The sequence below is a fragment of the Aythya ferina genome (genome assembly GCF_964211825.1).
Source record: "Aythya ferina genome assembly, chromosome: 21".
Taxonomy (NCBI): Eukaryota; Metazoa; Chordata; class Aves; order Anseriformes; family Anatidae; genus Aythya; species Aythya ferina.
In genome coordinates, this window is record NC_140319.1 from 2,212,529 (window position 1) to 2,282,754 (window position 70,226).

General features: G+C 53.2%; 1 protein-coding gene and 1 long non-coding RNA gene across 2 annotated transcripts; both read right to left on the minus strand.

Annotated features, from left to right (window-relative positions):
- Positions 1-735: 735 nt before the first annotated feature.
- EPHA8 (EPH receptor A8) lies at positions 736-47,883 on the minus strand. Its single transcript, XM_084495150.1, has 17 exons — positions 47,635-47,883; positions 33,903-33,967; positions 25,016-25,679; positions 14,270-14,425; positions 13,115-13,450; positions 12,350-12,474; positions 12,018-12,180; positions 11,577-11,673; positions 10,701-10,768; positions 10,077-10,202; positions 9,190-9,375; positions 8,034-8,095; positions 7,443-7,652; positions 5,671-5,820; positions 4,350-4,540; positions 3,839-3,994; positions 736-2,242 (listed from the first exon to the last, which is right to left on the minus strand). Exons 1-17 carry the CDS (start codon positions 47,717-47,719, stop codon positions 2,128-2,130), a joined length of 2,955 nt encoding a protein of 984 aa, XP_084351276.1. The 5' UTR covers positions 47,720-47,883; the 3' UTR covers positions 736-2,127.
- Positions 29,492-31,313, minus strand: LOC311422272. The gene is made up of 2 exons (XR_014685248.1): positions 31,263-31,313; positions 29,492-31,144 (listed from the first exon to the last, which is right to left on the minus strand). It is a non-coding gene; the product is annotated as an uncharacterized lncRNA (long non-coding RNA).
- Positions 47,884-70,226: the final 22,343 nt, after the last annotated feature.

Genomic DNA, 70,226 nt, shown 5'->3' on the forward strand with positions numbered 1-70,226 from the left:
ACATTCCTGTTCCCTAGGGATGTATCCTTCACACATGGGAGGATTTCTCTTGCAGGGAAGGAGGTGGCTAGCTGGGCATCCGAGTGCTCGCCCTTCTGTGCCTGTGAAGCATCCTTCGAGGCCCCTGTACTCTCCGTGAGTGGTAAGGCAGTTTTCTGCAGCACAGGGGCAATAACAGGAGAGGAGATGGCCCGTGGGAAGAAGGAATTTTATTGTCCAGGAGGAGGTGCACACTGCCCTGTGCTGCAGGGCTCGGGAGGAACGCTGTGGTCACTCTGACTGCAGGGCGGGTGCGTGGCGGGTCTGAGTGCAGGATGCGGAGTGCAATACGAATTCAACAACACATTGCATCTGTCCCCCGTTACAAAGAGCTTCCATAGGAAGAAGTAAAGTGCCCGCCACAGCCAGAGAAGCCATCAGGACATAAGTGCCCAGGATAGAAAGCTAAGCCGGCCCCAGAAAGGCCAGTTTAGCCCGGATTATTGCAACTGGGAAATGGCTTTAACCCGCCCCCCACCCGCCTGGTGCCCAAACAGTGCTGGGAGAAGCAGACCCTGGGCCAGATCCTGCCCGTACCTGCACTGGGGTGGTGCTGGATTTTCTGTGCAAGTGCTCAGGACAGGATGCTGTGGTGGGTCCCCAGCAGGCAGCGAGGGCCCCCTCCAGCACTTCTCCTTCTCCAGCACCCCCACCCCCCCACCCAAGCCATGCTCCCAGCAGAGTTTTTTTTTGTTGTTTTGTTTTTTTTTGCAGTGAGTTCAGCCCCATGTCTGGGGCTTCTGTGCTTTGAGAAACGTGTGTACATAACATCAGATTTCAGTAAAACAGTCCCCAACCCATAGAAAATCATATTTACACTCGGGCAAGCCTTCCAGCCCCCAAGCCTGCTCACAGTCCCTGGCACATCTGCATCACTGCATCCACCTCAGCTCTCAGACCAGCTCCATGTGTCTTTGGAGGCTGTTGCTGCATACCAGGGAAGCTTACCCAAAGAAATGCTCCTGCAGGGGACAGAGTAGAGACGAGGAGGAAAGGCCAACCTCCCTGTCACCTGGCTTACCAGCCAGGCAGTGCTGGAGATCCTGCCAGCCCTGCCTGACACGGCTGAGCAGAGCCCCTTTCTCCAGCCACAGGGCTGTGTGGCTGCAGCTGGAAATATTGCTTGGGACCCCCACTCTGCACACGACTTGGCAGCCCCAGGTATAGGCAGGTAGCATGGGTTTCTCTAGGGTGATATAAGAAGAAAGTTTGGCAGAAATCCCTCTGGCCCCCAACCAGGTGAGATGGGAACAAACTCTCCCACTCTGCTGGGTTCAGCTCTGGGGGAGGCCAGAGGAGATGGCAGAGAAACCTGAGCTTGTGGCCCTAGAAAGCATGCCTGGGCTGCCCCGGGATGCTTGTGCTGTTATCCAGAGAAGAGCAGTGCTGGTGTGCTCACGAGGCAGAGAGTCTCCTGTGGGACCTGAGATTTCCTGAGGCTCCAGAGAGCAGACCTTGGCTGCTTCTTTCCCCGTGTGGGGAAAGAGGGAAAGGATCCTCTGCACAGAGCCTGCCAGCAGTTCCTAGCACTTTGAGCTTGTACCCCGTCCCCTGCCCTCCTGGGCTTAGTGGAGGTGGAACACAAAGTCAACTGCAAGGATCAGGGCCACGTGGCAGTCTGTGGGGCCTTCCTCAGCTCAGGACTCCACCGAACTCCCCACATGTCAGATCCACAGGGGCTGGGGCCTGTGACAAGCCCAGTCCTGCTGGTCCTGGTATTGCTGTTATGAGTGCTACCCCTCCATCTGCAGGTGCTGCTGGGGCCATCCCGCTGTGTGAAGGGGTTGCCACCCATCCAGCACAGCTGTGTGGGGACCCCCAGCCCCACAGGGACACAGTAGAGGATGGAGAGAGGAAGGACCTGTCTCTAGCCTGCTTGGAAGTCTGCTCCCCGCTTCAGATAGGGGAAGGAGGCAGCAGGATTGTCGAGGTAACTGGAAAGTCGTATTTCCACTGAAGCTCAAATCAGAGATGCTGGAGGAGTTCCAGATCCTGGTCTGGTGCCCCTTTTTCCTGCTCACCACCCTGCTGCCCCCAGGTCAGGGTAAGTGTTAAGGAATGTCCGATGTGGGTCTGCAAAGCCGGTGATCAGAGATGCCTCCTGGGGCCATTTGTGTTCAGCAGCTGGGACCGCATGGCCTGGATACTGCTCAAGATCTTCTTCTGGTGGCCCATCATGGTGATGCCCAGACTCCGAATGTCCCTGGAGAATAAGGACACTGTCAGATAATCCTCATGCCCACAGAAACACAGCTCCTCCCTGCATGCACACCCCCTGGACCAGCCCAGGACCCTTCCCCTGGCTCTTCTCCATTTGCCTCTCAGCACAAGGCTGCCCGAGGGGCCCATGACATGCTCCCCAGGGAAGGAGAGGTTGTCATTCCCCCTGGCACAGCCTCCTGACAGGGCTGCTGTGACAGGCGAGGGGAGAGCAGGAGCAAGGGACACCGCTCCTGACAGGCTAGTAGGTGACAAGATCGATGCTCTGAAATTGGATGCAGTTTTAGTGAGATGCCCTCAAATAATCCAGTCAGAAAGACAGGCAGATGATGAGCCTCCTGCACTCAAAAGTGTGTGAGAGAAACAAGGATCTGTATCCGTTCAGTGCCACAGCAAAGGCCCCAGGTACAGCCCCCGATCAATGCACATGACAGCCCTCTGCCTGCATCTCTCCATCTTCCCTTTCACCTCCTCCTGCTTTACCCATCCCAGCTCGACCAACGCTTTCACTGTCACATCCTTTCTGAGTCACGGCAGCTACTGCTTTTGGCAAGGAGCAACTCTTCTCAGAGGTAGAAGATATTTTTTTCCAGCCCTGGTACGAGAGCTAACACCAGAGGATGGTGAATGTAAGCCCAGGATATATTTGCCATCTCTTCTGGTACCGCTTGTGGCAACAGCTACCTCAAAGATCCCCTAGAGAGGTTCTGGAGCAAGCTCTTTACAACAAGGGGAAGAGGATGGACAGTGGGACAAGCCTTTCTCAACACCCCTTCACCCAGCCTTTATCTCTAGGGGGCAATTCCTGCCTCTCTTGCACTCCTGTTCCACACAGACAGCAGCCCTGGGCCCAGCGCCCCAGCACATGGTGATGCTGGAAGCACTCCTGTAGCTCCCCACTTTTTCATTTCTCCCTGCTGTGAGTGAGAAAGATGGCAAGAAAGAGGCAGGGGGAGGACTGTATTTACTAGGAAGAAGATTTCCAAAGCATCCAGGCTGATGCTATGGCCTTCCAGCCACACTGAGGCCCTGGGGCCTCCCTGCCCTGCTGCAACGAGCTGGCAGCCAACCCAGTGCACAGGGGTCTGAGCTCCTGACATTTCCCTGGAATCCCACACCCTATGAGTAGAGTATTGTTGTTGTTGTTAATTTATATTTATATTTATATTTATATTTATATTTATATTTATATTTATATTTATATTTATATTTATATTTATATTTATATTTATAAAATGCTTATCACCATGTTGATAAACACTCTTTGGAACCACCCTGTGACAACAGTGGGGCTCCATCAGAGAGCTACCATGGAGCACCAGAGGTAGCTAGGTTCTCAAACTCTCTTGGAACAACTCCCACGTCTCTGCTCAAAGTCACTGCTGCCTTGGACATTATCCCAGGGCTCAACATTAACCTCATACAGACCAAACCCTGCTTCCTGAACGATGTGTCTCTGGCATGCCCCTCTAGGATGGGCCATCTAGGTCAAGGAAGGCAAGAGAGGACAATCACTGCCTGGGGCTAGTGGGACAGTGTGGGGCAGCCCCAACGGTGCTGTTTGCTCTGTGGTACTCACTCGATGTTCATTCGCATCACCATGCCCAGGGAGGAGTACCCTGCCATGGCAAAGTTGTCCCGGTAGTGGCCCAGCCGGATGGAGTCCAGCCAGTCCTCGACTGTCAGGCAGCCGGAGAAGTCGAGGAGACCCCTGTCGAAGGGCGTTTGGGTGAACCTGAGAGCGGGACAGAAGTGATGAATTAGCCCAGGAGCTCGGATGGAGATGGTGGTCTTAGATGGTCCACCTCAGAGAGGGGAGGACCTGGAGAGCCCTCGCTGTGAAGGTGGGCACACTGCTACGTGGGCAGCGCTGCACGTGCTTGGCTCAGCCCCATTTTTGGGACGCTTTGGTGGGTGCAAGGCAGCAAAATGCAGGACGTTTACCACCTCCCACTGCAACCAGTGGTCACAGGGCAAGCCACTGCTGCTAGAACTGGACCAAAACATCCCTTTTTCATGGCAACCTGCTCTGCTTGCTGCCAGCTGTGGCTTGACGGGGTCTACCCCTGCTCTTCATGGCGAGCCCTTACCTGTTCACCGTGGCCGTGCACTTGAGGCTGTCAGGGTTTCGGATGAGCTTGTCCAGGACGCCAACGATCTGGGAGAAGCGGGGCCGCTCGCTGCGCTCCTTCTGCCAGCAGTCCAGCATGAGCTGGTGCAGGGCCGTGGGACAGCCCATCGGGGCGGGCAGGCGGTAGCCTTCCTCCACCGAATTAATGACCTGGAAGGAAGCCACGGCGCTGGAGCAGAGCTGCTCTCCTGCCCGGCTCTGAGCACCCTAGATTGCTATGCACCGGGGAGATCCCTGGTGCATGAGCTGTTAAGGCCATCAGAAGGGGGAGCAGGGAGGTGTACACAAGATTCATGCTAAATGACAATTTTTATTGCTGGTGAGCTGTGTGCGGACTCTGCAGTAAGCTGAGATACCACACACGTACAAGAAATCACTGCTCTGGGAGCAGATCTATTAAGTGGTCCAACAGGCCTAAAATATTGCAGCTTGCCTCCAGCAGATAAGTCATGAGGGCTTCATTCACATTCAGTTATTCTACAACCGGGGCTTGCCACTGCTCAGCAAAGCTGGGAGAAGCCCCGCTCAAAGGACCTGTGCAGACGAGGTTGTGCAAGTCACTGCAGCCACCATCTGTCACCAAAGCCACTTTCTATCACAGGAAAAACAGCACAGAGAGGGGGGATCCCCAGGACTCAAGAGGATGGAGAAAGCAGGCAGATCTATGGCACCCGTAGGCAAAATAAGGAGTCCTATGGTTCTGCAGAGCCAAAAGCTTTCATTCTCTGCCTCCTTTTGGAAATTTTGCACCCAGATTTTAGCCAGGCAATAACCTACCTTTTACTTTAGTTTTTATGCTGTTCTTGATATAAGAGTGGCCCCTAATGGCACTGCTGAGCCCAAAGCTTACTGCTGGGTGCTACAAGTCTGGAGCTCTTGGGAGCCACGTGTGGGCAGCGGGTGCGGGAGGAACCAGCAGGTCAATGCAGTGGGGTGTCAGCGATCCTAAGGAAGCCCTGACCCCTGGCAGGCAATGGGTAAGGTGGCACAATGTACACTGAAGCTCCCCAGCTCACAGAAAGGCTTGCACAGAGCAGCAGACAGCAGTGGGAGACCCACCGTGCCCAACCAGACACAGCCAGGAGCCACCATGCGGCAAAACGAGGGGCAACACCAGGCAACACACCAGTGCCCCCACTAAGGGGACAGGCACGTTGTGCACAGCCCAGAGGGGGTGTGAGGAGAGGCAGGGGCTGCTCTGTGGGTCCCTTTTCCCTGGCACCCCTGCTAGGCTGTCTCAGGACGGGGCAGGAGGCGAGGCAGGCCTCACGTCCACTCACGTCCCGGTTGGTCATGTTCCAGTAGGGGCGTTCGCCGTAGGCCAGCACCTCCCACATGACGATGCCGTAGCTCCAGACGTCGCTGGCCGAGGAGAACTTGCGGTAGGCGATGGCCTCCGGAGCCGTCCAGCGGATGGGGATCTTGCCCCCCTGCAACGGCAAGCAAGGAACATGTTATTTCGACAGCTCCCATAGGAAGGAACAGCAGAGTGCTCGGCCTGGCTGCTTTGGGGCAGGGCTCAGCATCAGGGCCAGGGCAGACACCACACTGTGCTTCTGTGTCAGATGGCTCCTGGCAATGCCAGCTCTCATTACAGGCAGAGGACTGCACATCGTGATGCTCCAGGGCTGGCTGTGCACTGTTCCCTTTTTGCCCCCAACCTATTGGGTTGTTTCCACCTTTTGGAGCACCAGCACAAAGCTTTCATTTCGCTGGGGTGTGCCTCTGCCTGGAAAACATGGGCAGCTCCCTTGCTCCTGTTCATTTTTATTTGGGCTAAGCACCAGGTAGGAGCTACCAGCTCTGGTGGGTTTCACCATGCCTGGATGCCTCAAAGCCTCTGCTTGTGCCATGCACAGTGGCAGCTCCATACTCTACTGACCTCTCTGCTTGCATTCACGCTGGATACATTAAGACAATATCTCTAGAAACTGGACAGGATTGGAAAGGGTCAGCATGTAGGTCAATACATATGCTCTGGTCACTCAGGTCAGCCCCCTGGTCCAGTACGGTCCCTGCCACACCATTTCCTGAAATTCCCTTTTAATGTGAGAAAGCTCAGAAACTGCTTTGGGCCCCTTCTTGCCTTTCCACCAGGCTGAATCCTGAAATGAAGGTTGTCCTGAAGGAATGTTCTCCAGGCTGAGTCACTGTGCACCCACCTCTCAGACTTGCAACCATGTTAGGCCATGCTCTGCAGTGCCAGGAGCCAGCCCAAACCAACCTGAAGCTCTTCCTGCCTCTCTAGTCCTGGTCTTTCTGAAAAGTGATGCTCAGACTCCTCAGCTGCCTCTCCAAACTGACCCACATCAGGGAAGCCTATCTGCCAAAGGACTGCCTCGGGAGAACGATAATTCATTTCATGTCCAGAGAAAAGCAAAAAGAACACATTCCCTCAATGAATTTCATTTCCCCTCCTATGACCTCCACTAGAGGAGCACATCAAGCTCCAGTACTGTCAGGTTGGCCAGAGAATCTTAAAATAGGTTCGCAGACAAACGTGTCCTACATTAAAAAAAAATCAACTAGGCTGCAAAGCCAAGTACTTGCAAGTCAAAGAGCTCAAGAATTTTCACTCCTGTCCTCTCCACACCCCTGAATGAGGCAGTGTCACCTGGAGAGTGTGACCATGCTACTGAAGACTATCACAGCGACTGACCTGTGGTTGAAGGAGTTGATGGAACTATAATCTAGGGATGGACTCCAGCAGGGACATGGCAGCATCCCTGTGGAGTGGTCCTTGAATGCTAATGTGAGCTGCTGGCTGGGGAGTTTTGATAACCTCCCTGCTCTCCTACCCTGCTTCTCTTTGTTCACTGCATACTTCAGCTGCGGGATGTCTCTTTATGAAGGACAGTGTTCTCATATAATGCTTTGAAGGTCAGAAACACTTTGGGTTCATGTCCAGGAAGCAGTGGTGAGTTGACCATCTCCATTCCTGCACTGCCTACCTTGACTTGGGTGTCTAACTTTTACACCCTCACTGGCCTGGGGCAATCACCACCTATAAAGCTCAAAAAAAAAAAGAGTTTGAACACCAAGAGCCACGCACCGTGGTGGTATATGCAGCATCAGGGTCATCCTCGAGGATGCGTGAGAGGCCGAAGTCAGACACCTTGCAGACCAGGTTGCTGTTCACCAGGATGTTGCGGGCAGCCAGGTCCCGGTGCACGTAGCCCAGGTCAGACAGGTACCTCATGCCTGCTCCGATGCCACGCAACATGCCCACCAGCTGGATGATGGTGAACTGCCCATCGTGTTTCTGGAGAGGAAATAACACAGAGGTTATTCATTTTAATTTTTTCCCCCCAGCAGTCCCATTGACACTGCTATCATTAAACTAGCTCCTGAGTAGCTCTTATCTTTGGCGTAGCACCTCCTCTAACTCCAAAACCTGTGTCTTGGCCCAAAATCTGTCCTCCCAGCACCTCTGCGTGCTGCTTGGGCAGGTGACCCTGCCTTTGCAGGGAGCCAGCTGCAGTGCCCTGGGGCTAGCAGCTGCTGGAGAGGGGAAATGCAGCACCCACTGCTCTCACACAGGGGCCACAGTGGTCATGGGGCTGAGGAGTGAGAACTAACCTCATCTCCAGTCTTGCAGCCCAGAGGGATGTGCAATGAATACAAATACAAGAGAGCACTTTACCCTGAGAAAGGCGTCTAGCGAGCCGTTCTCCATGTATTCAGTAACAATCATGACCAATTTGCCTGCAGAAGACAAGGGAGGTCAAGTTAATAGACAAGTCACCTTCCTCTCAGAAGCTGGGTGCCAGGCTTTGCTGGGAGAGACGTTAATTCAGGCCGGTGGGTTGCCTGCTGTCCTGTAGGGTGGTCTCAACCCTGCACCACGCAGGAAGGGCACGGTGGTGGAGACGTGGCCAAAACCCCAACACTTACCCCTCCCTCCAGGCACTATTGATGTGGCTAGGTCAGCTTTCTTATCCCACTGAAATTTGCATGCCATTAACATAACGCTCTGCATCGCCATGTGCCTTTGCGAAGGAAGGATCCGAATTATTATTCAATACAGGCAGCCTTTAAAACAAACGCTAATAGGCAGGACTCCTCCTAATCCAATAACCCTGTCCTGGGGCACCGGGGAGCTCTGCGCAGCAAGGTGGGCAAGGGCTGCATGGGAAGCTTGTCCTGTAACAGGAGATGACAGGAGTGGTCTTGATTCATCTCGTTAAGCCCCCTCCCAAGGACCGCCGAGATGCTGCCAGAGGTTTGGGCTGCAGCCAGGAACAAGCGGTTCATTTCTCTAATAGGGTTCAAAGGGGAAGGAGGAAAAGCAGCAGGGCTGCCGGGGACAGCCTGTCTCCCTCTGAAGATGTTAATGGGGAATGCCAATCAGGAGAGAAAGCTTCCCGGCATGAAGCATGGCCCAAGCCTGAAACCTTCAGCCTCACTTCAGATCAGGAACAAGCTACCCACAATTTAGATATAACTCCTGGGAAGGGGTTGGCAAACAGACAGGGTTGCACAGAGCTCCCAGTCCCTGCAGCCCCCAGGCTGCTCCCTGCCAGCCTGCAGCACTGTGCTGGAGGAGCCACGTTTTCCTCAATTCCCCCAGGAGATCCCAGGAATGGGAAATCTCCCCGCTGCCCTGGGGTCTCCAGTGCTGCCAGCAGGAGGGGATGGGCTGCAGGGGACCCCAGGATAAATGACAAGAGAATACCCAGGGCAGCTGAAGGATGGTGTGTGCCCAAAGCAGCCCCTGACCCCCATCCCCATGGTGCCCCCAGGGGGATATGCCCCCAGTTGTGCCCCACCAGAGGACCCCGTCCCCGCTGGCCACCTACTCCTGGTGACCACCCCCTCCAGGTGGATGACGTTGGGGTGGTCGAACTGTGCCATGATGCTGGCCTCGCTCAGGAAGTCCCGTCGCTGCTTCTCCGTGTAGCCTGCCTTCAGAGCCTTGATGGCCACAGAAATTTCCCTCTTCCCCGGCAGTTTCAGGCGGCCATAGCACACCTCTCCAGACTCCCCTGCAAGGCAAGCGAAGGTGAGGGCATGGTGCTTAGCTCCTTGCACAGACCCTCCAGCACCACAGGTCCCCTGCCCAGCCCTGTATGCCTGCAGCGTGCTCCAGCCATTGAAGATAAATAGCAGCAGGGATGCCTACTGCTACAAGCAGTCAGGTTTCCTATTGCTTGTCAGCTTGGCTGGCCCTGCACACGGGGTGAGCCTTCATCAGCCCCCAGGGCACTGCTGGTGAAGCTCTGGCTCTGGTTCTGTCCTGTGCTTCCTTGCAAGCCCCTGTTCCTAGGCAAAATCCCATTTTGTTCTGAAAATTTACCACTCTGCTTGCTATTTTGCTCGTCTCTTGTCACCCCAGATGCTTGCTCCGAGGTTTGAGAGCAGGGTGGCCGCGTTTGAGCACCCACGCGGGACAGGGCGAGCCATCTGCCGGTGTCAGGCTGAGCCATCGGTGCCACGCTGGCTGAGCAGCTCCCGCCTGCGCCAAGCTGACGCAGGAGAGTTTATTTCATGCACTAAAAAAAAAAAAAAGCATCCTACTCACGGTTCTCATCTCAGGGAAATAAGGAGCAGATGAAGCCCTGATTGAGCATTGTTACAGAACCGTGCAGCCTGCTGTGGTCCCAGCGGGTCGTGGAGATGTCCCTGCCTCCCAGCAAATTGCCCAAGCAGATGGGATGCAGAGAGGCAGCCCGGGCTGGGGACTCACCAGACCCAATGACTTTCTCAATCTTGATCCGGGAAGCCTCAATTTCACGGGTGAATTCGTGCACGGCTTGGCAGGGGTCCTCATATGTGTGGGGGTCCACGTAGAACTTTGACTCGGGGAATTTCACTGTCAGGTTTCAAAGGGGAGAGAGGAAATAAGCTCTTCCACACAGCCCCACAGTGAGGTGGGTATCCAGGAGCTGGGCGTTGGACAGGCAGGGGCAGGACTCCTTGGGGTGACACACTGGGGATCCCCAAGGAAACCCAAGGCACTTCTTGGCATGGCAATGTCCTTGGAGCTGTCCAGGACGTGGCCATCCAGATCTCCTCCATGTGAGTCACACCCCCAGCAACTCCTTCGTAACCCCTCACGTGGGTTTGTGGTGCATTTCCCACTCTTCTGGCCTGCTGCTGACTCAGATGAACCTGCTGCAACCCCATTACCAGTACACCCCTGGGACCAGAGCCCCACTTCATCTCTCTTCGACACATCCCCAGAAGCAGGAGTGGACAAAACCCTGGAAACCACAGCAGTGCTGGGGAAAATGGTCCAGGTCCTTGCCCATTCAGGGGGCTGAGGTCCTGTGCACCCCAGGGGCAGGAGGAGGAGCAGGGCGGGTCCTACCTTGCCCATTTTGATAGTGCATCTTCTCCTCATCAGAGTCCTGGAAAGCCTTGCTGTACCCGCAGTGCCTGTCACAGAGACACAGGGCTCAGAGGGATGCTCCTGTCTCTTGCTCCCCCCAGCAGCCCAAAGGCAGGGTGAAGGCAATGCATGCCAGGCCTGGAGTTAAGGTTTTGCCCTCCACCAGCTGCATCACTGCATCTTCTTGGGATGACACTTTGGCCTGGTGCAGGAGATGTTCTGGGTGCTCTCCAAGGCTCAACAGGGCCAAGAGCCGCAGCCCTTTTGTCTCCTCTAGGCAGTGCTGTGTGTGCTGCACAAGCCTGGCTCTGTCTTGCTGAGATGTAGCAGGACAAAGTCGCTCTTTAGTTTTTCTGATCAAGAAGGTATCTGTCTGTTCCTGACCTACCCAACAGCCCATCCAGCCAGCCCTGGTACTAGTACTGGTAGTGGTAATGCTATATACATATATACACACACACATATATATAATATATACACACTACTGCTAATGCTATAGCCATTATTATTGCTCTTGCTATTGGTATGGCTATGGTTGTTGCTGTTCAACCTGCTGGCTTTATTAGAATTAGAATGGGGATAGTTCAGCTGGAAAGGACCTACAAAGATCATTGGGTCCACCTACCTGACCACTTGAGGGCTAACCAAAAGTTGAAGCATATTAGCATTAAATGCCTCTTGAATGCTGACAAGCATGGAACAACAGGCAGGATGACTCTGAATGAAGGCTCTTGGCTGAGCCCTGACCTATGTCTGCTCTGCCCAAAAATTAGAAGAGGAAGGCTGTGCCCAGGCTCTCCCATCCCTCCTGTCCCATCCGGTGACAGGCTGCACGGACATCCAGAACACACTTACCTCTTCTTGCAGATCAGGACCACCAGCAACGCAACCAGGCCAGTGATGAGGGTCAGGCAGATCCAGACGATTGTCATTGTGTCATACCGGAGAGAGACTGGAAGAAATAGGGTAGGAAGGAGGTGAGTTGGAGTGGGGAAAGCTCTGCTGAACTCAGAGACTCCCCTACCCCACCAGGGTCACTACACTCAATAACAAAGCACCGTCACCTTTCCAACACCAGCTTTGGGTCTCTCCCAGTCCACAAGGCCCATTTACAGACAGGGAAACCGAGCACAGGTCTGGGGTAGCCACAGTGATGCAGCAAGCCAGCAGGGAGAAGAGTCTGGACCCTCTGGATCTCCCCAGATCCTCTCTGCCCTGTATGTTCTTCCTTCTCTTTCTAACATATGAGCATGTCTCCGGAGGGCTACCTCCAGCAAGACAGCTGCACACACTCACCTGGTTTCCCTGTTTCCACCTCCACGGTCTGGCTGAACCTCCCGCAGCCAGCAGAGGTGCGAGCCCGGACCTGGAAAATGTAGCGGGTGGCGGGCTTGAGCCCCGAGATGGTGGCAGTGGTGCCCTTGGATTTTAGGGTCGAGTAGCTCTGCATTTCCTTGTCCTGTGGAGAAGCGACACCAAGAATCTCAGCACAGCGTATCCGTAGGAAAGGAACAAAATCTTTGAAAACAGCTCTTTGTTCACAGCTGCACGATAGCAACAGGAAAAAACTGCACCCAGCCTAAATCTTCCCCAGCAGGGTTGATGTGTAGACACGAACGCAGCTTTACCTTCTCATAGTACTTGATCTCGTACTCCAGGATGATGCCGTTGGGCTGGTCGGGCTCTTGCCACAGCAGGGTGACGCTGTTCTGGCCTGCGCTCTCGTGGCGGACCGCCACCACCTGGGACGGGGCTGGGGACACAAAGACAGGGCATGGGCACGGCAGCAGGGAGCCAGAGCCCCGTGCATGTCCCTAGAAATGGTTTAAGACACATTTCTGCTTTAATTAAAGCCATGCAGAGCTGAGTGCTGTGAAGGATGGGAGAACGGGCTTATGTACGGGCTTGTGTTTGCTTCATTTGCCCCAATCTCTTCCCTAGATGGGGTCTCAGCATCACGGGAAGGTGCAGAGGGCTGGTTTCCAACCGGGAGGGTTAACAAGAGGGGTCTGTCCCTGCCCTGTCCCCTCTCCCAGAGTCCATGAGAGGGGCTTAGCTGAGCTCTGCTCTGCGGCGATGCCCGGGGGACCCTGAAGCAAGGTCCTGGCCCAGCTGGGCTGGATTGTCGTGCAGAATTTCCTGGGGAAAGAGCATTTCTCAGTAAGGGATTTGCAAAGGTTAAATGTGCATGAGAGAGGTGCACATCTACCCCACTAAGGCTGTTGTCACCTGCCGGGGGCTGGCACTGGTGTGAGCTGAGAGCAGAGCAGGACCTGCTGCTGGGCCCTTTGGGAGAGGACAGAAGGCTGCGGGGACAACCTGAGAGATCCCTGCTCCACTTTGCGTTCCTGTCAACGACCAAGCGTTCTCCGGGGGATGTCTGCTCCTCCTACCTGCCTGGTTTGTTGTGATGTTGGCGACCGCAGCCCTCCTGGCCTCCAGGCTGAGGTCCGACACTCCGTTGACGGCCTCCACCCAGAAGGAGTAGTTGGTGTGTGCCAGGAGGTTGGTGACGGTCAGCGCGCCCTGCGCCAGGCTCATCTGCTGGGGCACGAAGCGGGTGCCGCTGCCGCAGGCCTCGCACTGCCCCACGTCCCCCCCGCAGCGCCGGCACAGCACGTTGTAGGTGATGTCGCTGCGCCCACCCTTGTCCAGCGGCGGCCCCCACTCCAGAGTCACCGAGGTGCCGTTCACGCTGGAGACCAGGTTGACAGGAGCCGAGGGGGGACCTGGAAGGGAAGCAGAGGTTCGGGCAGAGCGGGGGGATGCTGAAGCGCATTGGGGTTGGCAGAGCAGGGTCCCGGGGGAAATGGGGTGGATGGAGAAGTTTCAGGTATTTGTCAGCGTGTTCTGTGGTTCCTGGGGGTGATGCCAAGAGGACAGAGCTGCCCAGAGGGGGAAGTGCTCCAAGGAGAAGACAGCAAAGACACAGGTCTCAGGGTGAGTTGCTGTGTAGGGGCAGACCGGGAAGCGAGGTGCTGTGGGTCAGGGTGCCAAATGCCAGGCAGAGGAGAGCCCAGGGGGTGTTCTGGGGTGAGCAGGGAGCAATGGGGAGGGGGAAGCCTTGTGGGAAGGAACAAAGGTGTCCATGGGCTGGGGGTGGAGAGCAGGAACTGCTCTTCTAAAGGGAAGGGTGAACTGCAAGGGAGATCAGCAGTCTTGGGGGGACAGCTTGGGACCCTAGGGAAACTCAGGTCAGAGTCAATGGAAGCAGCCAGCAAGAGGCTGGCTGGTGCACTAGAGCTCAGATCTCGCCCTGCTCCAGTGCAGGATGCAGCCCCAGGAAGGGAGCAGACTCTGGCTGGAGATATTTGGAGACCTGCAGGACAAGGACGAGCCAGAGGACAGCGAGGGAGCTCTGCCCGGGCGGGTTTCAACTCATGCAACACAGGTTGAAAGGCTGCTGCAGCACCTTGGGCAGCTTGCTCAGAGCCAAGGGTGCATGCTGGGCCAGCCAGGGAGCATTAGACGTGTGTGAAGACACGACGATGTGTCCGAGGACAAGACAAGGTGTCTTCAGGAGCCACGGCAGCTGGGGATATACTTACGGGTGCAGGCGGCCGAGGGGGGGTCCTGCACGGCCCGGTAGAAGCTGCTGTCGCAGCGGCACACGCGGGCTGCCCGGCTCTCCGAGTGGCTGTGCAAGGGGCACTTGGCACACAGCTGGTCCCCGGGGGCTGACTTGTAAAATCCCAGCTGGCAGGCTGCAGAGGAGGGAGGGAAGGGGTGATGGTCAGGGGGACATGCCTGGATGAGAAGCAGCCCACAGCAGCACAGAATTGAACCAAACCCCACTCTCTGCCCCATCCCAGCCCCTCTCTCTGATGTCCACATGAGTCCCCTTCCAGCTACCCAGCTGGAAACTGGGCTTTGTGAAATCTGCTTTGGTCTCTCCCCCCAGGCTGTGTGCTGCCATCCCAGGACCTGTTCCCCACTGTTTCACAGGCAGACTCGGGTGCCTCTGTTTTTTGTGAGGTGCCTGTGAAGCTCGGTGTGCTCTCCTGGCAGCTGTGCCTGCTGCCCAGATCTCTCCCAGCTGCACCTTTTGCACCACCCCACATTGTTACCCCTTCTGAGCACCATCATTTATGGGGCAAACTACATTCCTCACTTCACAGTGCTCTCCATACACATGCTGGGTGTGTTTAGGTGCCCAAGAACATCCACGCGGGTGGTTTCAGGACTGAAGATCTCCATACCTGGTACATGGCCCTCTGCATGCCCCTGCTTTGCTGCTGTACAAAGCAAGTATCCTATCTCATTAGCAAAGCTGATTAGCTCAGCAGTGACAGGTGTCATGGCAGGTGTCTGTCTGGTGTGGCAGGATCCCTCCCATCCAGAAGATCTCAGTTCCAAACAGGCTTTCTCTGTCTGAGTCTCCATGTTTATCAAGCATTTGCAGGACCAGTTCCAGTGTTTCAAGCATTATTTCGGGCCCTTTTCATTTCTCATTTCCCCTACTGAGGTAGTAATACCTTCATTTTCCCGTCCTTACCCCCAGTGGCCAGCTCTGCATACACCCTCAATTTTTCCTTCCAAGCATGTAGAAGTGTTTTGTCTGCAATCCAGCACCCCTGGTGGTCTGGGCCCCTCCGAGCTGTCCATTTGTTCTGCTCCTAGGTGCTGATTTGTCTTCTTATTAATAACCTTCCTTTTCTTGCCACGGATCTCCCTAGAATGACTGCTGCCAACATATTTCACATATCCCATGCTGCACAGTAATGCAATAGCCTCCTTATAACCGAGCTACTTCCAGCAGTGGTAGCTGAAGACAACGCTCCAGACACATGCAAGCTTAGCTGCTTCTTCATCCCTCTTCAGACTCCGTCCTCAGCTTCTGAAGCACTTTTGCACTGAACACTGCTTCAAAGACAAGGGAGCAATTTCGGCAAGATGTCCCATGAAGGGACTCTCTTCCAAAAGCTTTCAAAGGCACCAGAGGAGGACAGAAAAGCAGGGAGGCAGAGCTGGGAGAGGAGCTGTGCTGTCCCAGCCAGCCACACCAAGGACAGGCCAGGCAGCTTGCCAGGCTCTGCTGCTGACTGCTCCTCGGGATGCTGTGCACCAAGAGAGCCAGGGACTCTCTGCCTGCAGCCTCTTGGTTTTGGGCACTGAGATGGGGTGTAAGGCAGAGATGGGGGCTGTTCCACTCTCTTCTGAGCTGCAGACAAAGTCAGGAGGCAGCTAGCTGGCAAAATATATATATAAAAAAGAAAAAAAAAAAATCTAAGTAAAAGTTTCCATTTCCTCAGCATGGGAAAGGATGAAAACACAGCATGAGCACAGCCTACCAAACGGGAACGGGGATAGCCCCACAGTCCAAGCAGCGTGCATGCCAGGATTTGTCTTCTTCAACTCCCTGCGTGAGCTTGCCCTGCAAACCACCAGCCATCATCTCTAGCCAGGTGGCAACCTGTAGCCAGGGACTCTTGATTCAAGAGACACTGAAGCGGTTCCCCCCACCAATATTTAATTAGAGGCAGAGAGAAACGATGATATATCAGGTATGGAGAGGCAGGCCAGGAGGAAATACGGGAACGTGAAGCACAGCAGATTTGCACCAAGCAATTGTAATCACTCAGCATTTAATGCTGTAAAGAAACATTAATTGCCTGTAGCAATAATTCACAATTATTTTAAATGCACCCAGGAGGAAAATGAACCTAAATGACAAATTACAGGTGGATTTGTGCACCAGTGCAGGGCTGTTGGCAGCCGCCTCCCTGCACCCGGACAGCACAAGCACGCGGGAAGGCTGGAGAGAGACGGGTCACACACCTCTGTGTGTGTCAGTGCTTGCTGGGGATGGAAGCAAGACACTTGCGAGGCCTTTCACAGGCATGGGAGATGGGACACCAGCTTGGTGCCCATGTGCTAGGGCTCAGTTTGGAACGAGCTATGAGCTCACCTCAGGAATATGCACAAAGAATTAAATCCCTACTGTACCCGATGGCAAGCCTATCCTACTCTGGACCGAGCTCTCCCCTGCTAGGCCAATGGCACATGGAAGACCAGGCCCTCCTGGGTTTGCTCTGAGAAGAGCAAACCAACAGAGAAATGGCCAGGAAGAAAAAGTCAGCCAAAGACATCAGGTCTAAAATCTGCAGAGCTCCATGGTTACAGCGCACGCTGCACCCACGGACATCTGCAGCCACCCACCAGGGAGGTGCAGAACTGCCGTCCTGCTGCCTTCACCACCACCAAGTTCTGCCACCTGTCACAAGTGTCCTTCCAGAAGCTGTGCAGAAGGTGAGGAATTCTGTGTTTTTTTTTAATATATTTTATGAAGTTAATGCCCTTTCCCCATACCTGAGGACCACAGGCAAACAGCCAGCGTCCTCTCCTTGTGGAACGCTGAACCTGGGCTTGGTGGTGCACAGCTCCAGCCCTCTGCCCCATGGGTGGGTCCCCTCTCACCATCCCAGCCTGCTGAAGTTAATGCCACGGGGCTTACACCGATCCCCCTGCTGCACAACACATCTTCCCCGTTTTTCCCAGCTCGCTGACAGGCTCCAGAGCAGCAGGCTTGTCTCAGAAACAGCAAGTGTGGGTATGGCTCTGCCAGCCATCTGCGGTTCGGTCCGCTTGTTTCCCTCCCTCTCCGTCCTCTGGGGACAGGACAACATCTGCTGATAAACTGGCAGGGCTGGGGAGATGATAGATGGACCTGTCGAGGAGACACTAACAGGGAATGAGCCATTCTTTGCAGACAAGCCCCCTGTGTGTGCCTGGTGGGACACTGAGGGCTCCTGGAAAGGCACCCTCCATCCCCAGAGGCCAGACTGAGCTGGGCACAATCAGGGCTTCACACCATCCTGGCACCCAGGACTGTAGGAAACCCAGCCTGAAGTGCTCTGGGAGCCTGGGAGAGGGCATGAAAGCAGGACCCTGGTGTGTCCAGGCATGCAACAAGGACCTCCAACACATTTTGGGTTGTGCCTGCAGGTCTTGTTAACTGTCTTACTACTTGAGATGCACTGCGCCCAGGTTTCACTGATTTAATCTTATCCTTTGGCATTGCTGGGGAGAGATAAAGATGGAAATAAAGGTGTCATTGCCACTGTGACAGGCAGAGACAGGCACCGGTCCCAGAGCCCTCCAGGCTGCAGCAGAAGCTAACACAGAAAATCCCATCTCCTTTCACTCCGGTTTCAGCATGATGCTTGTGATCTCGGCTCCTGAATGACACAGACACTGAAACAGAGGCATATTACTCACAGCCATCTCTTAAAAACAGGCGTCTACCTCACTGCCCCCAGCTTGCAACCCTGCACCCCTCCCTGTGCCACTTCACACACCTGAACTCATCTCACATCACCCCAGAGGTGATGTTACCCCTACCCCTTCTCCCCACAATTCAAACAATTTCATGCTCTACGCCCCAAAATGTTTTGGAGAGAGAAACGGGGGGAAACTTCCCCCTTGAAGACTTCGAAATCAGTGCTGCTGAAGGCACAGCTGCCTCTGCCCTGCTCTTCTTCTCCACATTACAAATAAATAAAGAAATAAGAGCAGGAAATGTCCAAATCCCAGCGTGCTGGGAGTGCTGCTCTGCTGCCTGGTGCAGACACTGTGCAGCCTCGCGTAGGTGAGACAGCCTGGCTTATCTTGGAGCTGAAGACTTTTTTATGAGGTTTATCTGGGGAAATGCTACAGCTTGCTGTAGTAAGGTGGAAGCAAGAGGCCCAATGCTAGAATTAGAAAAAAAAAAAAAAAAAGAAAAAGCTCTTTACAAAACTCAGTCTTGTTGGAGGGTTTTAGACAGAACCACTTAAGGTTTCTGAAAATAGTGCAGTTTTCACCAGACCAAAAACAAACCCAGAGAACTCCGTTCAGGAGGAGTGGAGCCGAATGCAGATGAAGGTACTGAAGGTAACCCTGCATCCCTGCTGCAAGTCTCTGGGGAGTAAAGATGCATAAATGAAGAAAGGACATACAAAACATCAAGAACTTAATCCCAGACCCTGCAGTTTTGGAGGGTGGAAGCCCTCTCAGCATATATATATATATGGCTACAGATATATACAGGAGGCTGAGGTTTAAAAAAGGCCCAGCACTCCAGCAGATGCAAGGGAAAAGCAGCTTGTGGCACCCCAGGGCCAGCACAGCCCTCACCCCCGCACAGCTGAGCACCAGCAGCTTTTTGGATCCCTTTCTCCTTCACGGGGATGTGGTGTCAGTAGCATCTTGTTTTCAGGAAGGGGAAGAAGGCATCACACAAGAAGTGTTGACATGGGTAGGATCTGGATCTCAAGTCAAATGCAGAACATTTTTTTTGGCATGGTCCTGCTGCTCTGTGGGAAGCAAGAGCATCTTGCAAGAGCTGGTAGTGAATTTGAGGTTCCCAGCCTCCCATTGCATCGATCCATCTCCAGTTTAAGTACTGGTGCAGATAGCAAGGGCTTTCCTGCAAATTGTTGGTTTCTAAACTCCCCAGTGGCTTTCCAGGCATCTGTGTGTTGGTAATCCAGAATAAAAACACCTGGTGATGACCTGAGTCTGGACAAGATCTGCAGAAGAGTTCAAACCAAAACCACTCTTTCCAAACCTGGTGAAGGTTTTGCAGTGCTGCCAGACCCATCTATCACAGTCCAGCTGCTCTTTGGTGTTTTTTATAAGAACTACAGAGACCAACCAAGCACAAATTAAATTTGTTCCATTACCATCAATACCCTGAACTCCAGCCTAGCATCACTCTCACCCTTCATCCGTGTCAGCAGCTAAGCACAGCAAACAGAGGAAAAGTGGCAAACTGTACAATTCTCAGCCCCGGACAAAACCTATATTCTTTCTGTGGGTAAAGGGCAGTTCTGCAATAATCTCCATCCTTCTCAATTCTTCCAGGGAAGAAGAAAAAAAAAAAAAAAAGGAAAAAAAAAAAAAAGGCTTCTGTTTTGGGGCAGTCTTCCCAGTAAGTTGCTTGAGTTTTAGAGGAGTGAGCAAAGGTGCTGGAGGAGATGCTAAGCCCACCTTGTCCTACACCCTGCTTTCTCCAACGTGCTTGCTGGGCTGAATTAGCCATGCTAGACGACCCGGTGGATCTGGTGTCCAAACAAGTCATTAGAAGCCAGGTCTGAGCATATAAACTGGAAGTCCTGGTACAAGACAAGTGTGAACACAAGGACCCATCAGCGCTTGTGGAAGGGGCCAAAAGTGCCTGGGTGAGCGACCTGAGAGCGTTCAGATTATCCCCAAAAATACACCAGAGTGGCCTTGGCTTTTTCTATATATTAGTCTTGGAAATTACCAAGGATGGAGATCCTGCCACCTCTCCAGTGACCTGTCCTAGGGCGTAATCCACCAGAGGAAGAAGTTTTTCCTAACGTCCAGCCCAAATCTTGCAAGCAATTTGTAGCTCTGACGTTTCTTTGCAGTCTGTTCCCATATGAAAACTGATACCTGGAATCCAAACAGTCCTACCTTACTTGAGTGGTTTGGAAAACAAGCTACTTTTAAAAAAAATTATATTATTGCTTTATTAAATAGATGGGTCTTTGCATGGGATAAACAGAAGGTGATAATCTTACCATATGCCATTGCCTGTATTTTTAACAAAGCAGCTGACTGGCTTACAAACCAACAATACAAACGCTGTGAATCACTAAGTTCCTTTGATTCTCCTGCCTGGCATCACTGAAAGGCTGTTTGCATAACTCTCATAGCATGTCTTCAAAACCGCCACTGCTCCTGCTTGAAAAGAGTATTTTAGATGGCTCACAGCAGAAGCCCCCTGAGGTAGGCACCCAGGGCAGTGGTGCAGCTAACTCCAGGTACAACAGCCTGATAATCTGCCAGCAGGCACAGGAGACTGAGCAGGCATCAGCGAAGTGCAACACAGCCACGGAGCCTGCAGCTCAGAGCTGGCATCCCTGGGCTGGGACTTGCAGGGGAAGTCTCCTTGAAATCCGCGCTGACTTTCAAAAAAACATGAAACGTATTTGAATATGTTTGTCTGGAGCTGCAGTTACAGGGTGTTTTTGACACGCATTTATCTCTCACCATGGTGTATGGTATGTATGTGGTCCAGTGCAAAACCACCTGATAACAGGAACCCTGACATCCCAGGTTTGATCTCTGCTGACTGACAGAGGCACGCGTGACCCCCACGCACACTTTTGGGGGCCTCATGCAGTGCAGAGCCAGGAAAACAGAGTTTTGCTCGGAGTCAGCCCAGCAACACCAGCGCTCTGTTTCCAACAGAGCAGCCTGTGGTGGCTGCTTCACACAAAGACATGACAGAAGGAGCTGGAGGTTGCTGTGTGATGCTCTTACATGGGCAGGAAAAAAAATCACTGCTGGAGAAAGCAAAGAGAAGCCTGGGGCTCAGCCACACAGTGTATCTCTGAGTCAGAAAGGGAGAAGGAGTCTGCTCCCCCTCTGGGCAGGGTGCTGGGCAGGGTGATGCCTCCTCCGTGCTGACTTCCTTCCTAAGAGTCCATGGACGCAAAGCTGTATTCACGAGAACACAATCACCAAGCTGGGTATTTTCTCCTCTTAATTAGCAATGCTGTGGTGCTTTACTTGCTCGATTAAAGTTGCCCACAAGAAAGGTTTAAGGTACATTAAATTTGCTGATTGGTTTGTCAGCATGAATTCCACCAACTGGAAACAATTAAGTGGCTTCCAGATTGTTAACAAGACTCTCTAGATCCATCTCCACTGGACATGTGCTACAAGAGGCAGAAAAGATCCCAGCAGCAGAGAGGTTTGTCCACGAGGGGACAACTACCCTTCTCACATCCCCATCTCTTCTTCAGTTGGGGTACTGGAGGTGTCAGAGACCCAGCAGTGACAGTCTCCCTCTCATCCCCTTGCCTGGAGCACACAGGCTGCATATTTTCAGCTCAAGCAGAGCTGGATAAAGTCTGCCCCAAGACCAGAGACTGATTCAGCCCCACTCAGTAGCTGCTCCTGCTCAGTTCGGGCAGTCCTGGTATACAAATGGGCTGACAGAGCAGCAGATGATAATTGTTGCTCCCTCATTAGTGTTTCCCAGCCAAAGGCAGCAGTCAGATGAAGGCCCTGAGCACCACAGAGGGCGAGGAGTCAGAGCAATCAGGACACCCTGAGGCTAAGATGCCTGGACCCGGCTTTTAAATAAAAGTGTCTGAACAGCTCCAAAACTCATGGTCATACCACAAAGATGCACACCTGCCTCTGGGACTCTTGAGGGTTCCTCTCCTCGTCCCCATCCATCCAAAGGATGAGGTGCGTGTGTCCTGGCTCTCAGCCACCCAGCACTTTGAGGAGATGGGTTTCTTCCCTCCCAGAGTAGCAGAGCCAGTGTGAAAGTGCTTGCTCCCTTTTCTCATTTCACTGATTGCACTGACCTTATTGAGATGTGTCTCTGTTTGCTCTGTACAGCAGCTGTGGATAAATACAGTGAATTATTCTAATTGTCTTCTTACCTGGTAAATAGCTCAGGCCCTTTTCACTTAGGCTATTATTTATTCTGCTATCTAGGTACAGAAGTTGCTGTTTGCTGTGTGTATGAGACACTGCCGTGCCTTGCTGTGAACTGAGACATTTCAAGGAGGAAAGAGCTGCCTGTGGACAACGAGGGGTGGAAGGGACAAAGTCTTTTGGAGCTTTGAAACCGGAGGGGGAAAGAAAGTGTGTGGCAGGGCTGTGGTGCTGTGGGAGGAAGACTTGGAGGGGTTTGATCCTTGGGGTGGCCATGGCAGAAGATGCCATGGGACTGGAAGCCAAGTGTCTGAGGAGCTGGCAGCGCCCGAGAAAGGCTGGGCTGGAAACTGGGTAAATACAAAGGGTCGGAGATCCCAGCCACCACACACCAGGGCAAAGAAAGGGGCAATCCAAGGTGACAACCTAGAGAAAGGAGATGAGAGGCAGGGAAGTTTTCTGATTCCTGTGCATCCTCCACCACGCTCATCTTCACCCCGTCCTTCCCAGCTCTGTGGCACAGCCTTCTGTCTCCTGTAAAGGGCTGCGAACAGCTCTGGCCATGATCTGGTTTCCTGAGCTGTCTTCCATCACTCTGGCAGGTCCTTAGAAAAATGAATGTTAAAAAGGAGGGGGAGCAACCTCCACTGTTCAAACATCTTTAGCTTTGACAAATAAGGCATCTGGCTGTGAAAGGCAAAAGGAAATTAATTTGGAATCACATTTTAAACACTACCATAAAGGCAAAGTATCTACTCTTTAATTTTTCCCCCAAGCAAAAAATGAATTTCCTTGATATTTATAGAAAGATTATTAGGGCCACAAGGAGTGATTTATATCATCTCATCCCAGTGACGGAAAATGAAAAATTACTGGGGACGACAGCCACTGGAATCCTGCTTTTGTTCGCCTGACAATTAAAACGGCTAATTTCCAACTCCTCCAGATCCTCTTGGGTTATAAATCATACCAGAAAGGCACTTTTCACCATGAAAAATGAACTCTGCCCCAATCAAGCATGAGAAGCTAGGATCAGAGATTTGCATCTGTTTGCTATCATGTGTAAATATATATCGATACTCTTGCTCCAGAGCCGCCCAGCAAAGGAGATGCTAGGAAGGAGGTTCTGCCCCTGCTCACCTGATGCTGGCCCATCACACTCCCTGTGCCAGGAGCTGCTGAGGATAAATGGGACAGGGAAAGCAGGAGAAGAGATGATGGTGAGGTCAGGGAAAGGCCAGAGACACTTTTGTCCTGTTTCTGACTCCACGAGGCCTGGCGTGCTTCACCCAGGAGCATTGCTGCTTGAGCAGTATGAGTCTGAGTGCATTTTTTTGTACAAGGACCAGCCTCTGCTTGTGCCCACCGCATCCACCACCACGGAAGGTTGCACCACTCTTCCTCCCTGGCCTTCTGAAATGGATCAGAGGTGATCCCACAAGCCTGACAGCCATCAGAAAAGGGCAGGAGGGCAGAGAAAGAGCTCTCCCACAGCTCTGCTCTCCAGCAGACAGAAAATTGTGTCCTGGGAAACACAGAAAAGCGAGGCAGACCGAGCACAGTGCAGCCCCTGGGGCTTCCCTCTGCTCCCAGCCTCCAGGCTTTGAGTGGTGATCTCCTGGAGCAGGTTGCTGTATAGGACTGCTGGAGGGGGAGCATGTGGGGGCATTTGGTCCTTCAGGACCAAAATTCCAACTCACAGCTCCTTGCAGTGGTGGAGCTGGGACCCTGCCATCCAGGCAGCTCATGCTAATGCCCTTTCCATGCTGGCACGTGCCTGGTCCTACACACTCTTCACACCCACTCTAGAGGAAGACATATTCTGATCAGACCTGTTTCGGGATGACTTTCAAATCAGTGGTCACAGAGAGGAGAAATTTTGGATAGAAGCATTTATTCTGCCCATCTTTGCCGCTCTACATAGCTGGGGACTCTCCAGAGCCAGCACTGGGCCCAGCAGCACTTGGATCTCTTCCAGCCCAGCGTCGGACGTCCTAACCTTGCATCAAGCCTCCCTAAGACAAGCGCTTCGCTTAACGCTTCCACGAAACTCAAACAAAGGACCCACGCTCTTATTTACAGAGGCAGAGCGCTGCTCCCCTAAACACCTCTGATGAAGAAACTGAGAGCAAACAAAGCCGTGCGGAGGGCTCTCGCTGGGAGCCCCGTGCGCCGAGCTCTGTACACACACAGCCCCTTGCCAGCAGCGGCTCCCGGTGCTCGGCTGCTGTGGTCACCCCGTGTCCTTATCACAGTTTGTACAGTCGGCAGCCTGCAGCCTGCCCTGCAGCACAGAGGACCCCAGGGGAGGCTCCCCGCACCCCCAGACAGCAGGGCTCTGCGGCAGCCCCGGGGAGCGGTGATGGATGGACGCGATAACCTTGTTTTGCACAGTTCTGTGCCTTTCTTTTTTTGCTTTCCTCTCTTCCAAACTGCCTGCCAGAAGGAGGTGAGCAATGGTGCACTTCGAAGAGGCCAGAAGTGTGCTTCGTGGGAGTGTGCCAGGATTCGTCTCAGCACACAGCTGCTGGGGGCACGGGGCTGGGACCTCTGGTAGGGAAGATACCTCCCTGCAGCCAGGGCAGCCCCTGTCCCGAAGCCAGCCCCCATCCCAAAGCCAGCCCCTGTCCCAAAGCCGTGCCCTGTGCACCAAGAACTGTCACTGCCAGGCTCACAGGAGCTCCCCAGCAGCTTGCCAGTGGTACCCATGACCCTTTAGATAAGCACCAAGGAGGCCAGATAAGGGTTGGGCAGCTCTTGGCCCCCAAGGAGGCTGTCTTTGCATTTTTTATAAGCAGGCCTCTGCCCTCAGCCCTTTGCCCAAAGAAGCCAAGAGCTCCTTGCAGCCACCCCTCTCCTTGCAGGCACCGCTGGCAGGATTTGGGACTCACCCATGCAGGCATCCCGCTGCTCCTCGTAGCCAGCACTGCACACGCACTTCCCAATGGGCACCAACCATTCTCCTTCTGCACTGCAGTACATTTTGGGGGTGTCCCTCTCCTCCGAGTGCCCTACGCACTCTCCCCGCACTTCCACCAAGGAGGACGAGTCTGCCCCAGTCACGGCCTCGGAGAAGGACGCCAAATTCCTCACCATCGCCGGGCACTTCTTGTAGTACACCCGCACTGAAACGATGGCGATGCAAGCGCCTATGTCCTGGAAGGCCAAGTAGAACCCCCTCTTGCTCAAGGGCCCCACGCCCCGCACCTCCGTGTTGAGCTTCAGGCGCCTCACACCCAGGTCTACGTTGGTGAAGCTCTCATCAGCTGCAATGGTGTCAATCTTCAAAAACTGGCTCTCCCGGGTGCTGGTGCCCAGGTCACGGTCAGACTCCAGGTAGTAGAGGTTGAAAGTCTCCTTGCAGGTGCCCAGAACACCTGGCATGCTGTTACAGTCCCGCAGCGTGAATTTAATCTCCGCATAGACCCGCCGCGCACCGTCCCGTTGAACCCAGTTGGTCCGTAGCCAGTTGTTCTGGTTGGGGGTCATGACATTACAGACCTGGTAGGTGTGGATGGGGCTGAAAAACTCATCCATCTCATTGATCGAATCCCACTGCGAGACAGAGAGAAAACAGGTCATTCCACACAATCCTGGTGGGCATGGGGCATGCAGGAGTCTGTGCCATCATCCACCCTGACAAACTCCCTCTGCCCTTGTTGATGCATCTGGGTACGAGATCGTTGCCATCATAAGCCAAAGGAAAATGAGGATGAACAGACTATGAATGTGCCAGTTTGGGCAGTAGAGCTCAAGCTGACACAGAGCTGGGTGAATTGCACCTGTGTTTGCAGAAAGGAATGCTTGCACAAGGGTGATCTGATGGCAGAAAATGAGAGTAATGTGGTTTTGGTGAAGGCATCTGGGCTGCTAGTCCTCCAGGCCATGCCTGAAGTCCTCTTTCCTGGTGTGGAACTCGATGCTTGCAGGAGGAGCAGAAAGGTACCTGTGTGGTGCTCTCCTTGGTCTCCTCTGATATGCGATCTCCATGCATAATAAGCGAAATGAACAGGTTTCCTGGTGGAGAATGAGGGTTGGGGTGCCTGCTGAAGGGTGAAGGAGAAGCATGCAGCAAACACAGGACTTCCAACAAGAAACAGGGGTCCATGGGCTCAGAGCAATGCTGCTCCCAGGCAAGGCAGGGTCAGCAGGAGCCTTCAGGGTAAGCCCACAGTGCTCAGACCAGCTGAGAGGCCGGATCGGGGCAGGCTCTGGGAACCCAGGGGCTTACAACTTGACAGCTCTGGAGTTACATTCAGCAGCAGTAGGGAGAGTCTGGGGAGATGTTGGGGAACAGCAGATTGCAGCAAGCAGGACTGTGAGGGAAGGATGGCCTGGGGAGTCACTGGGTGAGAGAGGAGAGGACAGGGACATTTGTGCCACCCAGGAAGGGATGTTAAGCAGTTTTGATTGACAAGATGTGAAAAGAAGCTCTGAGATTTTGGATACAGATGAGCTCTGTAGTCAAGAGAGATGCCTGAACTTAGGTGTTGGGGGCTATCAGACATTTCTAGGGGCTTGCTCTTGCCCCACAGTTCTCCCTCTCCACCCCTACCAAACCCTCACCAGGACCCACAGCCCTTCCAATCTCTGGGGGCTTCCCACTACCTGTTCAGCCCATGTCCCTCTCCCAAGCCGGCAACCCCATCACATCCCCCATGGAGCAGTCCAAGACCCCTCAATTCTTATGGGAGAAGAAGGAAGTAGAATGAAAAAAGAGCAGAGATTTTTGGACCCTGGGAAACAAGCAAAGCTCCAGCAGCAGGGCACAGATCAGGAAAACAAATCTTTCAAGCACCAGTGCAAGTACATTAAAATAAAGCCCTGGGCTTGTAGCAAAAATGGTGTTTTGTCATGCAAGTGGTGACCTGAGGCTCATGACAGATGCAAAATCAGCAGCAGCTAAGAACTAAGGAGCTTGATCCTCAGCACAGAGCGGGTAAGCCTGAAGACTTCACCCTGGTGTGTGCAAGAGCAGGTGAGGATGCGGATCTGCCATGACAGCCTTGCTACATGGCCACCAGCACTGCAGGGACATGGGGGCAGGGGGGACTCACACCTACAGAGTGCAAGAGGCATTGAAAAGACTTATCAAAAATATCTGTAAGACACTTCTTCCTTCTCCCTTCTCATATAGGGAACGCCTTCCTCATTTAACCCCCTTGACCTGTGCTTCCCATGGAGGAGGCCTTCTGGTGACTTCTGCTAGTGCTGGGGTGATCAGAGCAGTTGTTTCAGTGATGTACATCTTCAAAACTCCCCCAGCATCTCACCTCTAGGAGAAAACTCCACTTCTCACTCCTAACGAGCTCAAAGCAGCCTGAAAAAGGCAGCAGTACCAGGTGCAGACCTCAACAAAAACTTGTTCAGAGGGGAGTATGCTGGCAAAGGATGTGAAAGTCAAGCCACTGCCAGGAGAAAAAAAAAAAAAGGATTTCTGGTTCTTTTAAAAAAATCATCTCCTGAATTTCAGAAATGCCTGGGTTCATTCAGGCACAACCTGGCTGGTAGATCACCCAGGACCTGTTCTGCACCCCAGCACACAGGCAGACAACACGGAAAGGGGCCAGGATACCTGCTCGGCCCTGCTGGAGGCACAAGCTGTGCCTGTGAACAACAATCCTCGCACGGCCCTGCCATGCACTGCGGCACTGCGGAGGGTGTGGAGATCGTTGTCACAATTAATTGAGCACAAATTAACACAGCATCTGTTTCCTGTCTTTTCCCTGCCGAGTCCCCAGGGAAATGAGGCAGAACTGCACAAGGGAGGAGGCGCACGGGGCGCAGGCATTGCTGAGAGCAGAAGTGGGGATGCTCCCCACATTGCACCAGCAAAACCAGTGGGGCTCGTGGCTCTCCAGCAGTGCCTGACAAGGGGGTAAGAAGAGATTACTGTGTGCACTGAAATGCCTTGGTGTCCAGTTTGTGTCTTGTCTTGGGGTCTCCAGCACCATCAGCCATTCACTTCTATTCCAAATCTGCCCAAGGAGATGGTGTTCGTGACCATGGTGTTCGTGACCATGGTGTCCCATGTGGTGCTGCTGGAACTGGAACCTTCCTCACCACCAGCAGAGAGCAGGGAGCAAAATGCCCATCTCCAAGCACCACCCCAGGGTTGAAAACTCAGAGAGTTTGCATCTGCAGCATCACTCTTTCAAATGTTGTGCTTGTTTTCGCATTGTCTGGACTGCCAGCTTGTGCTTTGGGTCATACACAGCACCATGGGATCCCAGCCTGAGAAGGGCCAGGCCTACATGGCAATGGCCCCAGTGGAAACATGGAGGGAGGCCTGGAAGCCATGGGCCCAGATATGGCTGCAAGGCAATGCCAGTCCCACAAGCTCTGCCAGGACCTGCCAGGCAGGCAGAGCAATTTGGGATGGAAAGACCCACTTCAGGAGTCCCATGACTTGAAGAGGTTTCCTCTTCAGCTTTTATAGCGAGCTCCTTCCCAGGCCAAGGGGTCTCCATCGGCCTGCAGCAACCTGGTGCTGGTGACGCCATGGGCCCTGTGCGTGCTCCCGACCTCCCACCCCGCCGGCATCCTCCAGCTCTCGGCTGCCAGTTTGAAGCAGCTTTTATTAAACCAAGCTTAGCCCGGCCCCCATCACTGCGATAAGATCCCCTAGTGAGACGGAAATGAGGACATCATAATTAACGTGGTGAGCACACGTGTGTGTGTGTGCTGGGGGGGGGGGGGCACGACTACATCTGTATTCAGGGGCCTGCCTAATAGTTTAAATTAAAGTCAACGCATGTTTAAAAAAAAATACCAGATTATGAAAGGCAAAAGATGCAAACACCAGATATCTGGGTGGCTGAGCAAGGTCTTAGAAGTCTCCTAGGGCCTTTACAGTGCAGCGGAGTGGGGAGGAGGAGGAGAAGCAGAGGGGTACAAGCATGCAAGGAGGGGCTGCATCCTCTGGGAGAAGGAGCTCGGCCTCTTGCCACCCCAGCTGTGCCCACTCCCCAGCCAGAAAAAGACAAGGGTCGAAGCCTCCAGGGCCCTGGGACAGCTTTTGGGAGGGACACAGAGTCTTCCTGACATTGCAAAGCTGCCAGCAGGACATCCCTTTGTCCCAAGAGCAAGCACTGAACTGTGGCGTTCCCCGGGAGCTGCTGAGTCCCTTGCACTACTGTCACAGGGAGAGAAAAAAGAGAAGGACATTATTGCAGCTATAAATCATTAGACGGGGGGTGTTAATGGAGATAATCCCATGAAATCACTCACTGCTATGGCTAAGGAGGGATTTGTTTGGCAGCTAACTACCCTAAACTTCACTGCAGGTGATTAACTCCTGGTAGTGACCAACGTCTGGGGAATTAACAATAACACAACATTTACTGAACAAGCACCAGGAGATGAGCTTTTATCTCAATTACTTGTTTAAATCTTTATTTCCCAATGTTCCATTCTTACCCATTTCTTTTTTAAAGAAAATGTGGTTTGCCGCAGCTATAGCATGATGGTATTCCACTGGGCAGAGAGGCTCTGGATTGGAAAAGAAACCCATGGAAATGATACAAGGACACCAAAGGGACAGAGGACAGAAGATTTAGTCCCAGGCAGATGGGAGAGCCCAATACCTTTTGGTGCTCCTAGGAGGCAGCCAGGACACTGGATGGGGATCTAAATAGCATGTACACAACACAGCTCGGACTGAAGCCCTGGTGAGCAAGGTGAGCTCAGAGCAATGGGACGCCCTGCTCCAAGCACTGTGACAGAGTTGGCAGTCACACCTTGTCTGTCCAAGCCACACACTAGCTGTTGGCTGCAGGACCAGAGTCGGGCTCTCTTCCCGGACGTTTTAGCAGACAGACCAAGGCCTCGCCTTCAGAAACATCCCCTTCTGCATACAGTTTGCAAACAGTTCAGTCCCAGGGAGTTCAGAGCAATGCCTTACATCAGCATGAAATCCCCATCCATGATGTGCAAACACTGCTGAGAGACCATCCTACAGGCAGAAATGTGCTGTCTGTGCTCCCAGCTGGTTATTTAAGTAAAGGCTGTGGGGGTGCTGGAAGGGGCGGCAGGGAAGTCAGGGCTGTATGGGGGTCTTTTTCCGGCACTCAAGGTGCTTCCACTATAATTAGCTTTTGCAAGGCATCATTCAAGCTCCTTAGATATCCTGTGTCTGAGCAAAATCATTTCCTGTTTGACTTTGTAAATCAAAGTAGACGATACAATAATTATTAATAATATGTTGACTTATCTCATCAGCATTTTAATTAGTCAGTAGAAAAGCAATTTGCAAAGGGGCCGATCAGGCTCCCTCTGATCCAGCGGGTCACGTGCCAAGCAAGGAGAGGGGAAAGAAGGGCACTGGGGCACTGGGGCATTTTGCTGGAGAGAGCTGGCAAAGCAGAGGCACAGAAGGGACAGAGGCAGCCTCTTTGACAGCAGCGATAAGAGTCTGATTTTCAATGCAAAGGGAACTGTTCTGGGGACGGAGTGGGCTGCAAAGCTCCTGGGAGCCCTTTGAAGTCATAATTGAGAGGAGCCGCAGCCTGCAGGATGGGGATGCTCCCCGTGACCCTTCCGCTCACTGCACGTGTCTTGGCATAGAGGTGAGGGGGGACGCAATTAAACCTCTGAGCAGCTATTACAGCCAATTACCCCTCAGTCAATTAACTGGCAAGAGAAAATGTCAAAACAGGCCGTGCATGCCTCCCTGATGGCTTGACACTCCCCAGGGCCAGCAGCGTTGCTGACCCTCAGCTGTGCCCAGCGCTACGAGCCCCCTGCTCTTCTGCCCCTGCTGGCCACAGCCAACCCAGAGAGGAAAATCCTTCCTGTAAGGTAGGTTCATCTTGCTCACACATGTGATGAAAACATTGGGACTTCACAAGCTGTCGCTGTAAAGTTTAACTGCAGCACGTTTCCAGTTACGCACTTCTGACGCTTTGGACCATGCCCTGGCTGTGCACCAGGATCTCTGTGTCCAGAAGAGGAAACCTCTCCTGACATGTCCAGGAACCCCAGAAAAGCATGGCAGGACCTGCAGGTGCCAGGAAAGCAAGCTGTAAAACATTAAGGATAGAGCTAGCTGTCACAGGACCCCTTCTTAAGCCCCTCAGGAGTGGGACTGAGGATCTGTGCTGCTCAGTGCCAAGCAAACCCCCAGGCAGAGTTACTCACCTCCCCACTGCCACCCCTGTGGTGACAGGGCTCACACAGAGCAGGAGAAAGAAGTGCGTAAAGCAAATGCAAGTTTGCCTTCAGCCAGGGAGCCAGAGCCAGCAATGCCACCCGTTGGTGGGAGGTTGCTGTGACAGGTGTCTCTCTGTCCCTGGACAGAGCAGAGACACTGCAGGGAAATCCCCAAACCCGAGGAGATCTGCACACTCAAGCACCCAGCTCAAGCAGGACAGCCAGCAAGGAAGGGTAGCACTGGGGGAGCACTACCACCTCTTTTCCATCAGGAGTAACTGAATTAAGGACATGACAGCAAGAAGAAGGGACCCCAAGCAAAACGTGGCTTCGCAGTTCACCATCTCCACACCAGACCAGCAGCTGGGCTCAGCCCAGCTATCATAGCCCAGGGCTGCCAGAGGTGCAGGACACTGCAGTGGGCAGGGGACAGTCCCAGGGACACCAGAGGTGAGTCTGGGCTGCTCCTGAGGTGCTGACAAGCAAACTCAAGCCCTTTCCCAGAGCAGAGATCAGGCCAGGCTTGGACACAGGTGGTGCCAAGCTACCAAGCCCGAATCACCCAGCCTCTCTCCCCTGAACCCAAGCCCTGCTGCAAGGGCACCTCAGGATGCAGACAAATCATTGGCACTGGCAGCGGGTGCCCCACAGCAGTAAACCATCCTGCCTCCTTCTGTGGTGATGGCAGCTGGTTCCAAGTGCGAATTTACTACCCAAAAAGCATCTGGAGCTGAAGGACCAGCAGGAGGGTAAAAGAATGAGATGTTCTTTCAAGATGATGCAGTGCAATGGCCCATGGAGAGAGAACCGGGACAGACAAATGTTCAGAGAAGCCATTAAAACATCCAGCTGGAAAAAAATACGCAAAGTTGTTTGTGCAAGAATCAAAACCCAGGCACGCCCCTAGAAGGTGTTCAGGTCAGTTTTCACATAGCTGTGTGCTCATCGTCTCCACAAAAAGGTCATGAATTGGGCAAAAGCACGGGGTAAGTGAAGAGTGGAGTTACCCCATGGCTCACCTAGGACTTGTAGGAGGACACAAAACCACAAGATGGCCAAGAAGTGGTTTAAGACTGGTGTTTTTTAATGCAGCATTCCATGGGAGAGAAAAGCTTAGACACTATACAAGACTTTTTTTTTTTTTTTTTTTTTTTTTTTTTTTTTTTTTGCATCCAGTATTATCAGTTGGTAATAAACATCACCAAAATGCTGACTTCAGATATGAGTTAGCATTCGGGATTTGCTGTTAAAGGGCTGCTGGGCATCTGCTGCAGTGCGAGTGAGCAGCATAGCAGCGACTGCCCTGCAAGCCAGCCCCAGCACCCTACGGTTACAAACTCCCACGTGCCCACATGTCCCCAGGAGGCCTATGCCAGCCACCTCAGGCAAATTCCTTGCCAATGCCAGCCTGTGCGTGAGCGCCCAGAGGACAACAGCTCCACCACCCAAGCAAAGGCAGAGCAGGATTTGGGGGCTGGCAACCAAAGCTGAGCAAATCCCCACAGCGGTGGGTCTTTAACAGCGACCTTTTAACGTGTTGGAAGGACTCACTATGGGGTGTGGAGGATTTACCACCGCTGGCAATTTGGAATCAAGGACAAATTTTCTAAAAGCTAGGCTTTTCTCAAATGTGAGCTAACTGACGTGTAAAGGCCTGTATTTATGCAGGAGATTACATCACGTTAACTCCATGGTCCCCTCTGACCCTAGATCTATGAATCTATTATGTTTCCAAGACAGTCATAATTGCAACAGCTAACTGCTAAAATTAGAGCGGAGTTAATGATTTAATTTATTTACATATATGATAATGTCTGATATAAATCTCATCATTGTTATTATTATGAACTCACAGTTCTGATCACTCCTCCTCAAACAGACAGCACAAGGACTGAAAGTCTCAAGCAACAGATCAATGAAAATGATTAGAAGCCTGGGAAGATTTCTGTAGGAGGCGGAATTGAAAAGATTAGCACCATTTAGTTCAGAGAGCGGATGAAAAAGAGTGGATGTGAAAAATCAACGCAACAGCAAAAGCTAGGAAGGCACCCCGACTTCGCACATTTTGTGTATGCAGTAAGCCACGCTATGCCTTGCAGTTGGTCCTGTGTGTATTTATGGAATTTCTTCTGTTCACTAAATCAATGAGAAAAAGAAAAAAAAATCCTTACAGCCAGGCCACTTCCATCCAAAACTCGCATTTACAATTTGAAGAAAGCTGCTGTAGAAAACCTGGCCATGGAAATGCAAGCGAAGGGAATTTATGGGGAGGATCCAGCCAGCATAGATGGCAGGCTGGCTTCATCTAGGATGGGGTGACTGGCTCAGCATTCCTCCTGGCCATGCCGTGGGGCTATGCTTTTATATATCCATTCCCAATAAGAAATCAGAGCTTGTTCAGAGCTTCCCAGTCATTTTGGACTGTTCCTCCTGGTGCTTCCCCAGTACAGAAAGGAACAGGAGGCTTCTCAGCGTGAGTGCTCACTGAGCAACCCAACCCTAGAGTTCCCTAGGGGCAGAAAATCCCTAGGAATCCCTAGGTCAGGTGGCAACCTTGTCCATCCACCCTGCCAGCGGTCACCCATCCTCCTATTGTCCCCCACATGCCAACAGCCACTTCATACTTACCCCGTGTGAGGGATAAGTCAGCCAGCCCCAGTCCCCTGGGATCGTTGACGTGTCTAGCAAGTTCACTGGAAAACACAGGAACAAAACACTGCATTAGAAAGCTTGCATTCCACCCCCTAAAGCAAGGAACCAAACCTCCACAACGTGCCAGTCCTTGCACCCCGAATGTCCCTTGCACACATTGTGAGGCTGAGACACCTTCTCGTTACTGGCAGGGACCTGCTTGGCTGCAGCTCATCAGCAAATGGTGTTCCCAGAGCTGCTGGGCTGGGGCTGTACCTGTACCAGCAGTACGACGAAGTGGTGTGCCCTTTTGGAGAAGAAGGGGCTGCAAACAACAGGTTAAATGGGTTGTAGAGCAGAGAGGAGCTGGAGAAACAAAAGACAAGAATCAGGTTGTCCACCAGGTCCACCCTCGGCCAGTGCCCACACAACTGGGCCATCCTTTCTCATTGTGACACTGCTCCACTGGTGGCTCTGCTGAGCTCTTTCGTCTCATTTCCCTCCTGGCAGAACTCGTTTGAAGTTTTTTGCTTCAGCAGCCACTGTAATTGCACACACAGTGCCTGCCTCCGGCACAAAGGGACCCCCCTGCAATCCCGGCTGACACTGCACTGGGGACCACGGGGGAAGGACTGCGTGAGGAGGCCCATCAAAGCCACCCCTTCAAAAGCCCTGCTGCCACCAGGAGCCCAGCGTAACGAGGAGACACGAGGCGAGGGAAATGGTTTCAGCAGGGCAACACTCAAGGATGACTTTGAGCATGTTCAGGAGCTTCCCACTGGGACCCATGTGGTGTCAGCAGGGGGAGGACAGTGGGGCACCACGGCTTGGCTGCATGCATGGGGTGTGCTGCCCCTGAACGCCATCTGCTCTGTCTGCCACCCGTGAGCCCCACACCCAGGTTCTCCAGTATCAGGCAAAGGAAACTTCATCACTGCCTTGTAACACCCTGAGCCTGCTCCAGCCCCTTCATACACCTGGTCAGACCTGGTCCAGAGGAGGGCCACAAGGATGACCAGAGGGCTGGAGCAACTCTCCTATGAGGAGAGGCTGAGAGAGGTGGAGATGTTCAGCCTGGAGAAGAGAAAGCTCTGGAGAAACCTTATAGTGGCCTTATAGAGGGGGCCTACAGTCCCTGGAGAGGGGCTCTGGCAGTCCCTGGAGAGATCTGGTGATCTCTCTTGGACCGAGAAGTTCTTTAAGGTCCCTTCCAACCCAAACCACTCTCTGGTTCTATGCAGGGTGCTTCCAAGACCCACGACCTTGCTTAGCTCTTGGTGAAGGACACAAGGCCCCAGCTGTGGGCTGCAGACCTAGAGGAGACAGAGGCTCGGGAGCGGGTGCCAGTGCGGTGCCCCAGCCCCTGAAAGTGAATGCAGCGGGTGCAGACCACAGCTGAGCCTTGCTGTCCCTTCCCCAGCACCAGCTCCACCAGCTCCAGAGCCCACCAGTGCCTCCAGCTTCCCCAGAGCTCCCTGTCCTGCGGCCACCCAGCAAGGCCAGGCCCAGCCTGGGCACCATGTCCCTTCTGGCTGTCCCTCCATCCTCCTGAGGGCATTCGGTGGGGCTGCCAGGCCGTGGCTCAGCTGCACCCCAGGCTCTGGAAGGAATATGGTCTCGGCAGCCTGTTGTGGGGGGACAGGGCACGTCGGGGCAGCAGCTCCAGCCCCAGCTCCGTGTGAAGCGGGCCCCAGCAGCTGGAGGAACGGGTGCCACTTTCATTTACTATTACCAGGCAGGGAAGGAAAGGGGGGAGAAAGAAGCAGGGACGTGAGCTGGCTGTGAAACACCCGGACGTCATGCTCCTGACAGAGCAGATTAGGAGCTTTTGAGGCATTTATTAATGTTAGCAGAACAATTTGAAAGAATTTCCAGGGTTTCTTGTGTGACTTCATTGGCCCAACAGCAGGCCGAGCCCCTCCGCTCGCTGCAAGGCGCTGCTCCAACTGCTAGAGAGGCCCCTTGCCCTCAGCACGGCGTAATTACCTCGGAGATCTCAAATCCATTTTTATTTGTTATTGTTAATCTGAAGATTTTCTGCCTATTTTCCCTGGGTAATTCGCCCAGCGGGAGCCTGGGCCGCGGAGTTTCCCCGCTCACAGCGCCGGAGCACGGTGCCGGCGACCCTCAGCGGGCTGGCCGCGTTTGCAGCCCCACTCCCTGCCGGGGTCTCCGCACCCCCTTTCCCACGCCGTGACACACAGAGGTGGGCACGGCTGAGCCTCGCTGCAGAATGGGATCTCCAGGCATTGCCAGGAGCCTTCACAAGCAGGAGAGCACACCGCCGTGGAGAGATGCTCGCCAGGCTCCTCAGCACGGCGCTGCGTGGGTGCTAGCGAGCCCTGAGGCTCTGGGACAGAGCCACGCAGACCCAGCTTGCCTGCTGTCACTTCTGAAGCTGGTTAGCAGCACCCAGTCCCATAGCGTGGGTCGTTTGGCTGTCACCCAGCCTCACGCACAGGAAGGAGCTGCCTCCTTTCAGGTGCTTCGATGCAAAAACAGCTACACGGGCATGCAGTCCCTGCCATGCTCCTGTGGAGTGGATTACTCGTGCCTCTTTGCAGGAAGAGGGATAAAATAAATATTGCTTTTATTCCTTGGTAAGTGGTTCAGCCAAGTGCACAGGAGTCCCACACATTAAGCCCACTGCAGTGGGCATTGCACAAATATAAAGGCACTCCCTGTCCTGGAGCTCTTGCATTAAGTTACTGTAAAGCAAACGTATCTGTGCACATGAAGAACCACCTAGCATCACTGTTGCATGCCATGCTCAGATACGGGGAGGTCAATACTCCACTGGTACAAGAGCAAGTGAACTCTTAGACAAGCATGTCGCTGCCACATGCCACAGTTCACACATAATGACAGCAGGAACGCAGCACACTGCTTTTGACACTTGAAGTGTGGTCCCTGCCCAGAGCACCACAGGGAGCTGTGCCATGGTCCTCCTGGCGCTGAGCTCCAGCCCAAACTACAGAGCTTGTGCCAGGGGAATGGCTTGCTCAGTTGGCAGAGGCATTCTCGGCAGAGAAGCAAAGCCCTTAACAGCTCCCCCGGCGGGCTCCTTCCCAAATCCCAACCAGCCATTCAGGGAAAGGCCCCAGACCAAAATAAATGTGTCACTTTTGCCTTCCCATAGGAGCCCGGACAGCACACACTCCGGTTTGCCCCAGGAGGTTGACCTGCTAAAGGGAACCCGCTGCCCTGCAAGCAACAAGAGCCCCAACCAGCACCCAGCAGGTGACGTCCCGGCTTGTGTCGCTTCCCTGCGTGCAGAAGCAGCTCACCCTTGGTGCAGGAGCACAAGCAAGATCGCCACAAAGGACTCCTTTCAGACTAGATATTTCTCAGAAAATGTGCTGGTTTGGGAGACCTCTATCCTACAGCTGGGTAATTCTGTTTGATGTTATGGACTGTCTGCACGTATCAGTCTCAAACTGCAAGCTCCATTTTTTTTTCCTGAGCACCATTTTGATTTTCACTATTCTGTGCCTTGGCTTTGACTCGCCGTATTGAGCCAAAACACCAGGAGGTGTCAGGGGGAATTCTCGCACTGATGGAATAGCTGTCAAGCCTGATTGCCCGTTCAAATGGAAGCACCTAAGGAGCAAGCAGGTTGCTTCCCCAGTGCAAACTAGACTCCGGAGCTGAAGCCTTGTGCAGGGGAGCCCTACTTGCTCCTTGGAAAAGTTGTGCCATGTAATGTTGTGTGATTAATGCACATTACAACCCCACACATGCAAATTATGCAGGAGTCAAAGAGTAGATACGTGTATATGTATGTGTATGTGTATATATATTTATTTATATCGTCATCTTCATTTACATACATATCTGCATCCATATTTGTATCCATATTCATATCGCCCAAATTCTAACCAGCACTTGAGATGAGCGAGGAAGCCGAGGCAGAGACCAGCACCCAGGGAACGTGCATTTTGTCGTTTTGCATCTCTTGCGCTGCTTAAAGAGGGAGCACTCGGAAATCCTTCTCAGCGTTTGGGCTGGTGACCACAGTTCCTGCAGGGACGCGTTATGTCCCAGTACACCCAGCAGCCCCAGTGCGAGAGCTGCACTGGGAGAGTTGCTGATGAGCGGAGGCTGAGACCCGCAGCCTGCCTGGGGGTGCGCAGAGGGATCAGGGCACGGGGAGGGGGTGGCACGCTGGGGGCTCAGCCTCCACAGATCAGTGGGGGACCAAAGAGGGCTCTGAGCTCCCTCGCTAATAGTTAACCCGCTCCAGCCCTCACTCTAATTACTCCACCGTCTCCCTCCCAGGCGGCAGGCTTTGTAGCGCAGGCGTGGGGAGGAAGGGTCAGTGGGAGCAGCCCCGTTCCCTTGGGCTTCAGTTCCTCTCCATCACAACTTCAAAGGCCTCCCAAGATTCACAGCAAGGCTCTTCCCCCCTCCCCGCCACAACGCCTTTTGCATCGATAATTAAACTCTTCGCAGCACGGTGAGTTGCTCCTGCTCTCTGCCACCCGACGACCGGTGGGCTCAGCCTGCACAGCCCCACACGGGTCCGCCTGCCCCACACCACCCCATAGCCACAGCCTGCTCAGTGGGGGCACAAGGCAGGAAGGGATAACCTCAGCGGGGAGAATAACCTCAGCGGGGAGAGCCACAGGGCTATGGGAAAGGGGCAGGGAGAGGCTCCCTGGCAGGAGGGGAACAAGAGCCAGCAGCATTCATTTCCCATAATCTCGCGCAGGACTTTGAAGGGGCAGGTGGGGCCAGGACGGGTCAGCTATTTGTATCCCACCAATTAATCCACCAGCCCGCTGAATAGCCAGCTGTGACCTTCCCAAAATTGGGAGGGGAGGGGGCAAAACCGCACGACAAAAAACCGTGCCTTACTTCCTCAGTGCATCGGGGGGGAGATGGGATGGGATGCTTCGCTTTCAGGCTCCCCCTTCCCAGCACAGCAGTCACCGGCCGGCACAGGAGGTAGCACCAGGGCAGTGCTTTGTGCCGGACCTGGGTGGGTTTTGTGAAGCAGCCGCTTGTCCACGAGGCTGCATGCACGGAGGGCACAGCAGCGAGGGTGCTCACACCAGGAACCCGCTGGCTCCACTGCCCAGAGAGGAAATTTAGGTAAATATAAAAGATGTCACCAAATCCATCAAGAACACAGGATTTCCACATTTCTGGAAATGCCAGCAGCAGGCTGAAATATATATATATATATAAAAGAAAAATGTTCAAACTATTGTTACGAAAAAGCAGTGCTGGTTTTGGATGTGCCCTAGTTCTTATCTCAGGATTTCTTGTCAGACCTATGGATTATTGCTGTGAACTTCCTGTATTTAATTTTATATAATTTTTTTACTGCATCAGGAGTGGTAATGCCCATAAGGACTAGCCCAGAGGGTCACCCCTTTTCAATATACCAGGAGCAGGAAATACTTTGATGTAGGAAGAAAGCTTGTTTGTTCAATCAGTGCTAACAAAAAGCCACAGCTCAGGTTTTAAAAATAAAATGATCAACCTGATCCTTCCAGACCCTGCGTGATATCACGTAAAATAATGCACCGTGCAAGAGCATAATCTGTGGTAGGACTGAGATGTCGTGAAATAATATATATATATATATATAAAAAATAAAAAAGAATTGAAATAAAACACTAAAAATAAAGTATTTCCAAGGCTAAAAATCTTGAAATTCAAGGGCAGCTTTTTTTCCCAGAAAAAAAAAAAAAAAAAAAAAAAGAAACATCAAACATCAAAAAACAACAACAACAAAAAAACGTTCTCTCTCAAAAATATAGGTGAGAAAATATAGACATAAAATGATCGCATTTCTTACTCGGTTTGAGACTCCTGATGCTCGTGTGCAGTGGGACACCGGGGCTAATTGGGCACGCTGGCTTAGGCAACTCAAATTAAAGCACCACCGGCGCTCCGGCAGCAGCGTGCATCCCAGCCTCATGGCACACACTGTGCAGCAGCAGCGTACATGGTGCACAGCCAGAGCCGGGCAGAAATAACCCAGAAATGTTACAAAATGTTAGAAAATGCAGGCTGGTGTGGGGCCCGAGGATGGACTGTAGAGAGGCAGATCCAGCACCGAGGCTCAGCACAAGGCGGGGGGCACACGTCTGCTTGTGCCTCCCTGCTCCCAGGAGCTGTGCCGGTGGGGAAGAAGCTGCTGCAGGCCTGAGGGGCGGCTGGACTTGTTGTAATTCAGGGCAGAAGACTGAGGAGGAGGTGGAAAGGCTCTGGGGATGGGGGTGAGAAAGGTCAGGGAGGCAAAGGACTCCATGGAAACACCCGATGTGAGCGAGGGGAAGGAGCGGGACCGTGGCATGGCTGGGAGCGGGCAGGCGCTGGGAGAGCGGCTGCGGCTCAGGGGTCCCCACAGCATCCTCTGCAGACAGCCCAGGGATGGCTCTGCAAGTCCCAAGTCCCCAAATCTGGACTTAGCCATGGGATTCCTGCGAGCCACCTCCACCGCAGTGTCCCCAGCTCAGTGCACGGCGGAGAGCACGGCCCTCGGCCAGCAGAAGGAAGCCTGCACCCTGCTAAATCAATCCGTCCAGCCCCATTGGGCACCCTACCGCCCCATAAAGCAAAAGGCCTTGCCCTATACTCACACCTATAGAGCTCTCCCCCCCCCAAAAAAAAACACAACGGCCTCTAAAGACAGCATCTTGAATCTCGGCCTGACCGGCATCCCCAAATCAGGAGCTAGAAGGTCACGGATCTGCACTGGCTTTTCACCAGGCTGCAGTCTAAGATAGCAGCTCAGGGACAGGCTGCACATCTCAAACCACCAGTAATAAAGTGTCGTGAGCACCTTTAAAAATTATACAAAAATTATACACCTTTTCAGCCTGCTGTAATCAAAATCTATGTGATGCTCACGGAAACGGGAGCTTTTCCAGAGGGGTTTGTGTCGCTGGATCCTTTGAGGTCCCCACATCAGTCCTGACTTGCCCTTCTCTTCTCTCACCTATGCTGGGTAGGACAAAACAGCTCCTTGTCCCAGAGCAGCTCAGCACTCTGTCTGTACACCACAAGCCATCTCCTGCCTGTTTGGGATTTTACACTGTCCCCATTTCTTACCCCAAACGGGGACTCCCGCAGTGTCACGCAGCCGCTTCTCGCGCTGCCCAGTGACTGACCTTACACACAGCCTGCTCTCCCCTTTCGGCTGGAAGGCTGGGCTTTTGAAACTGGGCAATTTCAATCTGGAAGTCACAGAATAGCGGAAGGGCTGTGGGGTTTGATTTTCAGCCCTGTGGGGGTCTGTGTTACACCCCCTCTGACAGACAGAGCCACATTGAAAGTCAGATCAGGTTTCTCGGGGTCTTGTCCAGTCAAGCATTCAAAGTCTCCCGGATGGAGATTTTTGGCCACAGCCTCTCTAGAACCCTGCTCCAGCACTTTGAAAAAATAATAATAATAATAAAATAATAAGTAAATGGAAATGCCCTCGGTCAAGTGGACTTGGCCCTGCACACTCAGCCCGAGTCCATCAGCAGAACAAACCCTGCAGCATCCTGAAGCAGACACCCTGTTCGTCCTGCTGACTCCTACATCCCAGCAGTCCTGACAAAGACTTGAGGTTTATCTTCCCTGGAGGATTCACGAAGAAAATGTGAATTTTTTTGCAAACGTGCTCACTTACCTGAATTACTTGAACAGTTTTCAGATGGCAGTATTTCAGGCTGTCAGATGCTTTTCTCTGATTTCTCTGAGGAAATTTACTTCCACATTCCTTGGCTACCCTAAACCATGCTTAGCTGTTTGTAAACTGATGAGTTTATTTAAGCAAGTTAACTTCTTTAATGTCAATTACTTTGTTCTTTTAAAAATACCTTTCTAAATTTAACCATTTTCCAGGACAAAAATATGAACACTAAAAATGTTTGAGCAGACGGTCTGTCTGTTTCACGCCACCCGTCATGAAATGTTGTGAGAGTCTAAAATTTGTAGAGGAAAATTTCCTCATGCAACAGATCCCACATCTGAGGAAAGACATCAGTATCAGGCTTCATTATAGAGGTGAATTTATCACCAGACTCGAAATTTGTGGTTGCCTCTGTCCAGCAATCACTGCCTGTGCAGCACAAGGTGGACGCTATTAAGACTCCCAGTATTTTAAATGTGAGAATCCAGATTTGCAGCAGAGAATACAGGCAAAACCCTAATGCTGGAGGAAAAACCTCTGAGAGAGGAACTTGCAGAGCCTGATCTCCTTGGCTTGCTGCAATGAGGGATGCGAGGGACCCTGGTCACACCGTGTGCTTTCAAGGAGAAAGCACGGGCTGCAAGGGGCTTTTTAATCTCACAGAAAAATCCTAACAAGAATAAATGGCTCAAAGGTGAAGCCAGACCAATTTGTATTAGGGAAAAAAGGGGCCCAGTTTTTTAACACGGAGGCTGATAAGCCATTGGAACAAATTACTAAGGGTGGCGATGGTTCTGCCTTCGCTGATGCCTTTAGATAAATGTCAGATACTTTCCTGGGCCAAACACAATTCATTAGGCTTTATTGGTGTGACTGTACCTGGTCCAGAAAGGATTATGCCCTTTAGGTGGTAATTTATGACCTCAAGTACCACACATCTTTGTAAGCAGTACATGGGATTTTTGTGTGTTTGTGTTTTGAAGGAAACACACCTGCGTGATCCTGCCGCTCACTTTTGAACAACCAGGGCTGAAGGGGTTAATTTTTTCTCGGGGTCAGAAGAGCAGTTTTGAGCACTGGTCATGCTAACAGCCCGGGTTAGGAGCACGAACTATCAAAAACTGTCAGGGTATGAATAGAGTTATCATATGAATGGATTTGCTCTGGAGATAAAGGGAGTGCTGAAAGCTGCCAGCGAGGCGAGCGGAGGCGAGCAGGGACAAGTGAAACACAGAAACCAACCAAACAAAGAGCAGAGGTGTCAGGATGTCGGGATAAAACCAGGAGCCCTGTGTGCCCAGCACACACCAGTCCCAGCAGGTCTCCCTCTTCCCTGACTGAGGGGCTCTGGGCATTCGTTTGTTGTTTTTTTTTTTTTTTTTTTTTTTTTTTTCCTTTTAGGTAAAATCTCATTTTCTAATAATTTTTCAGTAATCAAAAATAAAATAAATAAAATAAAATAAGACATAAATGAAATGAAATGAAATGAAATGAAATGAAATGAAATGAAATAAAATAAAATAAAATAAAATAAAATAAAATAAAATAAAATAGAACAAAACAAAAATTAAACAAAACCAAAACAAAAATAAAACAAAACAGAAAGTTCCTTTGTCCCTCTAAGTAATCAATCAGCTTTTCTGCTGTACTTACATTTGGATTCATCAGATCTATTTCCGCCTTCACCAAAATGGGTTCCCATTTATTTTCACTGTAAATAAACCCCTAGGAATTCAGGAAACAAGTATTCAAGGATGGGAAAAAAAGAAGCTCACAAAGTAGGCTCATTCTGTGTGCATTGCATTATTTTCCTGAAAATTTAGGGATTTGCTTTCCGGAATTTTTGTAAGCTATTATTGTGAGAAGAACATAAATGAAGGTGAGACCAGAAACATATTCCCCACGAGCCCACCTACGGTCATGCGAGTATTTGCTTCACACCAGTGTTTTGTGAGCAAACAAAAAATCACACACCCCAAAATATCATTATTTCTAAACGTAACTGAGATCAACTCCCCAATTCAAACCGGTGCTTCTCCACAGCCTCCACCACTGGAAGTTCCTGTACCAAAACCCTTTTGTTTGCTCTCACCACGGAGGAAGTCTTTCCACCACTGCAAAAAGCCATTTCCTCTGCCTTTCCGAGCGGTGCTGAGCCCACAGCCCCAACTCCGGCACTGCTGCTGCTGGGCTAGCACAGGAGCATTGAATAAATACGCGGATGAGTTTTACCTCTTTTTCTGTTTGAGCAGAGGGGCAATTAATGAGATTACAATCGAGAGATTAGCAGGGGAGATTGGCACCAGCCCCGCTCTGTGCTGCACGCCAGCCCCTGCGTCGGCAGCGAAGGAAGGCGCTGGGTTTTCCCGAGGACCCCGATGCTCTCGCGCATCCCATCCCTGCTGTGGGGAGGAACAAAAACACCCCAGCACCGGCCCCGTGGCCTGGTGAAAAGACGGACATCCCCGTGTTGGTGTCTCGGCACCTTTCCCTGCGCATCTCCCACCGTTGCCCCAGACTTTGCAGCAGCGAGGTGTCCCCTCTCACCTGCTCCACTACCACTGGTAAGGCTCTCAGTTAAGCATGGCCTCTTTGGCTATTTTCACAAATCCCAAATTCCACATTCTTCTTTTTTTTTTTTTTTTTTCCCTTTTTTTTTCCCCCTTTTTTTTTTCCCTAATTGTCCCCCTTTTTTTTCTTTCCCTGCCCAAAGGCCACATTCCGGGTACCTCAGCCATTTCAGAGGCGATGCTATTCCTTCCCTTTCCTCCCCGCCTAGCCCTTTCCCCTCGCTTCTCATCTGCCCCAGCCCTTCCTGCATGCTCCAAAAATCCAGGAGCGATGCCTGCAGGTCCCCCCGCCGGGTGCTGCAGCATCTCCTCTGCAGTGCCTGCACCAGCTGAGAGGCAAAGGAGAGCCGAGCCGAGCTGAGCTGAGCCAGGCCGAGCCAGGCACAGCGGCTTGGAGCAGACCCCAGCCCAGCAGCAGGATGCGAAATGCCATTTTCCAGCAGAAAATACCCTCTTGTCACACGCGTGCCGAGCCCAAAATGCGCTAAATTCTGCTAATTTGATTTTGTTTCAATACAGCAAAGATATTTCACATTTTATTATTTAACTTCAGGAAGTCACATAAAATATCCGCGTGAATATTTGTGCTGTGCAACTCAGTGTATATACTGCCAATATTTTAGTCTATCACACTATTGCCATAATATTGAAAATAACTTTTTTTTTTTTTTTTTTTATCTCTATGCTCCAATGCAATTTAATAATTTTAAACACTTTTTTTTTTTTTTTCCAATGCTCCCAATGAAAATATTCCATATCCTGCGGATTTTCCCCTCTCTAGGAAATATCTGCGGTTTGGCTTTCAATGCATTTTGCAATGGCTGCCACACCGAAATGTGGGCATTTCCCACAGAATGGCGATCCCCTTTTACCACCAGCTCCCATTTCCAGGGTACCCGCTGAAAAAAAAAAAAAAAAAGGACAAATATAAACTCAAAACATTTTGGAAAAAAAAAAATAATAATTTTTCAGGAAAGAGAAGGGCATTGGGAACTCTTGGAAGGGAAAGAAAATCAAGGCAGGTTCTTCAAGTTAGCGCACATCTCAATGTACCAATTGCCACCCAACACGGGCACGCGGAGCACAGCACACGCCGGCCTTCCCTTTGCTTTGTAGCTGTAAAATTTTGCACCCTGCAGATTGTACACAAGCACGGGGTGTGTTGGGGTGCACAGGAGGAAGCAGCCCCTGCCCGCCGTGGCTGTGGCCAGCATTACAGCCAACACATTTGTGCCCAGGGCAGCACGATGTGCTGCGGAGCCGGGCGGCGAAGCCTTGGGCTGGGCAGCCTCGGGGCCGTGCTGTGACCTCCCCGCGTCCCCATTGCCAGCCCTGTGTTAGGCCAGCAGTGGCCTTGGTGCTGGTGCCTTTGTCCACCCGTCCGCGGGGTGCTGGGGATCCCAAGGCCACGTCCCCTCCCCAGCTTTTCTCTGCCCGTATGGCCAAACCCAGCGGATGCCAAACTGCACCACGCTGCCACAGGGCTGCAGAGGGTCAGGCATCCTCGGGGCGGTGGAGGGAATGCCACTGGCTTTCTGCCGGGCCCCATGCCTCATCCTGACACCGCTGCAGCCCGGAGCCATCCTGCTGCATCTTCCACACCGCCTGGCTCACCCCATGCCCCACTCATCCCCCTTCCTCTTCTCACGGCTAGAGACTAGCTTTCCTTTCCAAATGTCTTGTGGAAAGCTCAGGTCTTTCGCAGCCAGGGGCACACAGACAGCAGCCTGGGGCCCCGCTGCCCCTGTAGGTGCTGTAAAACCCACGCCAGCAGCCAGTGATCTCCCTTATAGGCAGGAGGGGCTGTCTGTGTGTGTTACAGGAGGCACTGTCCCCTCTCAGAGCACAGCTGCAGGCCGAGCTGAACCACACAGCCCCAGTGCAGGCCTGCGCTCTGCTATTCTGCATCTCTGGGCTTTGCCCCTTTTTTGGGGCAGGCACAGGGACAGGAGCAAGAGCAAAGCAAGCCAGAACAGCCCAGGAGGTTGTACCCAGACACCAGAAGGATGCTGGCAACTTGTTCTTCTCCTCTGCATACCTGCCTCCTGCATCCTACAGAGAGCCGAATTTCCAGCTCCCCTCTCTGCTCCTTTCACCACCCAAGGAAGGAGGAAAGCAAGAAGCCATTGGCCTCTCATATTGTGCCCATGCCCGGGGCTGGCCGAGCTCAGGCTGGCCGCTGCTCCCCTCGGAGCACTGCAGCTCCCCGTGCCAGTGCCAGGAGGCTGAGGGAGTGCAGGATCCAGCCCGGCAGGAGCGTCCTGCACCACCATCAGCCCTGGGCCGGGGTAACAGGGCAGCTGCTGTGGTGTGGAATAGGGGCTCAGGGGGCCAGGGGGATCTCCTCCTACCCCCACAAAGCTATGCCCAGCAATGAGAGCCCGATACAGACTGCACAAGGGCAGGAAAAGAGCGGGAGTGCCAGGACGTGGGCAGCTGGCAGAAAAGGGGGTTGGCACCAGCAGGTAGCTAGAAACCATCAGTACAGGTAAGGAAGGCAAGATGGGTGGGAGAGGAGGAAGGAATGCGCATGGGGAGATGGCAGCAGGAGCAGGAGCAGAGCCCAGCCGGGTGCCACAAAGGGCACGAGGCAGCCCGTGGGCCTCGGCGTGCCGGGAGGGCCGCAGGGAGCAGGAGGGACACCGCAGGTAGGGACGCCGGCACTGGGGCTCGCTGCGGAGGGCTGCGCCGTGCTGGCCGTGGCTCTCAGGCGTAGCAGGAGGGAGGAAGAATGCTGCTGCCGGTGCCAAGGACACGCTCGAGAGTGGGAACAGCAGATCTCTGGGTGATGAAGATCAGCAGCCCCGGGAAGCAGTCACACCACTGCCAGCACAGAAGGAGACAAGCGAAGGGCTGACAGGCCACGGGAGCGGCGCTGCCAAAGCTGAGGGGACCCGAGCTGCAGGAGCAGGGCTGAGCAACCAGCACGGGCTGGCCCCGAGCACGGCCAGGAGCTGGGTGCGGGCCTGTCAGTGCTGACACAGACGCTGAGAGAGGATCCTTGCCTCCCTGCTTCCCACTTCAGAAGTTTACAGCCCTTTCCCTCAGGACAGTTCGCCACCCGAGTGCCCTCCTGGCTTCTGCACCCTCTGTACGGCCCTGCCGTGCCCACCCGCTCACGGTGCCGCAGCTGCACCGCCAGCACGTACGCCCGAGCTGCCTCCATGGAGGTGACCATGGCTGAGCTGGCTCCTGTGGCCTGGTCCCCTCCACAGCCACCCCTGCGCGTTGCAGCAGAGCCCTTCCAGGGGAGGACAGGCAGAGCGGGCAGGTGCTGCTGCAGAGATCGAGTCCTCTTGCCCAGGCTTCGAAGTTTAGCCTCTGTGCAAAAGCTCTGGGATTAGCAAACTCGGGCAGGCAGGAGCCCGGAGCTCGGCTCCCCTGAGATCAGGGAGAACTAAGCCCAGCAAAGTGAGCTTCTCCTGCCCGCAAGCCCCTGACGACACATCCGAACACCCCAACCCTATCGCTCCTCGGTGTCCCTCCCAATGCCGCCCCGTCACGCCAAGGCCACCCCACTCCCTACCTTCGCTGGTGGTGGCAGACAGGCAGGCAGCCAAGGCGATGATGATGGAGAGCGAGGACGTCAGATCCCCTTGCGCCCATGCCATGGTCTGGCGGGGCCACCGGCTGCGGGATGGGGCAGCTGGGGTTGTCCTGGCACCTTTTTGCGAGCGAGAGCCCAGAGCTACAGCACACGGCGGCTCATGCACAGGCACTTTGCGCACATTGCTCGCATCCACACAGGCGAGCGGCTCGGCGGGGAGGGCGCAGCCTGCCTGTCACTGCTCGCAAGCCAATGGGGTGGGTGGGCTCTGCAGCGAGCCCCCCTTCCTGCTCCACACGCACACACTGTACCCAGCCGGAGCATCCCAAATGCAGGCTCCGTTCGCCGGCCATCCTCTTTTCCTCCCTCCCTCGTCACGCTGTGCCTGCTGCTGAGCAGCCCCTGCGCTGCTCCTGCTCCCCGTCCCTCTTTTCTGCTCCTGTCCTGCTGCTGTCAGAGCCGAACCGCCAGCCTGCGCCGTGGCCCAGCGCTGCAGCTGCTCCCTGTCCTGGCCCAGCCTGCAGGATGGTGGCTCCAGCCTCCTCTCCCAGGCCGTGGGGACAGAGAGGAGAAGCTCTGAGGTTTCTCCCCTCCCGACCGGCAAAATGGGATGCATGTGCTCGGTTATAGTCACATGTGGAGGGAAACGGGTTTGCCCTTCAGTCCTGGTGCACCCAGCAGATGAGACCCCCTGGCAAGTGTTCCTCTCACGTTTTTGGGCCAGGGAGACGGGCAGAATCCCTGCCTCAGTGCCTTTCAGGACACATTGTCCTGGGCCAGGGACCCCTGCGCATCCCTGAGCTGGGGCAGTGGGAGCAGGGGATGGCACAGCCAGGGCTGACAGCACCCAGCCTGATTATAGCTAAATACCCACATGAGACAGGGTCATCCTCTTCAAAAGCAGATCCTGGGGGGACACAGACCCCCACAATCCCCTCACCAACATGGGCCAGGCCAGGCCAGGCCAGGCTGTGTGTAAGAGGACCCTGCATGGGCATCTCTCAAGCACTGAGCATCCCCCCTGGAGAAGAAGCCTCTGCCTCCTTCCCATTTGGAGATGCCAAGACAGGTGGGTACCCTGCCCAGCATTTAACACTCAGCATCTGTCGACAGCATGAATGCTTCCCCTCCTGAGTGCTGACCAACACCTGGCCATGATTACCATGGGTGCTGACCCCCACCTATGGCACCTGAGGTGTTATTTGCTCTTAGGTGTGCTTGTGGCTGGGTAGACCGAAGTGTGATGGCAGCTCAGGAAAAGGCATGTGAGGAAAGATGGATTTCCCCCTCTCTCAAGTGTCCGCCCAGGTCTGACCTATCTCTCGAACAAAATCTCACCCACCCCATGTCTCCAGACTTATTTAAGGGCTTCAGGGAGGACTCGGTGTGGTCACAAGCCCTCCACCTACCCATCTTCATCACCCTGGGCCAAACTCATCCCACCCTGGAGCCCAGCGTGGTCCCTGCAGATGCAGGAGGGGCACCCTGAGATGACAGAGCCCAGGGCTGCCAGCAGCCTCCTACATGCTGGAGCGAGAGGAGCTCCCTGCAGGGCTGTACCTGCCCAGCTCACAGCAGGATTGCAACAATTCCCCATTCAGTCACCCAGGATCGTGCCTGCAGGGTTTGTTTGCAGCACTCATCACCAGGACCTGGGAACGGCCTGGGGCATGAGGTCCCTCCAGCTTTTTTTTTGCACCGGCTGCCTGGGAAGCTGTCCGTCTGCAGACAGCACTGGAGAGATCCTGTCATCAGCGGGATCGCAGCACGGCTCAGGGCCCTGACGCAGGGCCGTGGGGAGGACACAGTGGCCCTGTGGCAGGCAGACAGCGACATCTCACACCACCCACACCACCACCATCTCGGTCCCAACCTCTGGAATTAACCTCTGGGGAGGCAGAAGCCAGTTTTGGCCTTGCTGAGCTGTGTGGTATCCACTCCCAGTGTGATGTCTTAAAACAGGGACCCTGTGGACCTTCAGCACAACCTAGACAAGACAACCCACAGCACAGGCTCTCCAGCCTCTGGTGCCATCCCAGCCCAGACACATGGGCCATCCAGGTCTTGTGGGGGTGCCCACGGCTACTAGGCATTGCCCTCCACCTCTTCCCATTGCTTTTCACCTTCTGTGACCCAGGATCCCCAACAAGCTGCTGTGGCTGGGCCCCATAACAGCATGAAGGGGCTTTGCAGGAGCCTGGTGTACGTGTGTGCTTGGGTGCAGCAGGGTGCTGAGCCCTGGCAGGGGGCTGTACTCGTCGCAGTGTGTCCTGAGTGCCACAGCACGTGTATGTTTTGTGAATGGGAATGCTTGCACACTGAGACTGGAGGGCTGTGGAGGTAGGGGCAGGCATCCCATTTCCACTGGGCTCTTGGATTTGCCTTCAGGATGTGCTACCTGCACCTAATTAGCGCGTGTGCCTGGAGGCTGGGCACTGTCAGGAGCTGATGCAGAATGCAAACGTGTGCAAAAAGCCCGTGGTGCTCCTAACTGGAAACACAGCTCCTTTCCACACAAGGTAAAAAAAAGAGCTCTATGTGCAGCCATGGGTATCGTCACAAGGCAGCCCAGGAGCCCCAAAAACCCTAGGAACCAGGCATGCTGAAGGCATCATGCCAGGAGCCCTGCCCACATCCTTTTCCCTTGCTCCCGCTCACTGCTCCCTGCTTCTGAGCAGGACAGTGTTAGGGTTTAGTGTTAGGATTAGGTTTAGGGTTTAGGGTTAGGTTTAGAGTTTAGGGTCAGCGTTAGGGTTTAGGGTTAGCATTAGGGTTTAGGGTTAGGGGTTAGGGTTAGGGCACGGCTGCAGCCCCCAGATGCCTCCCCCATCTCACTGCATGCTGCCACCTCACTGCTCCCCGGGCAGTCCCTTGTCATCACCACGTCCCTCGGACCCCACACCTGGCTGTCACACTGCAGGGAAGATATTTACAGATGCTGCGGGGAGAGAAAAGCACAGCTCAAACAGAGGATCACCAAAAGAGGGAGCCGAGCCCAGCGATGCCCCTTTTACCACCACCCGGGATAGGGTGAGCCCCCCCTCGAGGGCTTCCCCGTTAATCCCTCCGTTCGCACCTGGGTGGTTATTGCCCGTTTCTGCCGGCTTTTCACCCGATGTTGGCCCGTCCCAGCCCCGTGTCCCTGCCAGGGGAAGCCGGGTTCCCGCTGTTCGCCCCCCCGAAGCCCCATTTTGGGGCCGGTGTCGGAGCCGTCGGGGGAACAGCACCACCTTCAGGACCGGGCCGCCCTCGTCGGGCCGCCGGCAGAGCCAGGACAGCCCCCAGCCCCCGGGAGGGGGATGCTCGGGGTGGGATGCTCGCCCCCATATCCCCGGGACGCCTGTCTGTCCGTCTGTCCTATCTACCGCAGCAATACCCCTGCAATGCCAGCATCCCAGCGACAAGTTCCCGTGCTGTTATCAGGGCTGGGACAGCTTCCCTGGTGGTGAAGCTGAGCACCACAGGGACCGTGTCTCACTCCTTTTGGGGCAGCCTACACTTTTCCCTACCCTTTTCCCTGTTGTTTTTTTTTCCCTTCCTGGCAGCATCCTAACCTGCAGGTCCCTTCTTCTGCAAGGTGCCCGTGCTGGGGAGCAGGCAGAGCGGCACCAAGCCACCTCTGTCACCTCTGCCACCTCTGGGTTTCTCCCCTGCTGCTGCTGTGGAGTGGCCACAGTGCCAGGAGTGAGCTGAATTTGGGATTTCTCACGAGGTGCCTGCCCGCTGCTGCCTTGCTCGGAGCTGTCACGGGGCACGACTGTGGGAGGCCCTTGGCCAGCTGAGCAAATCGGCACCCGATTAATTAAGGTCAGGGCTGGGCAGGCCTGGCTCTCCTTTCTTCCTTGTCATGCTGTGTGTTAATATCCTTTATATTAGAAAAAAAAATAAAAAATAAAATCTTATCATAATTTTTCCTCATTGAAGGGGATGGTTTGGAATTGGAATTGAGACAAACACAAGCCAGGAGCACTGGCTGCAGAAGGGGAGAGTTTAAGAAAGGCCTTTTGGTAATATCCATCGTTCTCTTATCAGTGAGGATATTAAACGTATTGAAATGCTAAGCAGCTCTTTAATGGCTGTCTCTGATTTTCATTAAACAAGCAAGGGATGAGCAGGAGAGAAGGGGATGCAGTTACTGTTCTCTCTCTAAGAAATTCTGATTGCTGGATATTAATGGCATTAATGCTCTTTTATCCCAGAGCACTGGTGTTCTGCTTGCCTTCTTGCCTATTTTCTCTCTTGCCGGAGTAGAACAAAGTCCCTGCTCCCTAAGGTGGGTGCACAGTTGCTACGAAGCTGTTAGGGACTGGGGCTGTATACATTAGCAAAGCAAAAGCCTTCCAGGGACCATTTTTTGGTACCAACATCTCCAAGCCTTGCCATGCCCACGCTGCCCAAACAGATACACGTGCTCATGCCTTGATGGGGCAGCCTGGTGCTTAAGTCAGTAAGGCCTGGTCTGCCCCAGTCACTTCCAGACATGCAGAAAATATGAATCTGTGCCCTGTCTGAAGGCATGGCTAGGGAACATCTCTGCCCCCTCCTAAATCCTCTCTCTGCACCCAAATATACCTCATTGCTCTTAATATCCCCCCTTTGCTTTGCAGTTTTTAGCATGTGCCTCCTTTCTGCATGGTCATAGAGGCTTTGCTGTTATAACCACCTCCCCAGGAGCCGGGGCTCGAAAGCAGCCAAAAATATCACAGGGATGTTGGTGGCACTGTGAGAGTCAGCAACCACAGCAGAAAGCTGTACCAAGCAGGGGAGCAGCAGCTGAAGCGTCTACTCTCTATCCAGTGCACATACATTTGGAAAATGAAGGGATGCAGGGACAGCCCCTGTGCTCTCTCGGGAAAAGATGCTACAAACAAACAAAAATTAACTGGAGCTAATAAAACAAGGGCTGCAAAAACACCAAGCAGCACTGCGTGTATTTTAATCCCAGCCTCCAGGGTGCAGTGGCTCTGATAATGACAAAGGGAAAGGCTTTGTGGGATAAGCAGGTGGTTTGAAACATGTAGACTTTGGGTAAATGCCCCAGACCCCTGCATCTTCCTGCTCTGGGGCACCCCTTGCATTTCCTGAAGTCAGCTCGTGCTTCTTTCCTCCCACGCATTTGCACAACTTTTTCTCCTTTCCGCTCCGTCCTTGGTTTTTCCTCTCTTGTGCATGGCTTGTTCTCACCTGTCCCTGGGGCTTTGTCCCAGACAGATGAACCATCTCATTTCTGCCAGATGGTGGTGGCACCTCAGTCCCCATCCCCTGCCACCCATTGCTGCCTCCTCTGTTTGCACAGGAGGTCACTGCTTTGCTCTCTGCTATCTGCCTCATCTTTTCTCTGTCTGCACCATCAGGCTTCTCCAGTAGCAACTACCCAAGTGCTGTCTAAGGCATCCAAAAAAAACAAAACAAAACAAAACAAAACAAAACAAAACAATTAGTTGTGCTATGGGACACAAATCCCCCAGAACATCAAGAGGGGACACTTCCATGGTTATTTCTCCTCGAGGCTTCCAAACAATGGAGACAAGATGGAAAACAAAGCAGAACAACCCAAACCAGCCACCTCCAGGGTCCTGCAGCCTCCCTTGGAAGTGTGTTGCACACTGTGTTACCACCCTCCAGCATCCCCAGCTTCTGCTGTCCCAAGCAGACGATCTCTGCTTGGCCCCTAACCGCTGCTGCCAATGGCACAGCCATGAGATGGGCAGGAAAGACCTCCAGCCCCACCTCAGGAATCCTTTGCACCGCAGACAAAATGCACTGAGAGCTGCCTAAACTGTCGGCTTTATTGCAAGCACTTTGTTTCTGCTAGAAGTGGAAATCTCAAAGAGGCTTAATTATAGAGCTGGGCAGACACAGGCGTAATCCCTTTGAAAGCCTACAATGAGACACTCTCCAAAATTAATTTTGAAACTGCAAAATAACCAAACAAAGCTCCACTTGAAATTGGGTGAGTGGTCAGGGAACAGTAGTGAGAGAAGTGGGAATACCCACAGCACATCAGAGCTCAACCAGCTCTGTTCCCCTGTGGAGATGGGTGCCGGGCAGGGGTGAGACAACAGCACAACTGCTCCTTGCTGCTTGCCCATGGTGTGCTTTTGGGGGGTTCAGCTCTGTCTCTGTTTTTATCACCTTAGGAAATCTGGGAGGGAACCACCAATACGCAAAGGCGGGGCTGGAAAGGGAGGAGGACAGTGCCAAGCTAAGATCTTCTCCTCCAGGTTGGGTTGCACACCCTGGGGTCCCCAGGTGCATGGGGTCCCCAGATGCAGTTTTAGCTTTAGTGCTTGCTCTTTCTGATAGTGAAATTCAGTTATTTTGGGGACCATGCCACAAGCTGGGCTTCTACATATACAATTTGGAGCCTGTCCCCTGCCCAGGGGCTGTGTTCCTTCATCTGGGGTGTTGAATGTAGGACTATTTAAGAAGGACTGGAGCTACACACCCTGCTCTGGCTATAATATAAAGTCATAAATAACTTGGTTACCTTGAGTAACCTTGTAGAACTGCAGCCCAATTTCTTCAAACATTCACCTCTCCACCTTATTTCACTGAGATTTAACTCCCTGTGGAGTGTGGGGGGTCAGTGAAAAGCCCTTCATTAGTTCAAGGGTCAGCAGAAGATGAACAAACAAATTGGAATTTTGTAAAGAGATTATATCTAATTAATACCATCGCAGGAGCTAATTAACAGATTCACTCGGAAATTGTCAGGAATATAATCTATGTTTCAAGGGTAGGTGGCAAGGGGTCAGGGAGAACACGCTTTATGTTTCACAGGGAGGAAAGGGCTCAGAGACAGGAATCAGAGGTAGGTAAAACCCAGAGCTGGGGCAGTGCTGTCACCGCAGCTGAGAAGCCAGGTCTGCAGGAGTCCCATGGCTCAGGGTCAGCAGGAGGCTGTTTGCTCTTCCCAAAAGTTGATGCAAGTACTTCCAAGCTGCAGAGAGGAGCAAGGAGCTGTTTAACAAAGCCTCTGCAACATCATGGGGCAGCTCCACCTGCCAGCCCATCTCCTCTTTACAGCTAACACGGCTGCTGTACCTCACAGCCCAGGGTGCGAGTTTTGCCCCTGGTGAGTCCTCGAGGGCTTGCCCAAAATGTGCCGCGTTTTGTGAAGGTGGTGGCATCAGCAGGCAGGTGAGGAGCGAGAGGTCACGGTGCCAGATGCTGGCATCACTTTCCCCCATGCCCCATTTTCAGATATTGTGAGATTTACCCAGTCCCTAGCACAGATGACATTTATTTGTCCTCTGGTTTGGGGACTTAAATTGAAGTCAAGAGGCTTCAGAAGGGAGCTTCAGCAAAATGCAGATATTACAGGGCCTAAGACAAGTGCCTGGGGACTGGCAGGACAGCCACACAAGGGTCATCTTCCTCCTGCTCAAAATGACAGCTAGCTGTCTCTGTTGTTTAAATATATACAAGTCTGGGTCATGTCATCATTTTGTGGCCCCCCTTCTGTGTTTAGAAAGAGTCTTTCCATGAGGCAAAGTAGAAAGAGCCCCGAAAGGAGCTGTTCAAATCAATTCAGCTTCCCCACAGGTTGTTCTCCTCTCTACTGCCCCACCACGAGGACATCACAACCAAGCTCTTCTCTCATGGTCCCCACTTGCACCCTGTTGTGCTGACCAAGTTCCCGTGGGGCACCAACAGCTAGCGAGAGACCAGCCAAGGCTTTGGTCTGCTGCACAGCAGGACCAAGGCTCCTGCTGGGACATCTGAGAGCACCGAGGCTCCAGACCTCAGACCACAACTCTTCCAAGCCATCCTTACAAGCCCTTGAGGATCTCTCATCCCAATTTATCCACTGAAAGCTCTGTGAGTGGACCCAGGAGGACACCCGCTACCATCTTCTGTTCCTCTGGTCCTCCAGTTACACTGCTCGGGTCTTGGATACTTGGGTGGCAGTGTGAGAAGAAGCAGGATCTCCTCTGATCACCAGCACACTCAGATCACAGCCACATGTTCGCAGAGAGAAGTCTCTTCACCCTTGTCTGAGGTAGTGCCTGGCTTCCTTTTAAACATACACGGTCAAAGTAAAGCAAGTTACCTTGGCTTTGAGATTTAGAGTCCATTCACCTTCTACTTCAGCACTGTCCTTTGCTCCTTTGAAGAAATCACCCAAGCTAATAACATGGTCAGCTTCTGCTTTATCCATCCCGTGCACCTGCTGGTGTCTGCAGCCTCCTGCACTGCCTGCCTGTCTCCAGTACTTAGGGCACAGATCTCACTGCTTATCACAGCACAGGCAGCTTCCAGGCACTGTGGTGGTTTCATTCCTACTTTCAGATCTGCTCTCATCTCTGCCATGGGTCACTTTGGTGTGTCAAGTGTTTTCAACCATGTCTATGAGAGCTATGTGCTACTCACCCTTCAAATTCATCACTCTGGACAGGGTGACTTCGGCTGCCTCCTAAATTCTGATTTCTCTGCTTGGAGGTAGCTCTGCAACCAGACCTCTCTCTGTCTCTGTCTCTGTCTCTGTCTCTTTTGCAAGTTCTCCAGCCACAGATCAGTCCCAAGCTCTTCTGAGAAAAGATTCTGAAATCTTTCCAAAAAAAATCTTTCAAAAATCTGATTAAAACCATGCCTTTCATATGTTTCCATTTTTTTTTTCCACGGTGTTCCCGTGTGCCTTGGATTCCTGTGCTGCACTTTCGTAATTAGCTTCCTTGGCCTGAGTCAACTGAAAGCTGCCAGTGAAAAACACTGGTTTCAAAGCCAGCCAGTGTGAAAAATAAGACCAGTACCTTAACACCTTCTTTTTTACTGCAACCTATTGCCTACAGTGGCAGTGAGAAAAGCTGCTTGAAGCTGCTTCATCACGCCTAGCTTTGGAGGAGCTCTAGCATCCTCCCATGGACATGCACAAGAGCAGCAGTAAAAGGATGAGAGGAGAAAACCTCCTGTTATACAGCAGCAGAAGCGACCAGCAATTCACTGGTGGTATGGGAGAGAAGCACCAGACCTTCCCCTTCCAGAGAAGATTAAAAAGCCTCATTTCACCTTTCCAGGTTGCGCCCCAACCTTCAGAAAGAGATGTCTCTCACAGGGTTAGAGACATGTCTCACCCAGTGGTTCATGCTGGCGTGTACAGACATGGGCCCTGAATACAGAGCCTCTTGCAGCAGCAGAGCCTCCCCCAAGGCTTGGAGAGAAAGGTTTTATCCTAGTGAGGTCCCCGAGGCATTAGGCATGGAGAACAAACTCAGAAAATGGCTCTGCAGCTGGGATCATACCTAGGAATTGCAGCCCAGCCTTAGGGAGTGGAAATTTTGGCTCCAGAGCTTTTCCCAAGTCCCGGAAAGCTTCCCCTCTGTCTCAGCATTATACCAGGTGCCTTGGGCAGGGAAGGTGAATTGCAAGTCACTACTGGTGCCAGCAGCCCATTGAAGATGTGTGCTTGTACAGCTGAGGTGCTTGAAAGTGAAGTGCAAGGCTCCAACCAACCCAGTAAAAATGCAGCTCCTTGCTTACTTACAACACTCTGTCTTTAAGGATGCCTGTAAAATGTCCAGGCCTGGGGATTTCCAGACCATTCTTCTCTATTCATAAAAAATGCTGCTCCTCCAGAGACTATTAATGAAGTGACTGAAGGCCCAAGTGCACCAAAAGGGAGGGAACAGAACAGAACTGCTTTGACACAGCAGATGGGAGACTTGGGTCCCCTTGGGGTGTAAACCTGCAAGTAAAAGGAGAAAAGTTCTTGCCTTCCCTTAAATCCCAGGCATCCCAGCTTAGAAGTCCTCCATCAGATAACCTTGCAGGAGTAAACACTCCTACATCTCCATATGTGCTCATAAACCAGTGTGAGTGCCCAGCCTCGGTTCACCGCACCGCCTCCCTTTCTTGCAACCCCTTGTTGCATTGGGAAAGGCCCTTGACCAGAAACCCTTACAGGACCTCACCTTCTCCTCCTACATCCCCAGGCAAACCCACGGGGCTGGAGCCTGGGGTGACTCTGTTCACCCCAGCCCTGCTGAGCCTGGCAGCATGGGGGGTCTCGGTGGGATGCTCCCTTGAAGATGACAGGTCTCCAGTTTGGGGCTTATCGCTTGTGTTCTTTGCCACTCCAGCCAGCGCTGAAGAAGATAATTACTAGTGATAATTTATTCATTACTGGTTAACCCATTTAGTCTCCCTAAGCCTGCCTCTAATTAGAAAACAAGGACCAGGCTGCCTCTCCTAGGTGGTCTCTTCTCCCTGGGAGGCACCAGCAGCACCCGCTCGTAAGCAGAAGGGGAGCTGGCAGTGCCGCAGCCCAGCGGTGCGGTGCTGATGAGATGGGGAAAGAGGGCCTGGCTGCACCAGGGAAGGCATCAGAAGGCTGATTCACGATATCAGAGGGGTTTTGTACAAGGGTCAGAGCCCAGCTGAGCCAAGCACCCCGTCTGAAACAGCACAGACCTCCTGCTGCCCGGCCAAGGAGCCACCCTGCAGCCCCAGAGCAGTGCCGGGTTCTTCATCACCCCTCATCCTCCCAGCCTGCAGGGGTGGCACTGCAGGGAGAGGGACACAGGGGACACGGGGACAGGGGTGAGGTGTCTGTGTGCCCACAGCTTTGCATGAGGCCACTGCAGTGCAGCCTGGCCCTGAGCAAACTGCACACAGCTGCTGCGACTGCCGGCCCTCCCGCTGGGCACCAATCTTCATCTCTTTGAAATATGCATTAAAATACATGAGCCACACTCTCTGGCCAGGGCTCCCAGCACTGGATAATTGCTTCTTAAGTGCTTTCTAAATGCAAACTGCATGTCATTCTTACCATCACTGCCACCTCCCCTGCACCCAGCCTTTGATCTCCTACATGTCATGACAATATTGCAATTACCCCGTCAGTGTCCAAACGTGGTGGTGTTCCTGGCTGGAAAGCACAGGGATTTGCCAGACCATGGGGGCCTGCCCTAATGATCCGTGCATACGAGGTGCCCACAAGAGCCCTCCTTGCTGCACGCTGGCCATGGCCCAGCCTGGGCACCACCAGCCCAGAAGATCATCGAGGAGTCACGGGAGAGGACAGCCGGCGCAGCTCTCCTTGGCTAAAAAGATGCTGACTGTAAATAAATGCAAACAGTCCCTTGGATTTCCTGCTACATGGACCTTTCTGGTGATGTGTACTCTCCTTTTCCCTGGCAGGGCATCTGCAAAGTCTGTGGTCTTTAAAACTTAGCTCCAGATCCCTGCTTCTTTATCCTTTTTTTTTTCCTGTGACCCCTGAGCTTTAAACAATGCTGAAGCCCCAATAATCATTTGTTTTATCTAAACCAAATTCCGACTTTTTGATTTATGGGGAATGCTGGGAGGGAAAAAAAAAAAAAAAAAAAAAAAAAAAAAAGAGGGCAAAGAAAGAAAAAATAAAAGCCACCACTATTCTGGATTGGTCCCGGGTGTTGGTTTATAAGCCCTGTTTTCCAACCTGGCAGAAAAGCCAAACTCTGATCCACCCACCTCCTCCCGCGGAGATGCAGCTCTGAACGCAGCAGCTGGGGGGGCTTCCTTGAAGCTCACCCCAAGCCGTCCACAAGCATCGCTCAGCGGTTCAGGATGGGGCCAAGTGGAAGACCTGCCAGCACCGTGCTTCTGCTCTGACCGGGCCAGCGCAGGACCACAGGGCAGAGAAACTGCTTTGCACCCTGCCGAGACTACAAGGTGGGATTGTTTAGCAGAGCGTGGCTGGGAAAACCTTAGGGGATGCTGTGGGGATGCAGCAAGGAGGAGCAGCCCCGGGGGTCTTTTCCGCCCCCACCTGCTCCATCTGGCCCAAACGGGGACAGATAGGCCAGGGCAGAGTTGCTCAGCAGGGGATGAGAATTATGATGGAAATGCCGTGCAAAGCACCTCCCCACCGCAGCAGAGCCTCTTGGACTGTCACGCTAGCAGCCCCTGGAAAAAAAAAAAAAAAAAAGAAAAAAAAAAAAAGGAAAAAAAAAAAAAAAAGAAAAAGAGATCCTAATTAAGCTCTGTGGGTGCAGTACATGTGCACCACAGCACCATCAGCAGCATCGCCACCAGCAGCCAGGTTGGTGGACAGGGAAAATTGTGGACTGCCCCTGTCAGCGTGTGGATTCAGGAGCAGTACAGAGGCACAGGGCTGCATGGAGCCATTCCTCCAGCAGTCTGATATTGGCCTTGGGAAGAGGGAACAGGAACCTGGCGTCTTCCCTCTCTCCCCAAGGGCTGGACAGGGTGACTCCCTTGGCACGCCATGAAGCCTCAGCAGCCCCAGGAGCCATGTCCATTTCTGATGTTGAAGGGTGACAGAAGGGACACATAAAGAGATGTTCTTGTTGCTCCTTTCCTTCCCCATTCCCTGTAGGTGGGTAAGTCAATTCTGACCACTCCTAAAGCCTATAGGGATCCTTTCACTGCTCAGCTCACCCCCTCCTCTGTGCAACGCAGGTCCCTGGCAGCTGGTTCCCCATCACCTTTAATTTACTGTCCCCAGCAGCTTCTCAGGCAGTATTTCCCAATTTCCAAAGCCCCTTGCCCAGCCATACGTGCTGTCAGTGTCCTGCAAGGCAGCAGGCTGCTTTCCCTGCTTGCATTCACTGCCCTGGGGTGCAACCTGGCAGTGACATGGTGGGGTGGGAATGTCTCCTGCTTTGCCCAGTGCTGGTGATTTGCCCTCTGCTTCATGCAGCCCCGAGTCCTACAGTCAGACCACTTGAGTTGCTCTGCCAGAAAGCACTTTCTTGCATCCATTTGCAAGAAGGGCCCTTTTACTTCCCCAGGCACCTCTCTCTCTAGCAAGGGTGACTAGAAGACGTGTCTTCCCCGTCCCGTTCATTATTATCTCCATCTCACTGTGCTCTCTCTCATTCATCCCCTCTCAAACCAAATAGCTCCCTTCTGCTCTCTTCTCATGTGGAAATCGTTCTCCACCCATTATCATTTTCATGATTTCACTTTCTGCTCTATCCTCTGTGATGAGACACCAGGACGCAGCAGTCCCCCGTGCATTTCTGGGCACGTGGAACATCTTCCTTCATGCTGGCGTGTCTTGTCTTAATGCATGTGGAAAACTCATTTCCTCCCTTTCAGTGGAGATGCCATCCCCCGGGGAGAGCTCATCGCTGCAGTTCCCAGGCCCTGTGTTGATGCAGGGGCATCTCTAACACCGAGGAACAGATTGTGAGGGTCTCGTTCCCAGCTTCAGATGATCCTCTGCTCAGCTGCTGCACTGCCCTCTTTAATTTCTGTCTTTTCATCCTTTCATGCCAGAATAAGAAGACGCGCCATGTGTCTCTCTGTGGTTCCACACAGGAGAGTTGTTTATCAAGCAGCAGCTCGGAGACATTTCCACCCGTGGGTTTTGCACAGTGTGATCCCATCTCAGCCACCAGAAAAGTGCCAGCATCACGCTAGCAGTGCTTCCTTAAGGCAAGGCTCATGCTGCATACATCAGTTTCTCTGCTGCACCCAGCAGAGCAGTGCTGGGACCCATCTCCACCGCAGGGCAGCATCTCCCCCAGCCGTGGTACAGCGGGTGGCCGGCCTCAGCTGCGGCCAGCCTGGCTGCTTGCAGAGCTGAATAAACACTTGGGCTGGCACATGCCTGATAAGGCTCTTTTTTATTCCGCTAAACAATGTCACACGCCTTATCTGACAGAAATCCGTAGTGTTGCTCCAGTAGTTCTCCAAAGCAGTAATTTAACCCCAGACGCGTTGGTGTGAACTTGGGTAATTACCTCTGGAGCTGGCTGTGGTTCTGTGAGGTCTGTAGGTGTCACAGGTGCTCTGCCTCAGCAAGGTTATGTCGTTTAGATACTTCATCATCCCATGAGATGGTAGTTCAGTCCATAAATAAATCAACAACCTCTCTAGGCTGATACGTTGCTTTTTTTTTCACATGGCCAGAGCATGGTGCGATGCTTTACACCACATTTCCCCCTGAGACTAATCAAAGCATTAGCAATTATAGCTGGTCTTTGAAGTCTCTTGGTTCATGACTGAACAATTATTGAGCTGGGTTTCCAGGTCATGGCCATGTGTCACCTCGAGAAGGACCAGCACCACCAGCAGAGCCTGGAAGTGGTGGGGTTTGTGGTGGCGTCAAAGGTAACACGCCACCCTCCTGCCTCACAGAAAAACTGTACAGTTTTAGCACAGTTTTAGGATTAACTATCTCCACCCTGTCTCTCCCCAGCAGAGCCGTGCCAGGAGCCACAGAATCACAGGACAGTTGAGCTTGGAAGGCAGCCCTGGAGGTCCAGCACCCTCTGCTCCAGCAGGGTGCCCACATCCAGGTGGTTTTTGAAGCTCTCCAAGGAGAAGACTCCACTCTCTGGGCAGCCTGTGCCAGTGCTTCAATACAGAAGTGCCTTCTGATGTTCAGCTTTTTGTCACCAGCTTTGGAGCCCCGTTTGATGTCCCTCAGTTGGCCTCTGCTGGGAGGGAACCGCAGTCAAAATTTGCAGTCTGGGCCCCGGAACCTTCTCAAGCTCAGGCACACACTGCAGCCCCTGTCTGGTGGCAGACCTTCCTGCTGGAAAAAGAAAACCCGCCCCGGTAGAGAAAGGGGAAATTCCCAGGGCTGGGGACAAAAGGATGGATGAAGCCCCCAGACATCAGCATTGTGCACAGGGCTGGGGCAAGTTTCAGGCCTGAGCTCTGCATGTCTAATGGAAAGAGATGCGGTTCCACTGCGGCAGGGACAAGCTCAAATGCACGCCAAGGGAGGCACACAGATGCCAGCATAATTAGCCACAAAATAGACTTTTCAGTATCACACAATGACAAAGAGAAATAAAAAAAGGCCTGCGTGCTGATAATTCCTCGGCGTGCCTCGGTGACAAGGAACTGGGACAGACCTGAGCTTCCACTGAGCCAGAGGAAAGTGTATCTTTAAAAAGCGGATTATCTGGTTAAACAGAGGGCAGGGGGCTGAGCCGGGAGATAATGGGGGTGTCTGTGACAGCTTTATTAGGAAGTGCCTAACGTCGGAGCGATTTCACGGCGGCTCTCAGGGGGACGGGTGGCTCTGGGAGCACCGCTCTCTGCCTGCAGAGCCCCGGTGAGGCTGTCAGATGGGCTTAGAGGACACCAACCCCAGCTCTTTGCCGCGGGAGACAATGGGGGCAGCAGGGACCCCCAGCCCCCCAGCCTGCCCCCCTGGGGGTCTCCAGGCCGCGTGGAGCCTGCTCGAAGAGCACGGCCGAGGGGTGGGACGGGGAAGTTCTGCATTCGTTAGCGGCAGGATTCATTCTGCTAACCTGAAAAGAGGGGCGGGCTTGGAAGCACAGGGCAGTGTCACTGTCCATGCTGGCACCACCAGCAGCCTTGGCCCCAACCCCGTGAGCTTGCAGGCTCAGCAGGCTCTGGTACAACCTCCCCTTTGCCTTGCAGCTGCCTTCCAGGAGTCTCACCTACCTGCTCTCTTTGCCTTTTTTTTTGCAGGTTTAATCATTCCTTGCCTCGTCGCCTTCTTGTATGATGCAGAGACCCTGCAAAGCTGGCAGGGCATCCATGCAGCTGATCCAGGCTAAGGATGGTCCTCAGCCGCATCTCCAGGACCTCCTCCATGCAGGCCCAGCAGAAAGACACCACCTCCAGCTCGCGAGGTCCTTCCACCCTGTTTTGGCCCCATGGCGTGCCTGGCACTGACCCCCGTGGTGCTGGGCCCCCAGATAATTTGGGAGTGCACAGACCTGGGGTGCAGGGCCGGTCTTTTGCCAGCACATGGAACACAGATCTCACTCCTCAGGGCTTTTCTGCCAGGGCAGGGGCCCAGCCAGGCATCGATGCTGGCTGAAGCACCAGCAGGATGCTCGGCACTAAGAAACCTGAACTGGGAGCATCCCATCCCCAGGAACCAGCCAGCAGTGCAGGGCACCAGAAAGCACACACAAAACCGAGGCTTTGCCAGCAGGACTCCCAGCCCAGGGCTCAAGGAGCAGCTCTAATCGGGACCAAGGGGCACTCGAGCCAGTCTGTAATCCCAGATTTTACACAGGCTGAGCAGGCCCTGAGCAGGTTGCCTGGGGTTTACAGCAGGATTGACAGCTGCTCCCATGCGGCCCAATGCCCCGGCAGCCCGAGCAGCCCCGAGCGGCTCCTGTCACCCAGGGCAGAGCTCCCCAGTGGGATGGGGGCAAGCTCGGGTGCTGAGGACCTGTGCTTTCCTGCACCCGGCCATGGCTCTGTCCACAGGCATCAGACAGGGGATGTAAATCTGGGTCTCTGTGAACAAAAGGCCACAGCGCCTCTGCCCCCAGAGCTGCCAGCTCAGCGTCAGAGGACTCCCCACGGCACAGGGGAGCCGGCGATGAAGCTGTCTCTGACAAGGGAAGCTAAAGACATAAGAGGGAGCATGAAATCGCTGGTGACAACCATAACAGGGGCAGCTCCAGACAAGAGGAGGCAAGGGGGAGCTGGGCTGTGCATCCAGCCAGGATGCTCTGCAGCCTTTGTAGGGAGAAATGCGTGCGGTGCTGGGATGAGGACAGGCCACTGTGGCTCTTTGGCAGGTGAGGACAGCACCCGTCGTGCCAACTACAAAGTGAACGGAGTCCCTGCATTGGCCCTGCTCGCTGGCATTTCCCGGTGGTGCCCTGACCCCTGTCTTTCACCAGGATTGAGTCTCGGTGGCGTTGCCCCAATCCTGGCCATGCAGCAGCTCGTGAACACCAGCCTGTTTGCAGCACTGCCCATCTTCTGCTGCACCTCCACAAAATGCATCGAACCACTAAGGGGATCGAAACTCCCGGGGGATAGGTTTGCAGGGGCTGCACGGAGCTTGGCAGAGACAGTTTTTGGCAGATGAGCCCCAAACCTGTCATTTCCCCCCATTTCAAGAGCTCGTCTTCCTCAGGCTCCTGGCCTGGGCAGCCAGCTTGGACAGGAAAGGCTTGCTAATTTCCCTGGGAAAGCATTCTCTGTGCCATTATCAGTTTAACCCAGATTGCCTGAGCCATTACACTGCTCTGTCAAACCCCCCAGTGCACTGCCTGTGCTGGAAGGGCTGCCCTGGCACTGCCTCAGCACCCTGCCCTGCCTGGCCACCCGCCTGCTCCCCATCCCCTCTGCATCTCTCCCGGCCTTTCAGCTCTCCCCTTCCCCTCTGTGTGCAAGGGCACCCGAATTTCATCACCCTCTCTTTCAACTTTTCCCCTCTCCACTTCCCCCCCTCTGTAACAAATCAGTGAAAAGAGGGAAGAGAAGAGGCTCCAATGACAGATGGAGCTGGTGCTATCATCTCTCTTAACTGTCACCGAGAAAATCACACGGCAGCCACTGAAATTCAAATTAGAGTTTTGCTGAAGCTGCTAAAACTCATCAAAAGATATCTTTGAAGTCCACTGGCAGGCTGGTCATTTCTTTTAAATTAGTCCCTGTTGAAAATGAAATTGCAGGGAGTTGGTGTATTAGCATATTGGAGTGCGAGAGACAGCATAATACTGCCTTTCCAGGGAGCAGAGACAGTTTGCTCCGACACAAAAACCACACTCAAACCGGGCTCTTATTGCATTAGGATAAATGAAAGAGTCATTTCAAAGCTCCCCATTAAGGGGGACGGGCTGGCACTCAGAGAGGAGACAGCAAAGGCAGGTCAGTGCTGTCCCCGTGCTCCTGCCCTCAGAGCCAACCTGCCGGCCGCAGCATCCCAAGCCCATGCTAACGAGGGGCTGCCTCGTTAGCAGAGCTGCCTCATTAGCAAGGAGAGAGGGGCCCTCTCCCGCTCCAGTCCGGGAACTGGTGTGAAGTCAGAGTGTTGTTCAGGACTTGCGGCAAGAGCGCAGGCACCCAAGGAGGTTCAAAGCCAGGATGCATGTGATGAAAACTCCCCTCTGCTCTCCTGAAAGCTGTCTTCTTCCATGCTGTGCTTTCCTTGAGCCTCTCCGACAGACAGGAGGCTGTGTCCTGCTGCCCAGGGGTAGCAGAGCACCTGGGAAGGGTCCTGAGGATACCGGGGCACGGAGCCCAGCCCTGGAAAGCTGCAGCAGAGCCAGCAGAGCCCAAGGCAGAGCTCCTCTGCTTTAACGCTTGGCACTGACCTGAAAAAGAGGGTGGTGACTCCTCCTGATCACTGCTAACTAGGATTAGGGTTAGGGTTAGGAACCCTAATAACACTCCTAACCTCCTGGTAGTGACCCCCCCAACCCAAACCCTGTGTGCCCTGTGTCTCCAAAGTGGGTGCCTGCCAGAGATGAATGCAACAAGAGCTCACGGGGACTCAAAGCCCACGAGGCCCTCTACGAGTGGTGGCTGGTGGCCCCAAGACCAGTTGTAGCATCTCCCATCAGTGATTATTCCTCAGCATGGACAAAACTGGGTTGACATCTAGCTCCAGCTCAGCCCGACCCAGGTATTTGCCCAGAAATGCTGCTCCTAGGATGAGTACCAACACTCTGCTCTCTCCCAGGCTTTGCCTCACACCATCCTTCCCTGTCCCGAGGGGCTGAGCACAGTATTTCTGCCCACCCAGGAGGTACCCAGGCAGCCACTTCTGGCTCTTTCCCCAGCCCTGCTAGCCCAGGGCATCCACTTTCCTCTGCCTGCCCTGAATCTCTAAGCAAAGGTTTCCATGTCAGCCCAAAACCTTGAGATGTCAGCTGCTTTTGGATAGAGCTGTTGCTTTCATTACCGAGCTGATGTGATGGGATTTTGAGTGGCACTAGTTACACTCCTGTGTCTTTACACATCATGCCTTTGAGCCAAGAGCACTGTGCTGTTGGCTGCAGATTTCACACGGCTCTGAGCGAGGATCAGGGCAGGTCAGAGGCAGGAAGTGTGGCCAATTCCCCCTTGAACCGCAGGAGAACATGGAGCAGAACTTGCCCCAGAGCATGTAACCTGTGACATTTCCCTGGGATAATGCAAATTGTACCAGCACAGACGGAGAGATTAGCTCTGCCATTGTGAGCACGCTTGGTGCTTGAACTGAGGTTTTAGCTGAAGGTTTTGTTAGGAAGGTCGCTGCAGGATAGGGCTGAATGTCTCCCTCAAATTGTTAGCTGCTTACTGGGGATTTGCCCTAGATTTTGGATGGAGGAGTACAAGGAGGTACAAATCCAAAAGATAATACATCAAGGTGAGTAGTGGGGAGTTTTTTCTCCACCGTCTTGGTTAGTTCTTGGCATTTGGGTGCATTTCCCACCCTTGTGTCCAGCACAAAGTGTCTGGATGGGGCAGGTGAGGACCGTATGGGATCATGCAGACTGGTCACCTCGGGCAAAGTGCTGCCCAAGCTGGAGATTCAAATCCAACCTGCCCTCTCTTGATCACGATTTTCAGCATTTCACCTCATCCCCTTGCACTCCCTCAGAAACCCTACAGCTTCGGCTGGCAGCAGCCTCAACAAGAGAGCAGTAGGGCAGTTAGACAGCCAGGCCAGAAACAAATTTCTTGCAGCTCTGGGTTGTTAATCATCTTCTCACTGTGATGTGAGCGTCTGGGATGCTGCAGGCTCCAATGGCTTTGCTTTTCACTTCTCCAGCCTGGGGTCACAGCAGCTCACCTTACCTGGGACAGCAGCGGCAGCATCCTGCCCCAACAGGGGCAAACACCTCCATCGCTTGCCACCGAGCTTGAATGACAATAGCAGTCGTGCTTTTTATTCCTGCTGTTGTGATCCTCAGCTCCCGAGGCACCTGCTGCACCAGGAGGAGAGCAGCAGTGCGAAGGGGCCTTCCCACCCAGACGTGCGGAGGATTGCTCCTTTCATCCGCCACATGCAAGGAGAGGAGCAGCTGGTGCCTCCTCCTGTCCAGCCCTGCACCACCGCCTCCTGTGCTGGAAACGCAGCCAGGCCCAGCCATCCAGCACGGGTGTTAATAGGCGAGCAAGAGAGGGTGCCTGGGGATGGGGAGAGCTCGGAGTCGGCAAGGCACGGCTGCCTTCATTAACCTTTCACTTTGCATGCCACTTCCCGTTAGGGAGAAAGGGCTTAAACTGTCACCGTGTTCTGCTTTAATGGTGATAGGGGCAGCCGTGCACTGAGCAGGGGCTCAGGCTGAGACTTTGCATTGCACACCCCAGCCTCCTGCCAGCCTGGGTGGCAGCTCCCCACACATCCCCCCTCACCGAGCCCAGAGAGCCTTGCACGCCGTGGGACCCCCTTTTCAGGACATTTTCTCAGTGATTTGGCAAGCCCATGTGTCCCTGGCATCACACGGGGTTATGAAGTGGACTTCAAGAGGGAAAGGGGAATGCACATGCCAGGCATGGACACGGTGTCAGCCCAGGGGCCTGCATGACGGACACGATGCCCCACATGAGGCACTCCTCCAAAAGTGATCTTAGGACTTCTCTGTTGAAACCTGCTTGCATTTACTGAGAAAATAACCTGCTGATAAGTTCAAAATGCAGGAAAATAATGTAAAACCTCAGTGGGAGACTACATGAAAGGGAAGGGGATTTTGTCTGATGCCCTTTCCAAGATGACCCTGTCCACTCATCCCCACATCCATACCAGCACCCACACCTGTGCCCAAGTGCTCTGGCCAGGAACACTTGTGTGTCATGGGATCTCGTTTCCTGGGCTGGTGTTGACGAGCTGACTTTTATGCCTTGAAATACTTTTTCCTCTGCCACAAGCTGCTCCCCAGGAGAGGGCAGAGAGGCTGGTTTTGCAGGAGGGACATGAAGGAAGAAAGGGCATCCCGTCAGCGTATTGATCAGACACTATTTGTTACAGAGGCCAACAACTGACATTTGTTTTCATAGTACTCATGAAAAACTTTATCATCCATTAATGCTTGGCACCAGCCCTGGTGTCTGGTGGTGAGTAACCCAGGTCCCACTGGTCATTCTGCGAGGCAGAAATGGGGTGACTGCACCACGAACACAGGTGTGTAACCAGAAAGCCAAGATCACTTTGATGCTACCCAGGAAAGGAGCTATGTCCTCCGGGAGGATTAATGGGAGTGCAGTTCAGCCTGTGCTGGGCAGAGGGAACCATGTGCTCACTTCTCTCTGCTGGGGCTCTGACATTTTGTCTGCACAGGGACGGTTGGGTCTGGCTTGACGGATGGCCTTGCAGCAAGCTCCCAAAGCTGCGTGTCTCCTCGGGCCGGATTCCTGTAACGAAGCCTGACAGCACCACTCAGACCTGCTCCCCTGCTCAGCGTTATGTTAATGAGGGGGCAGGTGAAAATCCTACCTATATCTTATTTGCCCATTCCAGAGATAAACACACAGCCCATTAACAGGAGCGAGCAGAGTCTGGAAAGGTGGTGGCAGAGCCTGACGTAGTATATAAAGGACGATGCAGCACATCACGACTTGTCACGGGTATTGGGTAGCTGTTTTTATTCCAGAAGCAGATACAACCATCCAAAAAACAGAATTACCAGTCAGATATTTCCACCAGTGATTGCATGATCTCTCTACCCATATTTTGCCCCACACTGCCCAAATCTACTACCCTTAGCCAAGTCCTTTTCCCTTGTGCTGGCAGAATGAAGCCCTCCCTCCCCTCCAGCTCCTGCTCCTGCCATCTGTAGGACCATCTTCCCCAGGTGAGCCACAAATGTGGCCTGTAACCACACGTGGCTCGTAACTCTGTCTTTGCCTGGCCAGGCAATCACATTAGTGGGGGTGCAAGGTGCAAGGTGCCCATCAAAATGCACTGACCCCATAAAAAGATAGAGCAGTCCAGAAGGCAAGTGGACAGTAAAGCTGTAACAAGTAAGCAGCGTGGCCCCAGTGAACGATTCCCAGTCCCCACAAGCACATGAAGAACTGTGAACAAGTTTTTAAACTCCAACTAGCAGAAGAGGAGCCAACACCCACCTGTCAAAACACAGCCCAGCTCTAATGAAGAGATTCTGAGCTTTTGACTTCTGACAACATCCAGAGAGGTCACTTTAGAAATGTTGAGTTTTTTCCAAGGAGGTATTTTTGTCCAAGCCAGCTATTTCATACTAACAGCTTGGAGAATAGCAAATCAGCATTCTCAATGAAGAAAAACAAAACAAAACAAAACAAAACAAAAACACTGTAGCCCCACTCATGCTTCTGCAGCTTTTATGCCATTGAAGACATCGAGGCCCATCAAACCTGGCAGGCACAGAGCATGAGCTGGAAGGATCCACATGTCTGTTGTCCACGGTGAGCTGCACTCCTGTCGTGAGCACAGACACACACTGAGCATCTCCTCCTCACCTGAATCCCCGGACACAAGATCATCTTGGTCTTCCCCCCATCCTGCACATCCATAACCCTCAGCCACCTTCATTCCCTGGCTCCCTGGGGCTGGAGGTGTTGCTGCAAGGGGCCCCAAGCCCTGTCCCTGCTGTACCTGCCTAGGAAGGAGGCCTTGGTGGCCTTTGGTGCAGCTGATGTGTGTGCAGCCTGCTAATGCTGGAGTCTCGTCACAAGAGCACATCCCTCAAGCAGTGACAGGGCCGATCAATAAGGGGACTGCTCTTTAGCAGTCCCTGGCAGGGAGCAGCAGCCCTCCTGGTGCTATCTGCCAGGCAGGCAGGCAGCCGCTTGTCTGCAGGATGGATGAGGGGACAGGCTGACAACGGGGGGCTCTTCCCCTGCCACCCACACGTACAAATCGCTGCCGTGCTGCACGGCCACAGCAGGGCAGCCTGGAGATGGATGGGGACAAGGCACGG

Coding starts and splice junctions, on each gene's coding strand:
- EPHA8 (XM_084495150.1), bottom strand. CDS start 47,719: ATGGCATGGGCGCAAGGGGATCTGACGTCCTCGCTCTCCATCATCATC. Junction 14,426..25,015: donor GCAGCGGGATGCCTGCATGG/GTGAGTCCCAAA, acceptor CCTCCTCTGCAG/CCTGCCAGCTGGGATTTTAC. Junction 7,653..8,033: donor CGCTAGACGCCTTTCTCAGG/GTAAAGTGCTCT, acceptor TTTCCTCTCCAG/AAACACGATGGGCAGTTCAC.